Source organism: Salvelinus namaycush, chromosome 36 (genome assembly GCF_016432855.1).
Source record: "Salvelinus namaycush isolate Seneca chromosome 36, SaNama_1.0, whole genome shotgun sequence".
Taxonomy (NCBI): Eukaryota; Metazoa; Chordata; class Actinopteri; order Salmoniformes; family Salmonidae; genus Salvelinus; species Salvelinus namaycush.
This window is the reverse complement of record NC_052342.1, coordinates 17,676,833-17,748,746: the sequence shown is the minus strand read 5'-3', so window position 1 is coordinate 17,748,746 and position 71,914 is coordinate 17,676,833. Positions and strand designations below refer to the sequence as shown.

The following is a 71,914-nucleotide window of genomic DNA, read 5'->3' as shown; positions in this document are numbered from 1 at the left end:
TGGATTCACAACATGTGTAGCTTTAATTTGGTGTCTTTCATGTGTGATGTCATGAAAGATAGATTTTTATAGTAAAATATTTGAATTTGGCGCGTTACATTTTTTCTGGCTTTTGGCCAAGTGGGACGCTACCGTCCCACATATCCCAGAGAAGTTAAAGTGGCATTTTTTTAAGTGGCATTGTTTAAAGTGACTAGTGATCCCTTTATTAAAGTGGCCAGTGATTGGGTCTCAATGTAGGCAGCAGCCTCTCTGAGTTAGTGATTGCTGTTTAGCAGTCTGATGGACTTGAGATACAAGCTGTTTTTCAGTGTCTCGGTCCCCGCTTTGATGCACCTGTACTGGCCTCGCCTTCTGGATGATAGTGGTGTGAATAGGCAGTGGCTCGGGTGGTTGTTGTCCTTGATGATCTTTTTGGCCTAAATAAGAATTTGTTCTTAACTGACTTGCCTAATTAAATCAAGGTAAAATAAAAAATGTAGGGTGTGAAATCTGAAACCACTTGTAGCCGGGATGTCCTTCCTACAATTTCATTCGCACTTCCGACTCCATCAGCTCCTGGCTGAACCCTACATAGACCCCTTTCTTTGTTTACAAACATTGCCACACGAGGGCGATGCGCACAAGTTGGTGGCAGAACACGGGGGAGTTCTTACAGAACGCCAGCAGAAAAAGCCTCTATTTACGTTGCTTATGAGTGCATTTCACACTACTTTAGGATTATAATTGGATTTTAAGGCTCGTATGAATAACCTGCTTAATAATATAATGTTTGTGTCATTATCTCAAATCAACTGCATTATACTTAAAAACACTTCAACTTCAACCAGTAAAATGGCTCTTTGGTTAGCTTTTGCTACAGCCTATGTGTCACGATCGTCTTGATAAGAGAGAGAGGACCAAGGCGCAGCGCGTGAAAAATACATCTTCTTTTAATGAAGGAAAAAAACAAACGTGAAGCTAACCAGAACTAAGTGCACACATGCAACATAGACCATAGACAATTACCCACAAACACCTAAAGCCTATGGCTGCCTTAAATATGGCTCCCAATCAGAGACAACAATAAACAGCTGTCTCTGATTGAGAACCAAATCAGGCAACCATAGACTTTCCTAAACACCTACACTGAACACAACCCCATACATACTAAAAACCCCTTAAACAATACACACACCCTAAACTAGACAAAACACACAAAGACAACCCACCCCAACTCACGCCCTGACCAACTAAATAAATAAAAGAAAAAGGAACAATAGGTCAGGAACGTGACACTATGTCAATGAGTGTTAGCATTCTAGCTCACAACTGCCACAAACAAATATAATCTTAGCGACTGTTCAAGCAACAATCAAAACATCATTATAAGCGTATTAGAACCAGTACCAGGAGAGAGTGGTTTCATCACGGTAGCACATTCAGAGATCAATTTATAGCCATTAATCGAAAATTATTAATAGATTTGAAACAAAAAACACTTTCTGTTTGTTATAGACGGACAAGATTAATATGAGAGGAAAGGCAAGTTCCTAACGAATTCAGGAAGCCAAGCTAGAGTTCTGTGAGAGGTTCACAGTGATGGGGGCAGACGTTTTGATCAAGAGATACTTTTAGAAAATATGCACATTTTCTCTAACACTAAATATACAAATCTGTATTTTACAGTTATAAGGAAGGTGAAATATTATAGTTAGTCGTTTTATTATTTGATTATACTATATTTAGAAAGCATAAAAGTCATTTCAAGCCTGATTCATACAGTTTTGTTGACAAGCAAAAAAATACATCATATCAAATATTTGTATTGTGTACTTGAGCTTGTGTCCTCAAAAGTGACTAGACTTCAGCAATTTACTTTAAAAAATACCAGAAAGGGAAGATTTTTATCTTTCTTTGGGTATGCAACATTATTAGTCATTGTTTATGACTCTCTCATGATACATAATTACTTTTGGGGATTATGTAGATGACATTTTCGATGACATTTCGTTCCATATAACTGGTTTAAATACACTTCTATTAACTTATTTCCCATTGGATTGACTCTCATTTCAAAGAGAAGTTCTAATTCCACTCCCCTGAGCGTCAGTCAGTTCCAATTCAACGTCTATTCCACGTTGGTTCAACTTCATTTCATTGAAATGACGTGGAAACAACATTGATTCAACCAGTGTGTTCCCAGTGGGTCACTTTGATGTCTCTCTGTCTCACTCACACGGTGGCTCAGTTTCCTGGTCACTGGCAGAAATTATGACATCTTTCACCTAGAGCTGGGACGACAAACTGAAAATGATCAACACCGATCACTCATCGCAGGCATTTTGCTGATATTGTTCTATTACGATAAGTAGCCTATAACAGAGAAATGTGAAGTTTGAAATGAAATAGGTTTGATAATATGGGTGATTGTTAATGGGACAGTTGATGGCTACAACCATCAAACTAGTAGTAGTTTAAAGGATCGTTTAAAACCTGTGGTGCACATGAATGTTCTAAAGCTATCGTTCCATTCATCATTATCGCATCAGTTCAGGCAATTTATTGCAATATGGATTTTTTGCAATTTCGCCCAGCTCTACTTTCACCCCCCTACCACACACACACACATGCACGCACGCACGCAAACACACACTCACACACTCACACAATATCCCCGAGTGCTAATTTTAAGTGCTAGGTGCTGTTTAGAACAACAAACTTGTTCTCAAACTTGTCCTGCAATGTCTTCAGCCAGCCATTCAGAATGCATGTCCATTTTAGTGCAAGATTAAATAGAATAAGAATCAATGTCCAGTATTGTGCAGTTAGGCCTATGGTACACTCCAAAAGGGTTCCCCAGATGTTCCCATAGGATAAATATTTTGGGTTCCAAGGAAAACCCTTTTGTGTTCCAGGGAGAACCATTTTTGGTTCCATGTAGAACCCTCTGTGGAAAGGGTAAAGTGGTCAATCAAAGGTGACCAAAACAATGCAATTGCCATGGAAACGTTTGGGGGATAAGGCTTTGAGGGAAAGATCCCATTTCCTCACTGCCCCACAGCAAAATTAGCCTACGTTTAGGCTATTGTTTATATAGGTGTATTTCACACTATGTTGAGGAGTAAAATGCTTGTATGGATGTCAACCCCAACACATGATCATGTCATCGTTACCAATCAACTGCATTACAGTTAAAAAGAACTTTGACTACCACCCCCGATTTCTATATGCTACTTATGCTAACCAGCGTATACACATGGGAGTTAGCATTTAGCAGTCACTTCTGAGAGGCGGCTGATAGCCTGGCGGGCTGGATCGAATCCCTGAGCTGACAAGGTAAAAATCTGTTGTTCGGCCCCTGAGCAAGGCAGTTAACCCACTGTCCCCCGGGCGCTGAAGACGTAGATGTCGATTAAGGCAGCCCTCCGCATCTCTCTGATCCAGAGGGGTTGGGTTAAATGCGGAAGACACATTTCAGTTGAATACATTCAGTTGTACAACTGACTAGGTATCCCCTTTCCCTCTTCTTAACCTGAAAAGGGATAACTTCTACATGTTATGCAGCAAAAACAGACAAATATATTAAAATCGGACTTAAATACCAAATTGTGGGCCTGTTACAATACATAAATCATGACGGATTTGTTTGATCAGATTTGTTGAATGTGTTCAAATCTGGCTAATGGAACGTCTGCGTTCCATTGACTACTTTACCACATCTATGGTGCCAAAAAGGTTGTACCTGAACCAAAAGGGTTCTACCTGGAAGCAAAAAAGGTTCTTCAAAGTGTTTTATGGAATCAGCCGAAAAACCCTGTTAGGTTCTAGATAGCATATTTTTTCCCTAAAGTTTATGTAGGTATGGTGTCTTTATGGCAATGGTCTTGAACGGTATCAGTGAGGTTACAGTGATTTCAACTGAGTGGATTTGACACTGGCCAGTGGTCTGGTCACTATTATAGCAGCTAAGTTCTCTCCTCCCTCCTCCCCCCTCCTCCCTTTCACTTTCATTGTACCACAGCTCAAGAGAGCACAGACTCCCCCCTTTCAGGGGAGAGAGGGGGGGAGAGGAGAGGAGGGAAAATGGCTGCAATTTTTGGAGGGCACTTTTCAGTACTCATTTCAGGGGTAGGGATGGAGGACAGTGGAGGAGAGCCTGAGCTTGTGAGTGACTCATTCTACTACTACTACACAGGTTGATAATGGCCAGTTCCGCTTTGTGTGTATGGAAATACACTGTTCTACTGTATATGTGTCATATACTTACCGTTACGTTAACGTGTGTGGTGTATGACTGACTGCTATTTGTGTTCATAATAATGAACTATATAGATGGTTATTTTACATGAAGTAAACTTGCATTACCTGTTTAAGACAATTTTTGTGGTAGTTGAAGAAGTTAAAAAAGTTGTACTTAATTATACAAAGCAGTAAAATACAGTAAAAGTTAAATGTATTAAAATAATTGGTCTGATTATTTTGATATACTACTATATCAACCTTATTACTTTGGATTGTGGGGCAGTTAGATCACACATTTCAGCAAAAATAACTACACTCAGACTACTACACTTTTATACACTCTCCTACTAGAATACCACACTATACGGCAACTGTAATAATGCAGTACAGAAGACAGTGAGGCACTGTTGAAGTTAAGTAAATAACACACTTCATTTTTTACAACGTGTTTGGACTACAGGGGGATGTTCATGAAGTAATCTCTAGGCTGGAGGGGGATCAGTGGATAGAGGGACCCACCCACTGGCCGGAAAGGGTGAACCCCTTCCCTCTGAGAACCTCTGCCCCCTGGGGACACACAAGTTAACTGAGCATAACATAGGGCCCTAAAAAATATTTTTTGCCTGATTCTTTTATATATTTTTTTCCCAAATTCAGTTTCTCCATTTTGTTTTCCAGGTTTCTTTATTTCCAATTTGTTTTTCTTCTGTTTTTGCACTCAAAATAAAAACATTTAAACAGAAAAACAACAAAATTGGATAAGTCCACAACAATGCTTAAACCAAATCAGGAGACCACTTTTGAGGTCTGGGGAAAATATTAAGAAACGTTAATTTTTGGCTAGACAGATCCTCGTTGAAGTCGCCACAGACAATGATTGGTTCAGTGCCTTTACACTATGACAATGGAAGGAGTGTGTGTGTGTGTGTGTGTGTGTGTGTGTGTGTGTGTGTGTGTGTGTGTGTGTGTGTGTGTGTGTGTGTGTGTGTGTGTGTGTGTGTGTGTGTGTGTGTGTGTGTGTGTGTGTGTGTGTGTGTGTGTACTGGTTTTAATGTGTTTGTGACTTCTTACCTGTAGAAAAAAATCTTTGTGGCGCATCAAACAGACTGAGTTAGCAGGGCTATTAATGCACAGTGAGACCAAATGTTGCTATGGTAACCAGGGAAGTATCACCCAACAAAGTTACATGACAGTGGGAAGTTAGCTTAAAGCTTGAGTAAGTAAAATGTGTGTCCACAAATGTCTACTATATGTAAATAGTTGGTTAGTGAATGCCATGATGTAGTTATTTTGTTAGATACTTCTCCCTATTAGCTAAGATCATGTTTTTTCAAAGCCATTTTAGCAGTCCCGAACAGATTCACAAATCATGGGAATTTGGCACGCTATGAAGATGTCTCCCTCTCAGGCAAGTGTTGCTAGGCAACCCCCTGCAGTTGTTTGGGCAGTCCTTTTTTTATTATTGTTTCATTCACTTCTCTTTTTGACATGCACTGTTGGAGCTCAGAGCTTAGGAATGTCACTGTACCCTGCAATTACATCTGCGACCCTGTGCATGTGGCTAATAAACAAATCTAATCGATCTAATCTAATCCTGCTCCCTCCGTGGCTAAAGCCAGTGTGAGAAACAGGCTTTGTGCTATGAAACAAAATAAATACTGCACTCTTACCCACAAAACTGTTTTGCAAGATTCATGTTATTAGACAAAGCAAGGTAAGTGAACTTAAAAATGTGATGTAGTTTTATTAGAAATTGCAGCTGTTGAGTCTGCTAGCTTCGGACATTACTTTCTGCATCTTTAATGAAAGTAGTTGATGGGTTACTAAAACAGCTCTACCTATCACGCCTGCTCCCGCTCCCCCTCTCTGGCGCTCGAGGGTGCCAGACTGTCCTTCATTACGCACACCCGTCACCATCATTACGCGCAGCTGCGCAATATTGGACTCACCTGGACTCCATTACTTTGTTGATTACCCCCTCTATATCTGTCTGCTCCGCCGTTTGTTCCCTGTGTCAGCATTGGTGTCGTTATTTTTCCCCTGTCCAGACGATGTTCCTGTTCTGTTTCATGTCTATTGTTTCTTAAATTATCTCCCTGTGTCGATCCTCACACTACCTCTTGATTGGTAGAAGCTATTCTTGTTCTGATTTCAGATTTGAAAAGCAGAGAAGTAGAAGAATATTTCATAAACGCTAACTCTTTGTCTAAGTGGCAAAGTGGTCAAAATAGCTGATTTGTGTCAAAAGTGACATTGTTTACAGTTAATAGAACAGAATGTTGGAAGTCATGATGTCACCATGGCCCTTTAGAATGCTGAGGGGGAAGGAGAACAAAAAGCTTAATTAATAGTTAAAAAAATATATAAAATATATCAAAAAGTTGTATACAAGCACACTATTCCAGAATGATCTACACGTTTTAAAGTTTCAATTACATTTCTAGCTTAAACAGTGTAGAAGGAATAGCGTTACAAAGAAAAATAAGAAGTATGACGAAGATTTAGAATGGGACGTTTGCTTCCCAAGTCCCATTAATAAACACAATGGTATTTTAACAGGATACCAAGGCCAAAGGGTTCTTCAAAAGCCTGCAAAGTTCTCCAGATAGCCTAACAGCATCCCCATTGTGACAGGGTAGATGGTTGTCGAATAAGAGACCTAAGGCTGGAACCATGCTGATGGCAGTTTAAGATAAATAATTCGATTTTTAAAGCCTCTACATCAGGGCTGCCCAATTCTGGTCCTGGGGGGCCAAAACACTTTTGTTTCTACCTGGCAGTTAATTGCACTCAACAGGTGTCCCAGGTCTGAATTAGTCCCTGATTGGGAGAGGATGAAAACCAGAAGTGTTTCGGCCCTCCAGGACCGGAATTGGGCAGCCCTGCTCCACATCAAGGTGAATCTAATATAATAGAGTTCTCTATTGCCTCTAGCCTGTGTACCAGTCTTTGTGTTAACATTCCTCTCCTTGTACTCCATGTCATATGCCCATACAGGGTTAAACACAAAACAGGTCTCGATTTCAGGCTATATTGCCTATAGTTCTCGTTGAATCGAATAGTGTCCACATTCCATGATATGACAAACAATATGATAAGATAAAACACAATAATTTAAATCAATCAATTGACCAGAGGAACATATAAAAGCTTTATGCATCGCTGTTTTAATCGATACAATATGTACATCCATTTTTCTTTCACAATGCAGGAAATCTTTCTTTACAGCTTTACATTGATCAGTAAAAACAAAGAAAGTGTAAATCAGTAGTAATAATACAGCAGTCCAAAGAAAGGAACATCGTCAGCAGGTGGAACAGAAAGGATAATAGACAGACCCCATAGTCCGTATTCACTAAGCGTCTCAGAGTAGGAGTCTTGATCTAGGATAATGTCCTCCCCCCGGTCCATATATTGTTATTCATTATGATCTAAAAGGTCCAACTAATCCTATATCAGCACGCCTACTCCCAGACGCTTTTTGAATACGAGCCTAGAAAAGTAGAAGCAGGTGGTCACTGCAGTCACACTGTATTCAGGTGAGGTCGGTGCCCGGTCGAGACTCAGCTGGCCACGCCTGAACTACATTCAAAACAGGAGATAATCATTTTCACCTCTCGCTAAGGCCTTGAACCCATTGATCCCATCTCTCCACTTTACCCATGGGTTCCGCTAGCCCCTTCTCGTTGACTCTTCAGTCTCAGACCCTCAACTGTCTGTGCAAACTCACCCTGACCCATCTCCTCTGTAATAACCCTCTCTTTCCCCCCTCACTCTTCAACTCATTTGCCCAAGCCTCCCTTCTCCCCAGTGGCCTAATATATGCACCAAGGCATCATTATACAAGGTCCCCTCAACCCCCTTTACCATAGCCTCAGCCTTGCCATACACTCACTCACTCCCACCCTCCTCTCCCTACCCCTCTCCCTTTGGGATGGCCCAGCCAGCTGACCTGACCTGCCTGCCTCCTCACTCCCTCAGTGTGGCTGCATATCATTCCCCTGCAGTGCTTTGTGTGGGTTGGTATCCTAGCAACAGACGGCCATGACATCTAGGGATCCTAAAGCAGAGAAAATCTATTGCTGCTTCAACACTGCTAGCGGTAGCTAACACACTCGCTGCATCTGAAATGCACCCTATTCCCTATTTAGTGCACTACTTTTGACCAGAGGCCTACGGGCCCTTGGCAAAAGTAGTGCTCTACATAGGGAATAAAGTGGGAAAATATGTGGATGCAACCACTGACTATGCTGTAGTGTTGGGTTCTCTCCAGCCACTAACAGGCTACTCCACCTCCAGCAGAGCAGGACAACAGTAGACTTTTCTCTCTGTGACTACTGACTTAGAACCACACTGCACCAACGGTCCTGGGAAAGATGGCAGTGGTCTCTGAAAGCAGTTCAAAATGAACCAACAGTCTCTGGCTTTCTGAGATTAGTGAGAGAATAGAGTTGAAGAGATCATCTATATAAATTCATCTCAGCTTTAGTCAGATTTTGTGTGATTCTGCAAACTTTGTAAAATATGTTATATTAAGGTATTTCCATAGTTTTTCTGTTACAAAAGGATCATGTAATATCCTCTGTGGATACTATTTACAGTAAAATACACTTTACAACTTTATTAAATCATTGATAATAAAATTAATCTCTTTCAAGGAAATCATACAAGCTTTTTTTCACGTCGTGAACCTGTAAGGTTTTTGCCTGCGGTTAAAACCGTGATGTAGGCTAGTGGATTTTTTTATTTTCAGTAGTATTGACGAATCACTGTAGTTGCAATGCAGTAAATTGAGTTTCCATGATACTCCTGACAACTAGAGAATCAGAAACAAGATCTCAGACGGGCTCAGATGAACAATAGAGAACAGAGACCACTTTCAGAAACCCTGCAATCTTTCTCTTGTCTGCTGGGAGGGACTGTCCTTTTCTCCTGTAAAACTGTCTGTACAAACTATTCAAGTGGTACACCAGTAGAATTAATCTTCAAGTAAAAAAAACACAACATTTTTTATGGGACACCTCATAAAGAAAAATACTAAAATTATCATTGTACAATCACACCTCATATTCAGGCCTCTACATTTCAGTGGTGATGTGTTGCCATGCCAACAGTGATAGCGTTACAGCGCCCGACTCACCAGTATGGGATATAACATCAATGAAGCATTTTGAGTTAATAAAATCCTTTATAAGATTGTGTCTCGTTATCTCATTGTTTTTTTTTTTATTGCTTAATTAGATGGCACGTGGGCAGGATTTCCAAAATGATACTGATAAATACACGGTTTTGTTGACACTTGTTGAACACAAAATAGCAGTTTGACGAAAGAATGCAACAAGACTTTCACCTTTGTCAAATTTCAACTTTCAAAAAAATTGCCACAGGTCATAGCTATACATTTCTTTATATGATGTTGTCTTGTATATATGCTTATGACACATATGGTATATGAGCAAAAGCGATATATATTGGGTAGGAGGAGAAAAAATCCATACTGGTCAAAAAAAAAATCACGAAAAAAAGACAATTGTGCTACAAGTGCTTCTGCGTTCATGGCACCTGTGGCCACAGTGGAGAATTCGTCGTCCTGTTAGCCACAGCAGAGTGATAGGTTCACCAGAGGAGTAGAGAGAAGGAGAGTCCATTTTGTGGAGTGCTGTAGACCCCCCCCACCCTTTCCGGGTAAACTGCCATAGTGGCGTGTTTCTCCCTCGCCCCTCCCCCTCCTCGTTTGGTGGAACATTCCAAAGACAGCCATCTTCTCAGACAGAAAGTTCCAAAGTCCATTATTTTAGCATTGATGAAATCAACAAAAATGATAGATATACACTAAATCAAAACAACAGTAAAAGATATAGCTATGTACACAGTCACTCTAAAACGTAAAAATGTAGTTAACTTACTTAGCGTTAGGGAGAACCATTTGTAGATTTTTCGCATTTTTGTCTCAATTTCTTCTCTCTTAAAGAAATCAAAAAAGACAAAAAAATAATAATAATTCTCCCACCAAAGACCCTTAGTAACGGTACCCATATACATTCATCCCTGCTATTAACTCCCAAGGCCTTTGACATCTGCACTCACCAATGGAGGAACACCTATACTCACAGGAATACTAATTGTGCATGTTCAACTTGACATCTGGAGGACAGGATGAGGGATTTTTGTCACATACCATTTTTTCCAGGTCAAATAGGCTACGAATTAAGACTTTTATGAGACTGCATGGTTTCCTCACCGCAATCTACCGGCTACCTTCTGTAGATATCTTGACGTCTACGTTCAGTAAGGTGATCGGACCATCGTTTTTGGATTGGAAAGCACTTGATAAAAGGTGCTCTCCAATAAAATAGGCTTTTAGTTCTGATGCAGCATGCATGAATGAAACTATCTATTGCAGATAAAAATACATTAACATTCTCCTGTTGTCCCAAGTCAACACAAACAATATTTCCCCCTTTTCTCAGAATCAAAAGCGGAAAAAATTAACATGATTTTTTGGGGGATTGTACATCAGCAGAGCTTCAGTGGAATGGAATAGTATTATTAAGTTACATAATCACACTCTAGTGGTGGTTGCATACAGTTTTTCTTCTACATTCTAATACTGTGTATGCGTTGCCGGTATCACCAGACCAAACAGGGCACAGCATAGCATTCACCATATAAACAGAGTTGAAAATAACGGAGTACAGTAAAATGCATTATAGTGACATCAGTGTAGTTTGTCTGTTCCTCTCAAACAAATTAATCACTTGCTATCTATAGTTTTCTGTGGTGGTTTTTGAATGTCAGCATGTAATTATTACAGTATATAAGGCCTTTGCGTAGGCTTGGTATAATATTCCGTTATTTATCCAGAACACAAATAGCAGCCTAGGCTATGCATCTCCCACAATGCCTAGTGAGAGGGATATTGTTATTGAGACGGCGACAGCAGCGGTCATGGTTCACTTTGACAAGACTTAACATTTGTCCACTTATTACACTACGTAGTTTACACTTTGTGGTGTACATTTAGTAGTGTACACCCACTAGGTGCACTCTTATAGCCTCCCCATTTAACATCTGCCTCTGGCTTCTACATTCTAGTGAATCCATGTCAAACTTTTTCACCCAGGTCTGTTTGGAATTTTTCAGACGGAGGAGGGGAGGATCGATAAAAAGATGAATCATATGTGCATCCCAAATGGCACCCTTTTCTCTCTATTGCCCCATGGGCCCTAGTCCACAAAAGTGCAGTATGTAAGGAATCGTGTCATTTGGGAAGCACTCAAACTGTGGCAATTTGCAGAAAGAGAAAGACATTTTGAACTTTAATACTGACTTGTTCATTTTAAGTGCCCTCCACATCTCAATTCAGATGGTTGAACAAGGGAGAGGGGGTGTCAGAACAGCGAGAAGTTCTCTGAAAATACAGTAGACAGCCAGTCGTTTGACCCGACATCTGATATCTCAACATGAGGTACTTCCCAAGCGCTATGGGGGCTTGGTCAAAAATAGTGGTGCACTGTAAAGGGAATAGGGTGCTTTTTGGAATGCAGCCCATGATCTTACACACTCACTAATATTTTGACATTTGTCCAAAAGAAACAAGGACAAAACTATGCCACTTTCCACATCACCATAGGCTTCTCGCTACATTATATCCCCACTCCCTAGATAAAAACACAGAGAATCAACTGATAATATCAATGTAATAAAACATATAAACAATTATTTTTTCCACTGCTTGCCATGTGGTAGAATGTATCTAAGTTATTTTCAAGACACATTGCATGCAAAATAAAATAAAAAATTCTCAAACAAAGAAACACTATTTTGTTTAAATGTTCAGCTAAAAAAAGAAGCTTATTTTCTGTATTTTTTTGTGTTAATTTTCTTTTTCTATTATTTTTCCAGGGCAGGCACTGTACGTATATACGCACACACCAGGAACAGAGGCATGCCACACTGGCATTGCTTTTGCATTCTACGGTTGGCAGGCTTGATGTCATCGAGGCAGTGCTGTGGTGAGTGGATATAATGCACCTCTTCGCCCAACCCCACCCCACCTCCACAGACACTCAACACACACACCCATGCATCCTCCTCCATAGCTGCACCACACTGCTTTGATGACTTCACAATAGGGGAGTTTGGGGGGGGGGGTTACAAGTTTAAATAGAATAAAAGCAGTGCAGCAAGACTGTGGCTCATGCAAAGATGGTGGGGTGTGGGTTAAAGGCTAGGAGGGGGTCTGGCCCAGGGTTGCAGTCAGATTTATGTATGGGGGGTCAGAAGTCGGAAAGGGGGAGTGGGGGGGTAGAAGTCAAGGCTAAGGGGAGTGGGGGGGTAGAAGTCAAGGCTAGGGGAAGTGGGGGGTCAGAAGTCAAGGCTAGGGGGAGTGGGCAGGTAGAAGTCAAGGCTAGGGTGAGTGGGCGGGTAGAGGGTCAAGGCTAGGGGAAGTGGGGGGTCGGAAGTCAAGGCTAGGGGGAGTGGGGGGGGGGTCAGAAGTCAAGGCTAGGGGGAGTGGGGGGGGGGGGGGGTCAGAAGTCAAGGCTAGGGGAAGTGGGGGGGGGGTCAGAAGTCAAGGCTAGGGGGAGTGGGGGGGGGGGGGGGCAGAAGTCAAGGCTAGGGGGATCAGCGCAATATCTTTTTGGTCTATATGTTTTTTATGACTTTTTTTCTTCACATTTAATTTCTTTATCTTTGTACAAGTATGACACAAGTTCTTGGGCTCATAGAAGTTGTATTTCTCCCTCTGCTGGTTCTGTCTGTGATAGGAGGATGGAGATGAGAGTGGTTATCGTTATGACGGGGAGAGAGGGGGTTGTCTTTTGGGTTTGTCAGCTACATACTGTATAGTTTTCCAACTGTGTACACATTAACACATACACAGAAGGATATAAATATACCTGTAAATTGGATATAGTATTGTATTTAAATTCAAATGGATAAATTTGTGCTCAGATGCATTTTGTTAGGTCGACTACATGTACTTTAAGTCCGCAAATATTGCAAATAATGTATTAGGCCTACCCAAGTAGTTTTCTCCAATAACCTGGATTGAATATATACTAGATTGCGATTACTTTGTAATTGTAGCTGTATCCATAAAACATGCATACTACTATGTAGCAATGCTTCCATCAAACGTGTGTGATTAGAAAAATCTTGAATTTCTCCTTAATCAAATTCCAAACTTATTAAAAAAAAATGAATTTATCTTGATTCAATTAGTAAACAATTGATAAGTACGCATATGAATCAATAACACTGAAAGTTGAATTAGATTAAATAATTTACTCATTAGAAAAACCCATGATTAAATTAGTAATATGTTCAATATTGACAATTAAATATTCACCCTGCATGGGTATCCCTAGCCTGAACTACCCTCTTGTTTTCCCAACCAATTAGAGACAATCTCCATAGTTCCCATGCAGGTAGAATGGAATCATAGAATTAGGAACCATTGTCATTCTATAGAATCCATTCTGATACTGTGTTGAATGAGGGGAAAAGAACAGGACCAAAGATGGAGGAGATAGAGGGAGGAGGAGATAGAGGGAGGGGGAGATAGTGGAAGGGAGGATATCAGAAAGCAGGAGGAGGAGGGATAGGAAACTGCACTGTGTGGTTAAAAGTAGTACAATATATAGGGAATAGGAGATTCAGCCTGTGTGTGCTTGTTTCCTGCCACCCGACTGCACAGTACATGTCCTGCCACCCGACTGCACAGTACATGTCCTGCCACCCGACTGCACAGTACATGTCCTGCCACCCGACTGCACAGTACATGTCCTGCCACCCGACTGCACAGTACATGTCCTGCCACCCGATTGTACAGTATATGTCCTGCCACCAGAGCCACGGCCTGTTCACCCTGCTACCATCTAGAAGGCAGAGACAGTACAGGTGCATCAAAGCTGGGATAAGGAGAGACTGAGGAACAGCTTCTATCTCCAGGCCATCAGACTGTTAAATAGTCACCAGTAGCCGGCCTCTGCCCAGTTCCCTGCACTGAACTTTAGTCATTGTTACTAGCCGGCTACCAGCTGGTACTCTACCCTGCACCTTAGAGACTGCTGCCATATATACATACCCCCTTCATATGTATATCCTGTATTCTCGTCATCCTATATAACTACTGCTGTACACACCTTTTCTATTCAAATACTGTCTATACACACCATCATATACATATATATTTATATTCCAGACTCTGACAATGCTCATCCTGATATTTCTTAATTCCTTTATTTTTATTTTGGGGAATTTGTGTGTATTGTTTTGTATTGTTAGATATTACTGCACTGTTGCAACTAGAAACACAAGCATTTCGCTGCACCTGTGTTAACATCCGTCAAATATGGGTCAGCAACCAATAACATTTGATTTGATTTGTTCCTCTTGTCTCTCCACAGGGCTGCTGGTATATGGGCTGTGCTGAAGTGGCTGGACAAATGCCAACCTACTTAGTCTTTTTGTCTAGGTCTTTTTGGGCACACACGTTGTTGTGACAATGAAGAGGGCTTAGTTGGGCTAATGAGAGACAGGGTGCGTTTGTGATAGAAATGCCACGTATTGAGCAGGAGGGGGTAGATGTTGGAGGGGCTGGTAGAGGTAATGAATACGGTGAGGAACAATCACATGGTATCAAAAGCAAAGGGAACACTCAGTTGATGTCATTTGAAAAGGCATGGGATGGTGATATATGTTAGGGATTTTTTTTACAACAAAACAGGGTAAAAAAAAAAAAATACTCGGGGGGGGGCACTATATTCAAAATGTAAAAAATAAATACAAATAAACTAAAACCGATAAAAAGTTAGTGACTTAAGATGAATGAATAGAAACAGTAGTAGTAAGAAGAAGTAACTCTAATAATACAAAATAAAGAAAGTTGTCAGAGGAGTAGGACTTGGTCGAGGATCGTTGGGCGAGGGGCTCTGCCTCGAGGTGGTATCGTTGCTCTCTCCCTCTCTCTCTCTCCATCCCTCTCTCCCCCTCTCTCATCCCTCACTCCTCACGGAGCTGCAGACGGTAGCGTTGGTAACGGATCTGGAAGAAGAGCCTCTCTTGCGGCGAGCGGCTCATTCCGGGCAGCACGTAATCCTCGCTACCGCCGGTCCGCCGGAAGCCCAGCGACTCATACAGCTTGTGGGCGGCCATCTTGACGGCGGTGGTTCCCAGGACGACGGCGGCGTAGTTGTTATGCATGGCGAACTCTAGCACGCGGCGCCCCAGCAACTTGGCAATGCCCTTGCCACGGAAGCGCGAGTCCACCGACATGCGGCGTAGTTCCACCGTGTTGTCGTCCTCCCGGCCCTGCGCCGCCACGATGCCGACCACCTGACCTTCCAGCACTGCCACCCAGAAACATGAGCCTGGAGGACCAGAGAGTCAAGTTAGACACACACACACACACACACACACTACTCTCTCTCTTTCTCAAACACACACACACACACACCACTTTCTCACACACACACCAAACAACAACACAAATCTGACAGCATATACTTTACATGTAACCCCCCCCCCCCCCCCCCCCCCCCCCCCCAAATATCATCTGACCTGATGTGAAGGGGCTGAAGTGTCAGCCGGACCTACAGTAGGACTTTCCATGGCTGTCTTTATCTGACCTCTGGTTGGCCCAGTGTGACTCAGTGAAGGACTGAAGCAATAAGGGAAGGGAAGAGTCTACAAGAAGGCTACCCTAAAGCGCCTACACTATTTGCCCTAAAGCCCCTACACTATTTTCCCTAAAGCCCCTACACTATTTGCCCTAAAGCCCCTACACTATTTGCCCTAAAGCCCCCTACACTATTTGCCCTAAAGCCCCCTACACTATTTGCCCTAAAGCCCCCTACACTATTTGCCCTAAAGCCCCCTACACTATTTGCCATAAAGCCCCTACACTATTTGTCCTAAAGCGCCTACACTATTTGCCCTAAAGCCCCCTACACTATTTGCCATAAAGCCCCTACACTATTTGTCCTAAAGCGCCCTACACTATTTGCCCTAAAGCGCCCTACACTATTTGCCCTAAAGCGCCCTACACTATTTGCCCTAAAGCGCCCTACACTATTTGCCCTAAAGCCCCCTACACTATTTGCCCTAAAGCCCCCTACACTATTTGCCCTAAAGCCCCTTACACTATTTGCCCTAAAGCCCCCTACACTATTTGCCCTAAAGCCCCCTACACTATTTGCCCTAAAGCCCCCTACACTATTTGCCCTAAAGCCCCCTACACTATTTGCCCTAAAGCCCCCTACACTATTTGCCCTAAAGCCCCCTACACTATTTGCCCTAAAGCCCCCTACACTATTTGCCCTAAAGCCCCCTACACTATTTGCCCTAAAGCGCCCTACACTATTTGCCCTAAAGCGCCCTACACTATTTGCCCTAAAGCGCCCTACACTATTTGCCCTAAAGCCCCCTACACTATTTGCCCTAAAGCCCCCTACACTATTTGCCCTAAAGCCCCCTACACTATTTGCCCTAAAGCCCCCTACACTATTTGCCCTAAAGCCCCCTACACTATTTGCCCTAAAGCCCCCTACACTATTTGCCCTAAAGCCCCCAACACCATTTGCCCTAAAGCCCCCAACACTATTTGCCCTAAAGCCCCATACAAATCAAAATGTATTTATTAAGCCCATTTTACATCAGCAGATGTCACAAAGTGATTATACAGAAACCCAGTCTTAAAACCCCAAACAGCAAGCAATGCAGATGTTGAAGCACACTATTTTTCTTAATCCCAAGAGCTCATTTAAGGCCAGCTAACACCAGCATGTATTTATACATCACACCCCTCAGAGCCTCTAGCTGAGTGGATAACATCGTTTTTTGAATGACAGAAGGAGTGGGACGATTTTTGTTATGTTTTTTTATTAGCATGAGTGGATGAATAACTTTTTTCCCTTATCCGTAATGGAATTGACTTTAAAAAAATGTTTTATTCACCCCTGTCCAGTTGGTGGCAGCAATACAGCATTAGATGTGGTACGTCATAAAACCTTGAGGAAGAAGAAGATCAAACGGACAGTGGACTCCCATCCCCCCAACTATGGTCAGAACAACCTATCATTAAAGCCACAATCTGCAATATTTCCTTCTGTTTAATCAATGGTCATTTCAATGGATTATGCCTACAAGGTGGCAGCCAGGGCTGTTGAAATGGCACATTGTGGCTTTAACCCGGCCCTGCTGCTCATGTGTATCGGGATATCACACTAATTACAGACTGGTGTTAATTGTTCAGATTACAGAGCAATTAGAGGTTGCTATACAATGGCTTCTGTCAATTAACATAACCGTGTGATTCAGTTAAAACAGTGAACATCAGGATTCACTCTTTGAAAAAGTGTTCTTTGGCTGTCCCCTCCAAAAAAAAAACATTTTGGTTCCATGCATAACCCATGTAGAACCCCCTGTGGAATCTCGGTCCTGGGGCCCCTCCATAGGTGCATGTTTTGGTTTTTGCCCTAGCACTACACAGCTGATTCAAATAATCAAATCTTGATGATGAGTTGGTTATTTGAATCAGCTCTGTAGTGCTGGGGAGGGGCAGTACTGAGTTTGGGAAAACCTCTGTTAGACCATTAAGTGATCGGATAGCTGCTTTGAGGATATTATCGTAGCACTGTTTCATTAACATTTTCGTCATTTAGCAGACACTCTTATCCAAAGCTACTTACAGACAGCACATTCAGACAGCGCAAGTTGGGTAAAGCGACCACATATCACAGTCATAGAAAGTAGAATCCTTCTTCGAAGTAGCCACTATCAGCAGAACCAGTGCCAGGAAGAAACACACAGCTGCAGATGTGTGAAGGAAAGTGGGGTTGAATGGAGTGTGGCCCTGGCACACACGATATAGAACTACATAAGAGTGTGTTCTGTTGGTAAGACGTGCCAAAGAAAGTATGTCCAAAATCCTCAAAATCCACTAACTGGATGGATCTACTAAAAGGAGGAGCGGTGCTACACACGAGACACTGGTCACATAGTGGTGGCTGGCGTTTCCATTAGCAAAAACATTTATTTAAATGGACTGAATGAAGTGTATCAGAGGGAGAAAGAGAATGAGGGAGGTAGAGAGAGAGAGAGGAAGGGAAGGAGTTAGAGTGAGGGAGGTAGACAGACAGAGAGAGAGAGGGAGGTAAAGAGAGAGGGAGGTAGAGAATGTGGGAGGTAGAGAGAGAGGGAGAGAGAGAGGGGAAGGGAGGGAGGGAGTTAGAGAGTGAGGGAGGTAGACAGACAGAGAGAGAGAGAGGCACAGACAAACCTGGCTGCCCAGAGAGGACAGGCTGTGCTCACTCTGCTCCAGGGGAGAGGTAGAGACAGAGGTGCATTTCCTACTACACTGTGACAAATACTCAGACCTAAGAGCATATTTCTTTCCCAAAATTATAACTCAATACAAAGAATTTGAAACTATAAAAGATGAAGAAAAAATCAAATATTTATTGGGTGAAAAGCCAAAATGTGCAGTTTTGGCAGCCAAATATGTGTCCTCCTGCCACAACCTGAGGGACAGCCAGTGAAAAATGCAAAGTAATGTTGATAATATTTCCCATTTGTTTTGTCTTTCATACCAGGTCATATGTCTTCTCAAGTCATATTGACACTGGTCTACTGCCGTTGATTTAATGTATTGTTGTTCTGATTAATATTGTTGTTGTAGCTGTTATTAATGGTAATCCCATGTCCACTACTACTATTATTATTACTGTTGGTCCCACCATTTATTTATATATAAATATATATATATTTTGTATATATATACATATATATTTGATTTTGATTTTTCGATATGTATACTTTGACAATGTAAGTAATAATGAACTTGCCATGTCAATAAAGTCAATTGAATTGAATTGAATTGAATTGAGAGGGAGGTAGAGAGAGAGGGAGGTAGAGAATGAGGGAGCGAGAGAGAGGGAGAGAGAGAGGGGAAGGGAGGGAGTTAGAGAGTGAGGGAGGTAGACAGACAGAGAGAGAGAGGGAGGTAGAGAGAGAGGGAGGTAGAGAATGAGGGAGCGAGAGAGAGACGGAGGTAGACAGAGAGAGAGGGGGAGGTTGAGAGGTAAAGAGAATGGAAGAGAGAGAATGGAAGTGAGAGAGAATGAAAGGGAAAGCAGACGGAGGTTGGTGCTAACTGCTTAGTAGCATTATTTGCTCTGATGCTCATAATTAAAAAGTACAATCGTAGACTGAGCTGTCACTTAGGGTTTGAGCGAATAGAAACTCAGGAAGATCCGGACTTACACGCACAGATAAGTACAGCCACTCAAACAGAGACGCGCGTCAACAGAAATCTTCATCCACTATAAAATGTCGGTGAAAACTTCATAGTTTGGGCAAGGAGTTCTTCCAGTCCATGTAGCCTGATAAGAAACAGCTCCAGACCTTGGTCATAATATAAGAGCAGTTGTATACTGCATTTACATTTTTGATGCTCCATAACTTTTGTATTGTTAACATAATGTATTGTTTAGCAAGTCCAGGCCTGCCGTGTTTTGACCTGGGCAGAGAATCATGCAGAGAAACAGCATGTCAGGTATGAGTTGTGTCATTGGGAGGACAAAAATGCCCTGTCTGACTTCTGTCTCTGTCTGCCTGTCTCTGTTGTGTGAGAGTAGTACAGTACTGTACGCTGTCTGTCTGTCTGTCTGTCTGTCTGTCTGTCTGTCTGTCTGTCTGTCTGTCTGTCTGTCTGTCTGTCTGTCTGTCTGTCTGTCTGTCTGTCTGTCTGTCTTGTAATGTGAGAGTAGTACAGTACTGTACTGTGTCTGTGTTGTAGCTATACAGTATATACAGTATCTAGGGATCAATACAGTACCATGTTGGAGATGTACAGAGAATGCTGGACAGGTTTTCTGTGGTTGTGGATGACTGGTTTACTATATTCTCATCCTTAGTTTATCTGATTTGCAAACCCCTCCAAAATGTGTGATAGCCTATTTATATTAGATACAACAGTAAACAGTGCTGAAAATAATATTTAGTCAGCTGTATTATGACATGTCCTTGTAGTCCAGTACAGAACATGTATTTGTATCAAATCCCATCTGGCAGAGAATTCTTCCTTTTCCGTGACTGACAATGACTGACTGACTGGAGAATATAAAACCTGTGTGTCTTTCTGCAGATGGTGACACACACACACACACACACACACACACACACACACACACACACACACACACACACACACACACACACACACACACACACACACACACACACACACACACACACACACACACACACACACACACACACACACAGAGCAAGTGATGAAATTATGGTAATTCACTGCTTGGACAATGTTATGAGGGATTTAAGGCCCCTGTGGGGTTCAGTGGATTAATGATTGAATAAAACAACTGTCAGATGTATTACAGCCGGTCGCCGCAGTAACAAGTGTGCCTGTCCAGACATGGCATGACATGTGGGCATCACGGAGAGGGTAGCTGCCCACAGCTGGGGAGGGTATTAGAAGGCAGCTAGATCTGCAAGCAGAGTGAATAGTTGGCTGGGATATTTTCCCATTTGACCTTTGACCTTGGTCATCATTGTGTGTGCAGAGTTCAGAGTGAGTCAGACAATGACTTTTTGGATTCTAGTCAACCAATGTTGACTCTCCCTGTCTGTAGTCACAATGCGGGAGAATGTTAGCTGGCTTCGGAATAGCTGCTCCACTTTGGAAGGGTCAGATTCATTCAAATTACGGTGTAATGTGTCAGCGTTTTTAGGGTTGGGGTCAATTCCATTTCAGTTCCAGTCAATTCAGGAAGTATACTGAAATTCCAATTCTCTTTTGGTTTTTGGTTTACTTTCTGAATTGACTGAAATTGAAATGGAATTGACCCCAACCCTGGTCTTCAGTTGTCGCTAACTAGTGCTTTATCTCAGAAGAGAGAGATGAGAGTAGAGATGTTAGGTACTGGGAAGAAGGGGGCGGTAGGAGGGTGGATACTAAGAGGAAGGAGGCGGTAGGAGGGGGGATACTAAGAGGAAGGGGGCGGTAGGAGGGTGGATACTAAGAGGAAGGGGGCGGTAGGAGGGTGGATACTAAGAGGAAGGGGGCTGTAGGAGGGTGGATACTAAGAGGAAGGAGGCGGTAGGAGGGGGGATACTAAGAGGAAGGAGGCGGTAGGAGGGGGGATACTAAGAGGAAGGGGGCGGTAGGAGGGTGGATACTAACAGGAAGGGGGCTGTAGGAGGGTGGATACTAAGAGGAAGGAGGCGGTAGGAGGGGGGATACTAAGAGGAAGGAGGCGGTAGGAGGGGGGATACTAAGAGGAAGGGGGCGGTAGGAGGGTGGATACTAAGAGGAAGGAGGCGGTAGGAGGGTGGATACTAAGAGGAAGGGGGCGGTAGGAGGGTGGATACTAACAGGAAGGGGGCGGTAGGAGGGTGGATACTAAGAGGAAGGAGGCGGTAGGAGGGGGGATACTAAGAGGAAGGGGGCGGTAGGAGGGTGGATACTAAGAGGAAGGGGAGGCGGTAGGAGGGTGGATACTAAGAGGAAGGGGGCGGTAGGAGGGTGGATACTAAGAGGAAGGGGGCGGTAGGAGGGTGGATACTAAGAGGAAGGGGGTGGAAGAAGGGGGGATACTAAGAGGAAGGCGGTGGTAGGAGGGGGGATACTAAGAGGAAGGGGGCAGTAGGAGGGTGGATACTAAGAGGAAGGAGGCGGTAGGGGGGGTACTAAGAGGAAGGAGGCGGTAGGAGGTGGGATACCAAGAGGAAGGAGGCGGTAGGAGGGAGAATACTAAGAGGAAGGGGGCGGTAGGAGGGGGGATACCAAGAGGAAGGAGACGGTAGGAGGGGGGATACCAAGAGGAAGGAGGCGGTAGGAGGGGGGATTCCAAGAGGAAGGGGGCGGTAGGATGAAGGTGGCAGGGGGAGGAGGGAGAGGTATGAGGGGGTAGGTAGGAGAAGGGCGGTAGGAGGGGAAAGGTAGGAGGTGGGAGGGGAGAGGTAGGAGGGCGGGGGTGGGCACGCCTCTGAAGATGAAGCCACCCCACCATATGTCAGAGCAGAGCCTGTGCCAACAGTCAGGGTTACATAATTCCGTGAACTTTCCTGGTTTCGAGAAATCCTGTTTGGAGGATTGCTGCTTATGCCCTTATTCCCGGTATTGTGCAACCCTATTCAGGACATGATGGGACAATATATAATTATTATTATTATTTAGATGAGGGTACTCAGAGGAAGTGGGAGGTAGGAGGGGCCGGAGAGGAGGGGGGTACTAAGAGGAAGGGGGGAAGTAGGAGGGGAGATACTAAGAGAAAAGGGGGAGATAGGAAGGGACAGGTAGGAAGGAAGAGGTAGGAGGAAGCTGAAGCCCTCCCCACCATCTGTCAGAACAGAGTGTGCCAACAGACAGGACGGGACAACCAGGCCCGCCAGCCCAGGCCGTGTGTGATGTGTTGTGTAAGATACACACCACTTTAGTGTTGCTGTAACTACAGATCAAACATTTTATTAATAGATTAATAATAGTTCAAATGTGAATAGAATATTAGATATTAATAGATTATACATATTCAAGATGATTCTATTAAAGATACACTCTCAAACCATTGTATAATTTCAGCCAGTAGTTTTGAAAGTGGTGCTCATGAGCCTAAAGTGGTACATGTTTTTTGTGTACTAAGCCACTAAATTGTACACTATGTCATCCAGTTTGTATGATATGTTACATTCTGCAAATTATTATTATCATAATTGTTATATATTTTAGCAATTTGTATGAAATGTTATGATTACAGTTTGTTGTGCTTTAAGATCCTGGAGTGCATCTTTAAGATGTCCCATGTATATACTAGCGATTAATGTCATGCATCCCAAATCACACCCTATTCCTTATATAGTGCACTATTTTTGACCAGGACCCATAGGGTTCCATTTGAGACGCAGCCTTGGTCTCTGGTAAAAGCTCAGAGGGATCCCACAGTATTAATAGCTAAGCTGCTGGTTCCAAGGTTCAAGAAGCACCATCCCGTTTATTTGACTTCATTCCGATTCAATTTAACAAATTTAGAGAAGCTCAATAGCACTTAGCTGTAATTATCTCTGTACGGGGGTCGCTAACTGCAAATAGAATGAAAGAAAAAGGCAACTGACATTTTCAAACTCTTCTTGACCCAGTGCGTAATACCTACATGTTTCAAGCAGACCACCATAGACCCCGTGGCCAAGAACGCAAAGGTAACCTGTCTAAATGACTATCGCATGACTACCCGTAGCACCCACATCTGTAGCCATGAAATGCTTTGAAAGGCTGGTCATGGCTCACATCAACACAATCAACCCACTCCAATTCGCATACCGCCCCAACAGATCCACAGATGACGCAATCTCTATTGCACTCCACACTGCTCTCTCCCACCTGCACAAGAGGAACACCTAAGTGAGAATGCTGTTCATTGACTACAGCTCAGCGTTCAACGCCATAGTGCCCTCCAAGCTCATCACTAAGCTCAGGACTCTGGGACTGAACTCCCTCTGCAACTGGATCCTGGACTTCCTGAGGCACCACCTCCAGGTGGTGAGGGTAGGCATCTGCCACACTGACCCACAACACGGGGGCCCCCCAGGGGTGCGTGCTTAGTCTCCTCCTGTACTCCCTGTTCACCCACGACTGTGTGGCCGCGCACGACTCCAAAACCATCCTTAAGTTTGCTGGTGACACGATGATGAGACATCCTATAAGGAGGATGTCTGTGACCTGGTAGTGTGGTACCAGGACATCAACCCCCAACGTCAGCAAGACAGAAGAGCTGATCGTGGACTACAGAAAATGAAGGGCCCGAGCACGCCCCCCTCCACATCGACGGGGCTGTAGGGAGCGGGTTGTTTTCCTCAGTGTCCACATCACTAAGAAACTATCATGGTCCACACACACCAATACAGTCATGAAGAAGGCTCAACAATGCCTCTTCCCCCTCAGGAGGCTGAAAAGATTTGGCATGGGCACCTCAGATCCTCAAAAAGATTTACAGCTGCACCATTGAGAGCATCTTGACTGGCTGCATCACCGCTTGGTATGGCAACTGCTTGGCATTCGACCGCAAGGCGCTACAGTGGGTAGTGCGTACAGCCCATTCTTGCCATCCAGGAACTCCAAACCAGGAAGTGTCAGATGTAGGGCCTAAAAATGGTCAAAGACTCCAGCCACCCAAGTCATAGACTGTTCTCTCTGCTATCGCACAGCAAGCGGTACTGATGCAGCAAGTCTGGAACCAACAGGACCCTGAACAGCTTCTACCCCCAAGCCATAAGATGGCAAAATAATTAGTCAGGTTAGCTATTGGTTAACTATTTAACTATTTGCATTGACCCTTTTTGCAATAACTCTTTTGACTTGTCACATACAGTACGTTGTTGCTACTATCTATTATCTATCCTGTTGCCTGGTCACTTTATCCCTACCTATATGTACATATCTACCTCAAATACCTTGTACCTCTGCACATTGACTCGGCACAGGTCTCAGGTGCATATAGCCACATTTTCGTTACTCATTGTGTATTTATTCCTCATGTTATTATTTTCCTCCCTCTGCATTGTTGGGAAGGGCCCGTAAGCATATCACTGTTAGTCTACACATGTTGTTTACAACGCATGTGACGAATACAATTTGATTTGATTTGATAGGATAGGATCAGAGAAAGGTGGAGAGAAGACAGAGAGATAAGACAGAGAGACAAGACAGAGAGGGGGGGTGTTGGAGGAGAAGAGAGAGTACCCATCGGCTCACCTGTGTGAGACAGGTGGTGGAGTCTAGCATTCTAGCTGGCAGGGGGTTGGAAAAACTGAAGCAAGACTCAACTTCCTCATTCTCCCCATCCCTATTCTCCTCCTCCTCCTCGTCCCTATTCTCCTCCTTCTCCCTCCTCCCTATTCTCCTCCTCCTCCCTCCTCCCTATTCTCCTCCTTCTCCCTCCTCCCAATTCTCCTCCTCCCCTCCCTATTCTCCTCCCCCTCCCTATTCTCCTCCTTCTCCCTCCTCCCAATTCTCCTCCTCCCCTCCCTATTCTCCTCCCCCTCCCTATTCTCCTCCTCCTCCCCCTCCCTATTCTCCTCCTCCTCCCCCTTCATATTCTCCTCCTCCCCTCCCTATTCTCCTCCTCATCCCCCTCCCTATTCTCCTCCTCCTCCCTATTCTCCTCCTCCTCCCCCCTCCTTATGCTCCTCCTTCTCCCCCCTCCTTATGCTCCTCCTTCTCCCCCCTCCTTATGCTCCTCCTTCTCCCCACTCCTTATTCTCCTCCTTCTCCCCTCCTTATTCTCCTCCTTCTCCCCCCCTCCTTATTCTCCTCCTTCTCCCCCCTCCTTATTCTCCTCCTTCTGCCCCTCCTTCTCCCCCCTCCTTACTCTCCTCCTTCTCCCCCCCTCCTTATTCTCCTCCTTATTCTCCTCTTCCTCCCCCCTCCTTATTCTCATCCTCCTCCTATGAGAAACATTGGCTCTGAGAAGAAGGGATCTGCTGGTTAAGAGTCAGACATGGAGAACTAAGAGCTAGCTTGACTAGAGAGGGGGATCATAGGATCCTGGTAGATGGGGATGGGAGTAGACAGTAGGGTGTGGGGGTATCATAGCCCGGGGTTGAAGGAAGTGGAGAGGACTCTACCAGAGCAGTATTAATGCTGGATCCATTAATATGGATCTTCCGGACAGCTATACAACACACATCATTGTTTTGTCCCCATGTCACCCTAATAGATGAGACCAGGAGCACACACACATGCTTACACACGCACATCTATGCACATACACTCATATGCACACTTCTCACACAAACACACAACATATGGCAAATAATTATTTAAACATGAATAGTTAACATGGCTAGACACAAGCCCACCCATCTCAAGAAGACCTACAAGCTCCAGCATATCGGTCATTCACTACACACACTACCCCTGGTATGTTACACACACACACCCTGCCCTCTGTCTCCATTACAGCTCCATTAGCGCCTGAGGCAGTGTAGGAGCATTAATCACAAAGGAGGCTGCAGCACTGGCCTTTTCACATTAGTTTTACTGCCCTGGGTGGCTCATCACTCACACTGTGTGTGTGTGTGTGTGTGTGTGTGTGTGTGTGTGTGTGTGTGTGTGTGTGTGTGTGTGTGTGTGTGTGTGTGTGTGTGTGTGTGTGTGTGTGTGTGTGTGTCCGTGTGTGTGTGTCCGTGTGTGTGTGTGTCCGTGTGTGTGTGTGTCCGTGTGTGTGTGTGTGTGTGTCCGTGTGTGTCCGTGTGTGTGTCCGTGTGTGTGTGTGCGCACACGCCCAACTCAGGTCCTCTCACTGCTACAGTCAAAGGGTTGGAGGTTTCGTAAAAAATCCCTTCCCCCCTCTTCTGTAAATCACTAACCAAAACCCTCTGTTAACGTCTAAGATGTTGTAAGGCAGAGGAAGATGTGCTTTTTTCTGTGTCTCACCCACTCACTCATAAAGATCAGACCACATGATTGGTTACCCAAGATCGGATCATATGATTGGTCACCTGGGAGTAAAGTGTTTAGAAACAATAATGTTTTTAACATCTCATTTTGCCTCTTGTTGGGTCCATTGTTCTTTACCAGTATCGATTAAAAACATTTTTTGGAGTAGCGCTTTTGCAGTTCACATATTTTTGGGTTGTGTCATTGTACAATGAATAAGACACTTACTGAAATTTGTATTGAAGTTAGTAGAGATTAAACTCAGTGACATCTAGTTAGAGTGATACCCCTCTCGAATGGACAATCAAGAATGTACTAGAACTGGAATTAAACTTTTTCTCTCTTTCTATCTGTCTTTCTTTCTATCTGTCTTTCTTTCTATCTGTCTTTCTTTCTATGTCTCTCTTTCTATGTCTCTCTTTCTATGTCTCTCTTTCTATGTCTCTCTTTCTATGTCTCTCTTTCTATGTCTCTCTTTCTTACTCCGGCTTTCTTTCTTACTCCGGCTTTCTTTCTTACTCCGGCTTTCTTTCTTACTCCGGCTTTCTTTCTTACTCCGGCTTTCTTTCTTACTCCGGCTTTCTTTCTTACTCCGGCTTTCTTTCTTACTCCGGCTTTCTTTCTTACTCCGGCTTTCTTTCTTACTCTGGCTTTCTTACTCTCTCTCTCCAGGTGATGTCTAACCCAGTTCTCCACAGCTACTGTTACATCCTCAACAATAAAGAGAGAGGGAGCGGAAGGACGGAAGGAACGTTTATCTACTGTGTGTATAGCGAGCTACCTCAGCTGACGAGCTAGAGAGAGTTCCCAAGGGAGACCCCTACGTGGAGCAAACCTTCCCCCATATCCCGATCAAATGCTTCCATTTTCTACCTTGCCTTCTCTCTCTCTCTTACTCTGTCTGACACTCTCTCTCTCTCTGTCTGACACTCTCTCTCTCTCTGTCTGACACTCTCTCTCTCTCTGTCTGACACTCTCTCTCTCTGTCTGACACTCTCTCTCTGTCTGACACTCTCTCTCTCTCTCTGTCTGACACTCTCTCTCTCTCTCTCTCTCTGTCTGACACTCTCTCTCTCTCTCTCTCTGACACTCTCTCTCTCTCTCTCTCTCTCTCTCTCTCTCTCTCTCTCTGACACTCTCTCTCTCTCTCTCTCTCTCTCTCTCTGACACTCTCTCTCTCTCTGTCTGACACTCTCTCTCTCTCTGTCTGACACACTCTCTCTCTCGCTCTCTCTCTCTGACTGCCGCTGTCTCTCTGACTGCCGCTGTCTCTCTGACTGCCGCTGTCTCTCTGACTGCCGCTGTCTCTGACTGCCGCTGACTGCCTCGCTGACTGCCTCGCTGACTGCCTCGCTGACTGCCTCGCTGACTGCCTCTCTGACTGCCTCTCTGACTGCCTCTCTGACTGCCTCTCTGACTGCCTCTCTGACTGCCTCTCTGACTGTCTCTCTGACTGTCTCTCTGACTGTCTCTCTGACTGCCTCTGTCACTGTCTCTCTGACTGCCTCTGTCACTGTCTCTCTGACTGCCTCTGTCACTGTCTCTCTGTCGGTCTGTCTCTCTGTCGGTCTGTCTCTGTCTCTGTCTCTGTCTCTGTCTCTGTCTCTCAGCAGAGCTATAATAACCAGCAGGTACAGTGAGTGACAGTAGTGAAGTATCTGCACCCACTAACTCCCCAGAACAGAATGAGATCACTGTCATTAGCAGGGAAGTGAATAGGGGCTAACAGACAAGTAGACAGCGTCCCAAATGGCACTATATTCCCTACATAGTAGCCCATAGGGCTCTGGTCAAAAGTAGTGCACTATATAGGGACTAGTGTGTCATTTGGGATGTGGAAGTAGACTGCTCTGTCTAGGCAGGACCCAGTATGGGACAGGCTCTGACCCAGACTGAGATATGAGGACAACAACCCATCTGGCCACTCGTATCACTGCCCTGGGGCCCAGGAATCAGGTGGCTGTAACTGTTGAGTCACCTTGGCCCATCTACCTATGTACTGTGTGGAGCAGACTAGATACCTTCACTGTAGAGAGCAAGGTTGTGTAAGTCCCAAATGGCACCCTATTTACTACATAGTGTACTACTTTTGACCAGAGCACAATGAGCCCTGGTCAAAAGTAATGCACTATATAGGGAATAGGGTGCCATTAGGAATTGGGCCCAAGCTTCATAATGTTGAAGTTAGGAACTTGGTAAAGGAGCTTGGTTTTGCCTTGTGCCTAATCACGCCCCTCGCCATGTCTTGTATAACAACGGGGGCTGCGGGGGTACGTGCTATGCCACTGTTTATAACTAGCTAGAAGTTAACTATCTAAGATGTGACAAATAAATGATCTCCAGCTCAGCACTCCAGCTATGTATATGGTTTGCTAACTTGCTAGCTAAGTGGCTCGATGGCAAGATCAAGCCTCTTGGTTACGGCATAGCCAATCAATCCTCTCCTGGAACAAGAGCCTTGCTGCCAAAGATTTGTTTTGTGCATGCAGCAAATTGTGAGTAGCCTTTTGAGATAGTTGTATAACTTTATGAGCTGGAATATCTGTCATTGCAATTCGTTTATGTTCGCTTGCTCATGTTAGCATTCAGCTAGCGTCCACTATGGGAATTCTGCGTGTGTGTGCAGCCACACACCTCCTCCAGGATTGCCGCGCAGAGACGCAAGAGACTGAACTTCACCGAGTTCCCCCACGTTAGTTTGCACTATATAGATCAACGTTTTTTCTGTGATCGAATCAACATTATATCGGCCCCTTTCTAATGCAACAAACCGAAACAAATCTAACTTTGCAAGATTGAGTCTGATTTTGTTGTAGGCAGAGCCAGAGCCCAACGGAGTAGAATTCTGTTGGCCGGGGTAGCCCATAAGAGGTCTTTCAATCACCTGTGAGTGAATGCACTTTTCAGATCAGTTCAGAACAGAGCTGTGCATGTGCACATTTGCTGATATTCTTTTCTAGTTAGCGAGTTATTAGCCCAGGTATAGATAAGTATAGGTCAGCAATGGGGAGTTACTGCTTCCTACAAGATCACAAAACATGGAGACTACATTTCAAGCTGTCTTTAAAAAGCCAGTCAGGTAAAAAGCTTCTGTCTTAAAGGGGCAGAGTTAAAGGGGCAGTGTTGTATTTTGTATTTTGAGATAAGCTTGAATATAGAGACAAGCTAATAGGCAGAGGGGTAGCCTACATTGTCTAATTCTCTGTGTGGTAATTATTATTATTTGTATAACTTTTTAAAAGTCTCAAGCAATGTAGGCCTGCAATGAACACCACATATAGGATACTGTAGACTATATGATAGAAATCAAAAGCTATTTCCATGGGAAAATGCTATGGGATTTGCTCCATTGGTTTAGTTGGTAGGCCTACATTATGCTCAGATAGCCACAATAGCCTATTGACTACTGTCTCAAACTGTAAGGGTACAGCCTCAGTGTTCACTGTAAACGCACTGTTTCCGCTCAAAATACCTACAATTTGCGCAGTGCCCCGAAAAATGTGAGGGAACATTGGTTGGGACCCCGACAAACATTTATGTTGGGAAAGAAAAAGAGGCCAGTGTTTGCACTGACATTAATACCATATACCCTGCTATGGTACAGGGACTTTATGAAGGTATGAAAATCTGGATACCGCCAGACCCTACTTGGTATAGACTACAGAACAGTGGTGTATTTGTACAGGGCAGTGAAAGTGGATGGATTGATTTGTTGATTAATGAAACAGCGTTTATCGATTGTTAATGAAACAGCCTTTATCATTTGGTCTATTAGTGAAACAGCCTTTATCGATTGGTTGATTAATGACACAGCCTTTATTGATTGGTTGATTAATGACACAGCCTTTATTGATTGGTTGATTAATGACACAGCCTTTATTGATTGGTTGATAGTACCACAGGGATGTCAGGGAAAACTCAAGCTGGTAGAATTAATGTCCTGCTCTTTGATGTTAAGAATCCCTACTTAAACACCCACTCCCATGCCCTTATTGTTCCTGGTTTGTCCCATGCACACACACGCGCTGAGCAGAGGGCTGAGATAACTGATGGCTTTTTGTGACAGTGGGATGAGTAAATGCATGCACACACATTCTAGCGATGGGGGGGATCGATACAGTTACATATCGGGATATTATTGCTGATGATATATTGCATCGTTTTGACAATATCGCAATGTTATTTTTGCGATAGTTGGCTGTACCTGCACCAACAGTATTCTTCCTTCATAGCTTGTTCTCCATCTTCTTTTTAAATAGGGAGCCATTTTGTTTTCAACACTTTTATTTCCATGACTGATCAAAACTGGTTTTCTCATGGCTCTGTCTTGTCCTTCTGCAGCAGACAAATGGTGAGCAATATGTTTGGATAATCGAATCGCAATAAAATCTCAGTGTCAAATCGCAATACAGATAGAATCATGAGAATCCTGACAATTACAATACATATCGTATCGGCACCTAAGTATTGCGATAATATCGTATCGGGAGGAACCTGGCAATTCCCAGCCCTAATGTAACAGTATAACTTTAGTACGTCCCCTCGCCCCGACACGGGCGCGAACCAGGGACCCTCTGCACACATCAACAACGGTCACCCACGAAGCATCGTTACCCATCGCTCCACAAAAGCCGCGGCCCTTGCAGAGCAAGGTGCAACCCTACTTCTGTCTCAGAGCAAGCGACGTAACTGATTGAAATGCTAGTAGCGCGTACCCGCTAACTAGCTAGCCATTTCACATCCGTTACACTCACCCCCCTTTCAACCTCCTCCTTTTCCACAGCAACCAGTGATCCGGGTCAACAGCATCAATGTAACAGTATAACTTTAAACCGTCCCCTCGCCCCGACACGGGCTCGAACCAGGGACCTTCTGCACACATCAACAACGGTCGCCCACGAAGCATCGTTACCCATCGCGCCACAAAGGCCGCGGCCCTTGCAGAGCAAGGTGCAACCCTACTTCTGTCTCAGAGCAAGCGACGTAACTGATTGAAATGCTAGTAGCGCGTACCCGCTAACTAGCTAGCCATTTTACATCCGTTACACTAACACATATACAGTGCCTTCGGAAAATATTCAGAACCCTTGACTTTTTCCACATTGTTAGGTTACGGCCTTATTTTAAAATGTATATATATTTTTTAATCCTCATCAATCTACACACAATACCCCATAATGACAAAGCAAAAACAGGTTTTTAGAAATGTTTACAAATGTATTGATAATAAAAAACTGAAATATCACATTTACATAAGTATCGATCGGGTTCAAGTCTGGGCTCTGGCTGGCCCACTCAAGGAAATTCAGAGACTTGTCCCGAAGCCACTCCTGCATTGTCTTGGCTGTGTGTTTAGGGTCGTTGTCCTGTTGGAAGGTGAACCTTCGCCCCATTCTGAGGTCCTGAGCACTCTGGAGTAGGTCTTCATCAAGGATCTCATTGTACTTTGCTCAGTTCATATTTGCCTCGATCCTGACGCTGAAAAACATCCCCACAGCATGATGCTGCCACCACCATGCTTCACTGTAGGGATGCTGCCAGGTTTTCTCCAGGAAGAGTCTTGGTGGTTCCACTTCTTCCATTTAAGAATGTGGGAAGGCCACTGTGTTCTTGGGGACCTTCAATGCTGCAGAAATGTTTTGATACCCTTCCCCAGATCTGTGCCTCGACACAATCCTGTCTCTGAGCCCTACGGACAATTCCTTCGACCTCATGGCTTGGTTTTTGCTATGACATGCACTGTCAACCATGGGACCTTATATAGACAGGTGTGTGCCTTTCCAAATCATCTCCAATCAATTGAATTTACCACAGGTAATGGAAACAGGTTGCACCTGACTGCAATTTGCATAGAAAAGGGTCTGAATACTTCTGTAAATAAGGTATTTCTGTTTTTTTTATTTCTAAAAACCTGTTTTTGCTTTGTCATTATGGGATATTGTGTGTAGATTGCTGAGGATTTAAAAAAAATCTATTTTAGAATAAGGCTGTAACATAACAAAATTTGGAAAAGTCAAGGGGTCTGAATACTTTCTGAAGGCACTGTATACACATACTGAAGAGGAGATAAGGGCGTTGATCTGTCCCTGGCCAGTTGAGACTGTGTGTGTGTGTGTGTGTGTGTGTGTGTGTGTGTGTGTGTGTGTGTGTGTGTGTGTGTGTGTGTGTGTGTGTGTGTGTGTGTGTGTGTGTGTGTGTGTGTGTGTGTGTGTGTGTGTGTGTGAGAGACAGAGAGAGAGCAACAGAGAGACAGAAAGACAGAGAGAGAAAGCGATTTGATTATAGCCTAAAGTTTTGGAACGGAACAAGGAGGAAGTGTGTCATAGCTCACTTCTTAGAATCGAAGTGTTTTGGATCATAGGAGATTTATGGATTGTCCTAATTAGGGACTGATGTAGTTGAGGAAATGACTCCAATGAGGCTTGGCCGACAGAGGCTTGGCCGACTGCTGCAGAAAGTCTATCAGCAGTTTCCTCCTCGCAATCAATAGGCCCAGTAGTGTGGCTTGCCCTGAACCCTCCCACAGTAACAAAGTGGAGCGAGTCGCCCTGCATACTTAATAAGCAGGCAGACTGCCTTGGTCTTTGAACGCATAACTGCGTCCCAAATGGCACCCTATTCCCTACATAGTGCACTACTTTTGGCCATGGCCCATGGTTCTGCGGATGAACATTTATATACTGACAAAGACAACAGATTAGGCCTATTTCATTTTCACATTACTTTTCAGTATATAGTTTGTGTGTTGTGTCCAATTGCCCCCTATCCCCTCTTACCTGTAGGTTTCATGTAATACTCCTCGATGTCTGCCATGTCAGTGTGGAGCGCGCAGGCCAGATAGCTGTGGATAACTTTGTGGCTGTAGAAGTAGCGCGCGGCCATGAGAAGGAACGGCGCGCAGCAGGTCAGCGCGAGGGATTTGGTCACAACAAAGCACATCACTATGGAGATAAGGAAGAAAAATAAACGATACCTGTCAGAAAAAAGAATCAAATGTTGGATTTTGGCGGAAGTCACACACATAACCAAACAGTGACATTCCAAGAATAAGTATATGTTGCTGCTTCAAAAAAAGATCAGTCCCTGATATCACACACGTAATACGGAGTAAGTCATTGAAAAACATCACATGACATCCTATGTTGAATATGTATTTATTTTACTGGGTGCAAATTTAAGTCTATACTCATAGCCTAGATATCCTACACATCCAATAGCATTTTAAAATCATCTCAGACTCTGGTCCATTTACTGCAGTGGTGCTTTTTGCAGTAGCCTATTTCTCTGATTGGGCAGCACGGTGGCGCCAGAGTGGAACCCACCACACAGACAGGCTGTGCAGCAGCATTGCATGTTATTATGTTTTCGTCTAGCCTGGCATGATGCAACACTATTTTACTCCATTGCACCACGATATGGCGTGCTTACTGTCAACGGTGTGCCCTTACTTTGTAGCGGCATGGTTCCAAATAATAGCGTCATTTCCACATGATCGCCCACACCAATTTTCAGACAACATTTCGACAGTGAAGTATAGTATGTTTTGTTGGTTTTTACTGTTTAATCTGTATGGTACTTACCACGGTACAGATAAAGGAATGAGGTGTACATACGTGATGAACATTTTGAAATTAACATCTGCACTCGAATTATAAACAATGACAGCATGCGCACACGGCTGGTGGTGCTGCGCGTTGTGTGCACGTACAGTAAAATGTGTGTATGATGGGAACTGGTGAGGGGGTGCGATTGGTGCACGCACGCGCACACTGTGGGCCAATCCTCAAGTTCTATTCATTCATTCATGCGTCCAACACAACCGGCATCGTAGCGCCCTACACGCACATCCAACAGGGCACCGATTACATACTACATGCAGCATGCGTTTTAGCCATGCCTTTGTGTTGCGGTTTGATGCGGTGCTGTAAGGCACATGAGCTACATGCCGGAATCGAGGAAAAGAGGGCATCGAATTATCCATTAACACACACATTGATGCTCCAACAGATTATAGCTTTCCTTCAACTGCATTTCAATTCACAATTTAAAAAAAACATATTTTGCAATGATTGGTTTTCATGTGTTAGTATGGTTGGGTTATTCATTAAGAATGTATTTTACAATAATCATTTTCAGATATATAGCATACATGGGTAAAATGAAAAGCGTTTTTCAATGAGTAATGGCAACTTTACACGAATTTCACTCCAGTAAATCGTTATTATAGGATGAATCGTGTCACTTACGTGTCAGAAGAGCATATACGAATTGGGTTTGACTTTGCTGTAATATGCCTCTGAAAGCAGTGTTGGGTATCCTCTCCATTATCCCCTCATAAAAGATGCGGCGCACCTCCGCATGGTCCGTGCGCTCAAACTCGCGGATCAAAACCGTATCTTTCCTCACATCATTTTCCTCGAGAGGATTCGGTGCAGGTGTGGAAGAAGTCCACATTTGCGAGGAGGAAAGGATAATAGACTCTTTTTTTGTCCCTTGTATGGCATCGTGTTCATCCGCAACAATTTTTGTCTCGCAAACCATTTTTGGAGACGAACAATGCATGCAACTGGCCTCAAAAATAACTTGAACTTGGTAAAAATAGAAATGGGATACGATGCGTTTATAAATATGCAAAGAAAAAAGACGGCGGGTGTTTCTGTTGCAACCCTGAGCGTTTCTGCACGACCAAGGGTTGCCGGCCAGCACTTAGCCTATTTATAATGCGCCCTAGCGATGCATTCAGATTCAGGGGCTGGCCCGCACAGCGCGTACATTGGCTCAGGCGCTTCTCCATTCGATTCTGATAGGCGGATAGAGACAAGAGTGAGGCACCCAGTTTAATTATTTTTTTAAACCTCAACATTGCTCCTGGTGTGCCGGCGAAATTCCACACATGTGTGTTTGAGGGGGACAGGGAGGGTGGACTTGCGTAAGGGTATTTCGGAACAGGTAGACTAATGGGGGCCTTTGAAGCTCACCCCAAACAACCCGGCCTGCACCGGTGTACCTGCTGCGGGAGCTGCGCCAGACCCTCTCTTCAGCGATGACTGAAATTACACTTGCCAGAATGGATACGACGCGTTCATACGAGGACGCATGAGATTTCATGCGTCAAAATATAAAGGACACTTGGTGATGGTGGGACTTTGTAAGGGAATGTTTAGAGAACTGACTGACAGTGTAGCCTATGGCTGGTTAGGTGGCTGCGGCTCGGCGCTTCGCTCCTCCCGGCGTTGTGCCTCTTTCGATCTCCGGTCTCATGACTGACAGGTCTGCTGCACTGCAGTGATTCCACCCCGGTTTTATTCTCGCCTCACTCGTCCTTTCCCACGACACTTTCCTTACGACGGCGTTTCGGTGTATCATCATTGAACATTCCTTAGTCTAAGTCGTAGGACTGACTGGCTGTGTAGGCTATATGGCTATATGGCACAGTATGAGGTAATTTAAATTCACTGTCATTAATTTATTCACACAGGCTACAATTGACTGTTCACATTAATTCAGTGTTCTATTTAAATGTGGCCATATGCCTCACTGGATATACCAATCAAATCAATACACATTTATGTGGGGATGTTTTGTTGACACTAAAGGGGCGACACCGCCTAACCAATGCCGTTACAATGGTCCCGCTACTACTACACCCAATTCAATTCCGTGACGTGACGTCTCTTCTGTCCTCGATTATGCCTATGGTTTATTACGCCTGTAAGCAATATTATAATCACAGTGGAGAAAGTTTCACTAAACGGATGCCTTCATAGGCCAAATGCTCTACCAAATCATTACACATTTGCATTGGCTTCGTTCCATAGCGCGCAGCCTAAATGTAAACACGAATTTAAAGCATTATCTTAATTTTCGGACGTTTTTCTGAATTTTTAGGCTAGCATTATTAACCTAACGAAGAAAATGCATTTGTATAGCTCTAAATGAGTTAGGTATAAGATGTTACTAGCCTATCGCATTGAACAGAACTAGACTAGTGTATATATATATAAATCATTGGTTTAGACTAGAATCATCACCACCTCCCCCGCCCTACTGTTGATAACACACCCACCCACGCACTCCACTCCCCAAGAACACATCAATCCCATGCAGTCTATAGGTCTGTCCAAACACCTAAACATTCTCAAATGTGTGTGGTCGTCGACGCGTAGAGCCGCAGACCTCAAAACATGCGCACGGGGCAGAGTAGCCCTTGCAGTAGACTATAGGTTGTAATAGCCTAGACATCGCAGGTTTCTCGCGCGCAAGACGCAGTCTTTTCACACAGCAAGACAGCAGCAGCACCTGCGGGTGGACTGAACCGAAGCTCCCTCTGCCGGCAGATGGATCAGAAGGTGTCCTGAGCATGCGCGGATTGATCTTACACCAGCATCGACTGCATAGAATCGACAGACTACATGCGTTACATTTTTCCCTGAACGGTTGTTTATTAGGGTCCTATACATATAACCATACATGTGTTGTTATATTTCAGGTGATATACAATAGCAAAGGGTGATTCAAGGGGACCTCGGTTACAGTCAGTGTGATTTTATAGAGGCTGCAGTGGACAACACTTTACACATCAGCAAACCATAGAAATAGAATGAAGGATTGGAGTTATGTAAGGCAAACACGCAAGGGTTAGAGAACCAATAAGAAGTCTGCTCCTGAGCACCATGATTCTTAATAACTAGTTAAAGAGTTGTAAGTTTTTACTGGGACAGAACGACCGGCTGTAGCCCACTTGCTCTGATTATCTTCAACCTGACCTTGTGTGTTTGTGTGTGTGTGTGGGGGAGGGGGGGGTTGTGTTGCTCTGCATTTTGTATTCAAACTCCCAGGGTGTGTGTGTGAAGTGAGCGAGAGAGTGTGGGGCGTGTGTATGTGTGTGTGTGTGCGGTGCCAATGTTTCCTAGTTTTAGGCTACACACTGTCTATTTTTAACCAGGCTGGCTGCAGGATAGTTCTGGTCCTTGTCCCCGGTTTCCACTGTTCTGTTACCACACTGTGTACTCTCCTCGTCTGACATACACAGAAACACACACTCTCCCTCTCGTCCCAGATGAGAGCCTGTAGAGCCTGTAGCATATACACTGTTACACACACACACACACACACACACACACACACACACACACACACACACACACACACACACACACACACACACACACACACACACACACACACACACACACACACACACACACTTACAACCCAGTGCCCCCGCCCTTCCTGCCTGCCATCAGCGCCCACTTCCCCTGTCCCCCTGTGAACCATTCTGCCTGCCAGAGACACCCACCGCTCTGAGGGCAGTGTGTGTGTGTGTGTGTGTGTGTGTGTGTGTATGTGTAGTGTTTGCTACAGGCTCTAAACTTGATGAGAGGGAGTGAGAGATATAGCTTGATAATGAACAGGGGAGACGGGGACAGAAGGGCTGAAAGGGGGAGAGAGGGACATAGTGAGGGGAAAGATAAGGTTAAGATAAGACTGGTAGAGTGAAGGAGAGACGGAGATATGGTGCAAGAGGGGAGAAGGAGAAAACACTGCTCTGACCTCTGACCCAAGGAAGACAGAAGCAAATGAGAGAGGAGGAGAGAGAGAGCGAGAGAGAGAGAGAAAGAGAAAGAGAGGGTAGAGGTATACTTGAAAAGCGAAGACCCAGCTCTTTAGAATGAGATTCAGGGTTGTCTGGGGCCGGCTGGGGCTGTGTTTCAAATTGCACCCTATTCCCTACATATATATAAGAAATAGGGTACGATTTGGGATTCATCCCTGTGTTTACCAGGTGTCAGCAGATACCCACAGACTGCATGCAAACACACAGAACCCTGGGAAGAGAGCGAGAGAAAGAGAGAGTGAGCGAGAGAGTGAGGGAGGGAGGGAGATATAGAGATATACTGTATATAGAGGGGGAGAGATATATTGAGGGAAGGAGGGATATATATATAAAGAGAGGGAGGGAAAGACAGAGATAGAGATAGATGGAGTGAGCGATAGAGAGAGGGCGTGGAGAGACAGAAAGAGAGGTGAGTGAGAGAGCGAGAGAGAGGGAGAGAAACACGGGGGGAGAGAGAGAGATAGAGAAGGGAGAGAGAGAAACAGAGAGACTAGAGAGAGAGAGAGAGAAAGAGAGAAATTGTGAGGGGAGCGAAAAAGAGAAATAGAGCGATAGAGAGGGGAGAGAGAAAGGTATTGAGAGAGAGAGATAGAGAGAGAGGGGAGAGAGAGCACCATACACGTTTGTACAGTGTTCTGCTGCTCTCCTCACACCTCTGAGGCAGCCTTTAAAGCCACAATCCTCAACCCCTACTTCCAGACAAATGGCAGCCCGCCCGCCACTTCTTTCACTATAAAGCTGAGAGATGGGGCTGGAGAACAGCGGTCAATATTGCAGACTGTACCTTTAAGTGGGACCCACCATGCTGATTTTATCTCCACAACCCCTAACTACCCGGAATAACTTATTCTCCTCTTCTTTCAGAATCCAAAGCATGTGATATTTTTTTTTTTCTCTCTCTCTCTCTCTCTCTCTCTCTCTCTCTCTCTCTCTCTCTCTCTCTCTCTCTCTCTCTCTCTCTCTCTCTCTCTCTCTCTCTCTCTCTCTCTCTCTCGCTCTCTCTCTCTCTCTCTCTCTCTCTTCATCCAGTGAATATTTCATCAGGGCTGGCCAGGGCTTTATTATTCATAGATCTGCCTCTAATGAGTAATTCATAGAAGCCCTGCAAAAATATATATGCATATTTAATGCATTATCATGTATATAATTTTTAATGGTGGTAGCCCTGGTAGGCAGCAGCACTGCAGCCTCCTACTTACTTGCTGGAGGTATGCCCACTGAGCGGCCATTTTGGCTCCATTTGCAGGGCATGGTGGGTAAAAATAGAGCCGGCCACACCATCTCTATGGGTCTTAGGTGCCCGGATGGCAGACTGGCCTATTCAGGAATATTCAGCCTGCATGGGAGATCTAGGACAGAAACACAGGGCGGTGGTGATTGGCTGTCATTTCATCCCTCCCGGTGTCACCGCTAACCAAGTCCTGTTGGAATTTGTTTTAACACTAGCTGTGGCACCGTTTCAGACATTGTGTGTGTGTGTGTGTGTGTGTGTGTGTGTGTGTGTGTGTGTGTGTGTGTGTGTGTGTGTGTGTGTGTGTGTGTGTGTGTGTGTGTGTCTGTGTGTGTGTGTGTGTGTGTGTGTGTGTGGAGAGAGTAAAGACTGTTCTGAATTCCTCTCATCGCCTGTCCTTGATAGAAATGTTTGTTCCTAGACATTGGGGGGTTTCCCGCCCTAGAGGAGAACAGTTGGGAGGAGGATCATTCTCCTGCTAAAATGGTGCATTCCAGTGTTGTAGAGTAGAGAGCAGGGGCTGGAGTATTAATGTAGTGATTAAAGGGGCAATCTGCTGTTGGTACATCCATTTTTTCCTTTTAATATAATATGATATACTGTATACCCATTGATTCTTGAAAAATATAACTTAGAAATGCTTCATGAGGTTAGTTCAACTGTCATACATCATCGTAACCCAAAATATAAGCTTGTTTTAGTCGGTTATTTGTAAACAATGTAGCGATTGAAGGGGAACAGGTGTGCCATAAAGGCCTGAACCTCTTTGCAGAGAGAGGTCTGTAGTGCACTCACAATTCACAGGATACTGGTGAGGATAGGACATTTCATAGTAGTGGCTGGAATGGGGTGAATGGAATGGTATCAAACACATTGATGTTCCCACAACATGTCCTGAAACAAATAACAGACATTCACCATCCACAGAAAATACTGTATTTATTTGCTTAGTTATAATGTCCTGGTTTGGTTTGCAAAATTCTCATCCATGGACTGTGGGTGGTTGGGACTGTGGGTGGTAGCGGACTGCGGGTGGTGTGGACTATTTTAGGTATTGATGGATTGTGGGTGGTATTGGGGTTAAGTTTTTATAGTGGACACTCATGTAAGTGTAAGTTTGGCAAACTTCTGCAAGGTTAAACACTTGGTGTGTGTGTGTGTGTGTGTGTGTGTGTGTGTGTGTGTGTGTGTGTGTGTGTGTGTGTGTGTGTGTGTGTGTGTGTGTGTGTGTGTGTGTGTGTGTGTGTGTGTGTGTGTGTGTGTGTGTGTGTGTGTGTGTGAGGTCTTCAACTCAACTGTATGCCAGGGAACTACAACACTTCAAACGGTAGTAAGGATTTAGTGGGGTTTCACAGGAATAGATGAAAGGGGGATTTTGATGAAAGACAAGAGAATCTTGAGAGGAGGCTGCCTTCGCCGCCAGGATCTATTTGAGTGATTCAGCAGAAAATCAGCTTGATTCTCAGCCCGTCTGAGAGGATGTGATTCCTCCATTAAGTCATCATAAGATTACTGAGTGTCTGCTTTTCTCGCCTTCTCTGACACAAACACGCCATGTGCCATAATCTAAGCCAAGCCCCACTAAATTCTTACCACCAATGATTGGCTTCCTCTATGGCTCTCCAGAGATGTCCTAAGACCTAAAAAGTTTTGAATATCCTATTACTGCTGCAACACAAGTACCATGAGCCAGTGATACCTCTCTACCAGTCCAAGGTGTCTGTCTGTCATTTCCTATAAGCCCCGCTAAAAAATCCCAATCCCCTAATATCCCTCTATAAAACACTTCCAGGAAACCAAACACTTATTAAGGTGACGAAAGAGTTCAAAGTTCAATGTGCTTGGAGAGAGAGAGAGAGAGAGAGAGAGAGAGAGAGAGAGAGAGAGAGGGAGAGAGAGAGGGAGGGAGAGACAGAAAACAGAAGGGTGAATGTGGCCTGACTGGGTGTGTTCAGTTTAGTCAGAGTTACGACATGAGGATGGCGTCTTAGGCCCGGGTGGATGGTTCCCTATTCCCTACATAGTGCACTACTTTTGATACGGTACCATTTGAGACATAGGTAGCCCATGGTTGCAATGCCAGGTTAATGCAGCTGAGTATATAACAGACAGTTTGACAGTTTGATTTTTGTTCAAACTGTTGCTAGATCTATTTAATTCATAAACATGCTTGCTCTGCAGAGACAACTCTTGATTTTAAGCCTATAGGGAAGATGCTGCATCAATGCGACATAGCAGTACCAAATGTCCTGCCCTGCGCTTGGGCTCCTCCATGTGGATGGAAGGGGTGTGGCAGGCAGTCTCTGTCTACATTTATTTGTATTTATTTTATTTAACCTTTATTTAACAAGGCAAGTCAGTTAAGAACACATTTTTATTTACAATGACGGCCTACCCCGGCCAAACCCTAACCCGGACGATGCTGGGCCAATTGTGTGATGCCCTATGGGACTCCCAATCACGACCAGTTGTGATACAGCCTGGAATTGAACCTGGGTCTGTGCTGTAATCCACATTATAAATAAATGAAGGAGGGTGTGAGAGTATGCGTTCAGGGCACTTCTCTGTAATTGGGACGAGACTCAGGCTACTTCTAGCCTGGTCTTCATTCTCTTTGTGCTGTCTTGCCAAGTCTTGCCTAGTTGGCAAGACAGGACAAACAGATCTGGGACCAGGCTGGCTACTGCTGCATTCTGGAAATATAACTGACAGAAGCAGCTCCAGACCAGAACAATCAATATGTCCACAAAGAGAGATTTGTGAAAGCAGCAGCTACTCTTCCTGGGGTTCATGACATAACATGACATAATACAGAACATTAATAGACAATAACAGCACATGGAAAGAACTACATCAATTTAAAAATGGCACATGTAGCCTACATATCAATACATACACACAAACTATCTAGGTCAAATAGGGGAGAGGCGTTGTGTCATGAGGTGTTGCTTTATCTGAAACCAGGTTTTGTGTTCATTTAAGCAATATGAGATGGAAGGGAGTTCCATGCAATAATGGCTCTATATAATACTGTACGCTTTCTTGAATTCGTTCTGGATTTGGGGACTGTGAAAAGACCGCTGGTGGCATGTCTGGTGGGATAAGTGTGTGTGTCAGAGCTGTGTGTAAATTGGCTACGCAAACAATTTGGAATTTTCAACAAATTCATGTTTCTTATAAAAAGAAGAATTGATGCAGTCAAGTCTCTCCTCAACTGCTGCTGTGTGATCTGAGGCAGTCATTGTTTTTGATCGGCGTTTGATAGATAATGCCTGGGGTCTCATTCCAAGCTGAGCAGTCTATTCAGACACCCTATGAGGAGAGGCATGGTTACAGGGTTTTGAATAAAATGCTGCCTGTTAATTCTATGTAATAATAATGTTAATCATGATCACTTAATAACCATGATTCTCTTTTTAGAATCTAGTCAGGGGCGCAACTTTCACTGGGGACGGTGGGGACATGCCCCCCACCCCACACAATATTCTGAAATTGTATTTTTGCCCCCCCCAGTTTTATCATTGGAATGTGACACAAAACGAGGCAACAGTGTGCTTTTGGACAGAGTGGCCGGGTAGGCGGTTTTGAGTGTTTAGCCGACTGGATTTTTAAAAAAACTTCTAAAACCAAGGTTGCGCCCCTGAATCTAGTTATGTATAAAAATATCAGTAGACCAAGGACATAGCATCAGACAGAAATTACAATCTCACAGTCACTGTCCCACACACACCACACATAAACACACACCACACACCAGGAGAGTGTGGCCTTGTTTAGCCTGATAGTAGTTGATAAAGTGTGACGAACAGCACCTATTCTCTGCAGGGGAGAAATCGGTCCTATTACACACAGGATATGTCCCAAACGGCACCCTATTTCCTATATAGTGCACTACTTTTGAACAGAGCCTATGGTCAAACGTAGTGCACCACATAGGGAGTAGGGTGCCATTTAGGACGCATTACATAGGGAGTAGGGTGCCATTTAGGACGCACTACATAGGGAGTAGGGTGCCATTTAGGACGCATACATAATAATTGCATCTCTGCAACTAGCGCTGATGGACAGGCCTGTGCAGTATCTATAACAAGCAAAACTCCCTAACACACACACACACTGGCACACATTACACACACATACACACACAAATGGGTTGATTATCAAATGTTCTTCTGCTGCTGGGGTTGTCTGTCAGACAATGAAATACTGAGCCTCTAATGCATGACTGGGAACTGTGGCCCAATCCCAAATCGATCCCTAAGCCCTATGCACTTGTGGAGATCTGAGAGAATTTGACAGGTGTAAGCAGGTGTAAGCTCCCAAAAGACGTCCAAAAGGCTTCGGAGTCAGTCCATGCTTACAGAGGTGTAGCCTACAGTCTTGCCTGAAATTGAATTTTATGAATGCCCATCTACGTATGTGGTAAACCGCTTGTAAAACACCAAAAAACGACGTCCGGACAGGACCAAAAAAAAACGTCTTAAAGACGTCGGCTCGTGCTTACTGGGGTCTAGCCTACCATGTCGCCCGCAATGGAATTTTATGAATGCCCATCCATGTGGTAGGCCCACCGTTTGTAAAACAGGCCGTTGTGTTGGTTTTATTAGTCCTGATTCCTGTGACTAATCAATTTGGCGATTTAGTCTTTGAATATCAGAGTTACCTAACTTTATCTGGATTTTTCGCGAGCCTATTTGTAATGTGTTTACACAGTGGGAAGTGTAGAAGTATTTTATTTTTTGCTATGATCAGCTGGTCAAATTTATGGATACAAACTTCAAACCACTGATGATGACAATGGGGTGAAACTCTTGGACAACAGTTGTGATTGTCCATTCCATATTGTCCATTTTACTTTGACCTGTCCTGTTATAGGATATGTTGTTAACATGACAGCTCATTATAACTGATTTAGTGCCATTTAGGTTATTAGCCTATTTGATCGGAAAACCTGCATGATGTAAAAGTGTCCTACATCTTCATACATTTGATCTCCAGGCTGCAGGATACAGAAAAGGCCACATATTCTTTCCACCATATCCTCTATCTGCTACATGATTTATGTTAGATCATGTTGTTCAATGAACGTTGGTGGAGCGCTGCAGAGATGCATCTCTCCAACAGCACCCTGGAGAGGCGCTGGGAATGGACAAGCAAAATATTTTTCTCCCCTGCCTTTGACAAAGTGGGCAATGCTTATCAAAGGGCGACATCAGTGCTCACCTATATGTCACTGGTTGAGAGAAATTGTCATGGTTTTTGGGCAGAATTATGTGAGGTTTTATGTGTTGTTGTTGGGGGTGTGTCTTGGTCAGTTTAGCTCAGAAAATGCTGCCCTTGTCAATCTGCCTACCTAATGAGCGGGCCAGCCGTTGTCCCATGTGTTGGAGACAAATTCCCATTTTCTTCATTTGTGTTAAATATATTGTTTTGCTCCATTTATACAACTATAAATATTGTGTTATTGTCACGTTCCTGACCTGTTTTCTGTTATTTTTGTATGTGTTTAGTTGGTCAGGACGTGAGTTGGGGTGTGCATTCTATGTTTTGTGTATCTATGTTAAGTGTCAGTGTTAATTGACCTTGTATGGCTCTCAATCAGAGGCAGGTGGTTTACGTTTTCCTCTGATTGAGAACCATATATAGGTAGGTTGTTTCACATTGTTTGTTGTGGGTGGTTGTCTTCCGTGTCTGTGTATGTTGCACCATACGGGACTGTTTCGTTGTCGTTCGTTTGTTGTAGTCTATACCTGTTCGTGCGTTCTTCGTGTTATATGTAAGTTCTCATTGTTCAGGTCTGTCTACGTTCGTTTGTTATTTTGTAGTTTGTTGAAGTGTTTTCGGTTTTCGTTTTGACTTTAATAAACTTCGTTATGTCAAACCATCACGCTGCGCTTTGGTCCAATCCCTACTCCTCCTCTTCATCCGAAGAGGAGGAGGACGACCGTTACAGTTATGAATTATGGAGTTTTTGGTTTTCTATTATGATTAACATGGGTATTTAAAAGCATTATGGAGAATTTCCTGGGCACACCCCTTTTATCCCCATGTTCCCCTTCCCTTTACCTATTTGTTTTTTTTGCAGTATGGGTCTACAAGGCCTCAGGTATGGAGCTACCTTACAGGTTTTTTAGCGCTACGATACTAAGAAAGCTGCTTCTAGTCTATTCCTTTTGTTTGGAGTTTAAAACTGATCGCTTCGACTTTGTTCGTTGATGGAATATTGCCAATGAAATTACCTTTAGTTTGGAAAATAAATGTATGTTTTTACACTATCGGAGCTTTGGATTCCCTGTTCTGTGGTTGCTTTGGAAATGCGTCTGACTACGTCATCACATACCTGTGGCCTCAAGATAAGTTTGGAATTGGATGACAAATTGCCTTCATACCATGTTTCATGAGCTGAAATAAAAGATCCCAGAAATGTTCCACACGCACCAAAATACTTATTTCTCTCCAAATTTGTGCACAAATTTGTTTACATCCCTGTTAGTGAGTATTTCTCTATTGCCTAGATAATCCATCCACCTGACGGGTGTGGCATATTGAGAAGCTGATTAAACAGCATGATCATTACACAGGTGCACCTTGTGCTGAAGACAAAAGGCCACTAAAATGTGCAGTTTTGTCACACAACACAATGCCACAGATGTCTCAAGTTTTGAGGGAGCATGCAATTGTCATGCTGAATGCATGAATGTCCATCAGAGTTGTTGCCAGAGAATTGAATGTCCATTTCTCTATAAGCCGCTTCCAACAACGTTTTAGCGAATTTGGCAGTGCGTCCAACCGGCCTCACAACCGCAGACCACGTGTATGACGTTGTGTGGGCGAGTGCTTTGCTGATGTCAACATTGTGAACAGAGCGCCCCATGGTGGGGTTATGGTATGAGCAGGCATAAGCTGTGGACAATAAACACAATTGCATTTTTCAATGGTAATTTCAATGCACAGATATACTGTGACGAGATCCTGAGGCCCAATGTAGTGCCATTCATCCACCGTCATAATCTCATATTTCATAATGATAATGCACAGCCTCATGTGGCAAGGATCTGTACACAATTCCTGGAAGCTGAAAATGTTCTTCGATGGCCTGTATACTCACCAGACATGTCACCCATTGAGTATGTTTGGGATGCTCTGGATCAACGTGCACAACAGTATGTTCCAGTTCCCGCCAATATCCAGCAACTTCGCACAACAATTAGATTAGTGGGACAACATTCTACAGGTTGCAATCAACAGCCTGATCAACTCTATGCAACGGAGATGTGTTGTGCTGCATGTTCAAATGGTGGTAGGATCCTAATTTGACCTGTACTGTCACAGCAAAATAATTCCGCACAACAGGCGCCCCCCTTGGTTTGTGCTGTGGTGGAGATCTTTGTGGGCTATACTCGGCCTTGTCTCAGGATTGTAAGTTGGTGGTTGAAGATATCCCTCTAGTGGTGCGGGGGCTGTGCTTTGGCAAAGTGGGTGGGGTTATATCCTTCCTGTTTGGCCCTGTCCGGGGTATCATCGGATGGGGCCACAGTGTCTCCTGACCCCTCCTGTCTCAGCCTCCAGTATTTATGCTGCAGTAGTTTATGTGTCGGGGGGCTAGGGTCAGTTGGTTATATCTGGAGTACTTCTCCTGTCTTATCCAGTGTCCTGTGTGAATTTAAGTATGCTCTCTCTAATTCTCTCCTTCTCTCTTTCTTTCTCTCTCTCGGAGGACCTGAGCCCTAGGACCATGCTTCAGGACTACCGGGCATGATGACTCCTTGCTGTCCCCAGTCCACCTGGCCTTGCTGCTGTTCCAGTTTCAACTGTTCTGCCTGCGGTTATGGAACCCTGACCTGTCCACCGGACGTGCTACCTGTCCCAGACCTGCTGTTTTCAACTCTTAATGATCGGCTATGAAAAGCCAACTGACATTTATTCCTGATTATTATTTGACCATGCTGGTCATTTATGAACATTTTGAACATCTTGGCCATGTTGTTATAATCTCCACCCGGCACAGGCAGAAGAGGACTGGCCAACCCTCATAGCCTGGTTCCTAGAAGCCACCGTGCTTCTACACCTGCATTGCTTGCTGTTTGGGGTTTTAGGCTGGGTTTCTGTACAGCACTTCGAGATATTAGCTGATGTACGAAGGGCTATATAAAATAAACTTGATTTGATTTGAACAGGATTTTAATGTTTAGTCCATAATGTTGCTTTATTGGTGGTTAGGCTATTAGCTGTCCAAAAGTAGGCTTCATGGAAAGTGCAATACTGTTGGGCCCCCGAGTGGCGCAGCGGTCTAAGGCACTGCATCTCAGTGCAAGTTGCGTCACTGTAGTCCCTGGTTTGAATCCAGGCTGCATCACATCTGGCTGTGATTGGGAGTCCCATAGGGCGGCGCACAATTGGCCCAGCGTCGTCCAGGTTTGGCCGGGGTAGGCCGTCATTGTAAATAAGAATTTGTTCTTAACTGACTTGCCTAGTTAAATAAAAAATCTATATAACTGTGGGTTTTCAGTGAATGGAAGCAAATCACAAAGCTCATATGCAGGAAAATTCTCAGCAATAAAAGTGTGATCAAATTACATTTGTTATAACTGACTGAGATGAGTGTAGGTCTATACCTTATATTCATGCAGCAAGGGTGTATGGTACCACATAGAGACCTAAAAAGAACACTTATTCTAAAGCCTGGTGTTCCCATGACTATAAAAACACTTTCCAAGACACTTTCTTAAAATGATAAGGGTGTTATTATGAATTACCAGCTCTTTTGAATTCAAGACCGCTGCCAGGTGTATATGTGAATTATCTTGAAGATCACTGATATTTTGCCACACATTTTATAAAGATGTCTGTTCATTGAATGTACATACAGAACTACCTAAAATTATCTAGATTTGTGTTTCAAAACCTCACATATGACCGAGAGGGACATGAGATGTAATTTGCTTTGCCCTACATGACATAGTAACGCATTGCTGGTTTTCTGAACTCATCAAATAAAATCTTATATTCAAATTACAATTAAACCACTGCAATATCAATACTGATATGTTAGCAAAGAAAATAAACTGCATGTTGTACAAATTATGAAACTTTTTTTTTTTTTTTTTTTTTACAATATTCCATAGAAGAAGGCTCAGACACATCTGCCTAGACCAGGCATTGTTTGTAGTAGTTTAAAGAAGGTGTCCGGTAATAGTGGGTGTGGAGTCGGTTGCCATGGTGAGGTCACATCGCTGCTTAACTCAGTGCAGGGTATTAGTGGGCATGCATCCACACAGGGCTCGCCTCTCTGCCCTCAACACCAGGGTCTCAGTCTAGGAAGAAACAGAGGCAATGCCATGTTAGAGAGCACCAGTCTGAGTAAACCTTTTAAACAAGACTAATACATTACTTTGTCCATTATCTTATAGAGAACGGAAATGTGTCTTTTCGCTCACAATCCAACCCTCCGAGACACACACACCCGCGGGGTCGGAAGCAATGGGTCAGCCGCAGTGCAGCGCCTCTGGAGCAATTGTAGGGGGTTAAGTGCCTTGCTCAAGGGCACAACGGCAGGCAACTTATAGAAGAACTGTACAGAGGAACTTTTGACCAAGATGGACGACGACAGCAAGACTTATAAATCTGACCGGAGAAAGCAGCCGAGCAAGCGAAACAGTATGTTTAACCCATGTACATATCTGATGGTGTCTGGCCAAAAAGAGTATGACATGTCATATTATTTTTGCCAGACACCATCAGATACGTGTACTACAGATACTAAGACAGAGGGGCGCTGGTTGACGCTTTCTCTGATGAAAGATTCGGCCTCTTGCAAATTTAAGGAAACTTATGAAACACGGATCGACAAGAATGAGAAATAATTTAAAATGTTTTTATTTTTTATGTTGACTGGGTTCTGTTGGCATCCATGTTTCCACGCCCCTTTGTAGGCTGAATGTCATTACACTCATGGTGTTTGTAAAATATATCCCTTTCCGTTCAAATGGCAGGTGCATAATCCACTCTTTCGGATGCTGGACTTATTTCGGGGTAGACGAACGTACGCATGTAACCTACTTAACTTTCTATTTAAAAAAATGTCCTGTTAAAAAATAGAGACCCCATGACTATCATGGTATAATTCACACTCTGGATGGCACTTTAAGTGAATTTACTGCTGTACGGGTTAAAAAAATACTGAGCTTGAATGCAAACACTCTAACAAGACTTTTGGAATTAATTTATGATTTACTTGAACAGGGAAATATCTCAAACCTAAGCTGAAGCATTTAATGCGTTGAACCATCATAATTATAAAAATCCTCCTTCCATCGATTAAGGTTCAAAATGACTAGGGGAAACATCTGCCAATGTGCCATTGAGCAAGGCACTTAACCCTAGTTCCTCCTGTAAGTCACTCTGGATAAGAGCATCTGCTAAAAGACTCAAATGTAAATGTATATGTTATGGCTCCCCTAAACTGGGTCTGTGCCCCACCTTGGCCACACCATTGAAAATGTACTGGACACGCCACTGATCAGTGGTTGAAGTGGAATGAAATAGGTACTGGTACTCATTTTGGGTGCTGGAAGTCTTCGTTTAGGTGGTGGTACTCATAATATAATAAAGCCAATAGCCTATTCTATAGCAGGTGCCAGTTCTCAATCTATAGAAAAATTAGAGGTGGACATCTCCAGCCCACTTCAAGCACTGAGTATATGCAATAGTCATTACACTGTACTTACAAGAATAATTACAATGTAACATAAGGTGTAACTGAAACAGAGAGGGATAGGAACTGTTACCTGGGCATCGAGGTTGAAAGCAGTCTTCTTGAGGTCTTGCAGTGCCCTCTGCATGAATTCAAATGCATGACAGTCCACACAGGGACGACCTGCAAGACAATGAGACAAAATACGATAACAGTGTTCAGTATGATTAATTATATATAGGCTACTGCATTTGTGAAAACAAAATCAATATCTGAAGACTTTTATAATTACAAGTAATACCTTATATGCTGCTACACTTCATCAATCAATGGCTGTTCTCAATTGGTTAAACTATCGATTAGGCAATCAGATTTGATTTTGTGTAGGTCTAATAAATCAGACTTTTTTTCTATCTATGCACAATAGTCACCCGCACAACAGTAACAAAAGCTCATTGTGTGTAATCGCAAAAAGAACAAATACAATAAAACCTATTAAATAAAACCACTTACTTTCGGCAGGTATTACCGTCCCTGTCTCCTGCTCGCTAAAGCCTGGCCTAAAAGACAGCATCTGCACGGCCAAGAGCAGCATCACCGCTTTCAAATAGCCGCTCGATGCCATACTGCGGTGCAGCATGTCAAGAGGAAGACCTGGAAAACGGATAGGCAGCTATCATATTACGAAGCACTGGTAGGCTAAATGAAAACGATTGTAGGCTACATTTACTCAGCGAAAGAATCACTAGGGGCTCCCGAGTGGCGCAGCGGTCTAAGGCACTGCATCCAGGCTGTATCACAACCGGCCGTGATTAGGAGTCCCATAGGGCGGCGCACAATTGGCCAAACGTCGTTCGGGTTTGGCCGGTGTAGACTGTCATTGTAAATAAGAATTTGTTCTTAACTGACTTGCCTAGTTAAATAAAGGTTACATTTATAAATAAATAAATGTTTACATAGGCCTACTGTTTTACCCACTTCATATGCATATACATACTTAATTCTAGTCAAGGCTCATCCTATATAACTTACTGTGCATATTGTCTATTTCATCCTATATAACATATACTGTCCATACTGTCTATTTCAAACCATTATATAGGCCTACATACAAATATATATAGATGTATATATATCAAAACAGGAACCCTCTGCACACATCAACAACTGCCTCCCACGAAGCATCGTTGCCCATCCCTTCACAAAAGCCGCGGATTTGCAGAGCAAGGGGAACAACTACCTCAAGGTCTCAGAGAGAGTGACGTCACCGATTGAAACGCTATTATCGCGCACCCCGCTAACTAGCTAGCCATTTCACATCGGTTACAGAAGCATTAAAATGTAGGCCTACTCACTGTGTGTGTTAATGAAGAGACGATTCTGTTGAATATGAATTCGATGGGCAGAAAGCGCATGCGTATAAAACCCCTCTGTAAATTAGGCAAACGGATTGTCCCCTGAAAGCCCGTAAAATGATGCTAAATTGTTTTATTCATTGCAAATAAAATGTTGGCCTCTCTGGTTCGCTATGTTGGTCACATGTCTTATTGGCTAATTTAACCACAGCACTAATTTTAGCATCTTTAGTTGCATAACCTTAAATATACAGTAATTGTTGTACAATAATATTCCTACAGGCCTGTCTATTTTAAGAAATGTTTTAGTTGCATAACTCTAACACGCGAAATGAATGGTAAATAAATGCAGTGCTGTTGTACACCTCAAGTGTTCTGTAAAGTAATTATTTTCAAAAGGCCCTGTAAAATAATATTTTTTGAGGACAGGTAAGAGAGAGGTGAGTTTATTTTGATCTCCCCGATATGAATATGTGGGTGGGTCCTAACAGTTCTGTTTTCTTAGGTAGCCTGTTAAAATGCCCGAACTCAATACACTTCTTTTTCCAAGATGGCGTCGATGAAGGACAGCGACACCGGCCTGTGGCTCCATAATAAACTAGGATCAACGGACGAGCTTTGGGCGCCTTCTAGTATTGCTTCACTCCTCACCGTTTCAGTTATCGACAATATACGGTTGTGTTTTTCGAGTTTGTCGCCTCCAGTGAAGCTAAAACTCTTGCTAGGGATGCTGCATCTTCCCAGGCGGACTGTTGACGAGGTGGGTAACGTTACGCGAGTTGATATGACTGATTGAGCACTAGGTAGCTAGTTTAGATGGGATTATGCAACAGGCAGCCTTGACCGAGTTTCTAGCTGATGTTTCCTGAGCGGGAAGTATAGTTGTAACGTTAATGAACACCATGCTTACAAGCTGTTTCAAGTGTATACTTAGCTAGTTAGCCGCAGATATGGCGATGCAGACAGTCAACATCATTACACCGTGTTCTCTACTCTAGTTAAACTATCGATAGCCAGCAGTCCGCATCGATCGCTTCCTTGCTTAGCTAGATTGCTGCTAACGTCAGCTGTGTAGGTAAGTGTCTACAGACCGGAGGTAGCTAACTATCGCGGCTAGGCTAATTCTGTCCAGTCGTATGTTTTCTGTTTTGTTTACCTAATGCACATGCCTTCTTTTCATAAACACCACGTTAGTTAGCTAACCTAAAATGTAGCATTGGAACTGTTTGTAGTGTAGTCGTATTTGTCATCTGATTTGTCTGAGAATCATTCAAATGCTGAACTTGTCGGAGTTTTGTCTGTCAGGTGGTTTCGCGTTTTGTTTTTAAATATTTTATTTCACCTTTGTTTAATAACCAGGTAGGCCAGTTGAGAACAAGTGCGACCTGGCCAAGATAAAGCAAAGCAGTGCGACACAAACACAGAGTTACACATGGAATAAACAAACCTACAGTCAATAACACAATAGAAAAGTCTATATACAGTGTGTGCAAATTAAGTAAGATTAGGGAGATAAGGCAATAAATAGGCCATAGTGGCGAAATAATTACAATTTAGCAATTAAACACTGGAGTGATAGATGTGCAGAAGATGAATGTGCACTGGGGCGCAAAGGAGAAAAAAATAAATAACAATGAGGTAGTTGGGTGTGCTATTTACAGATGGGCTATGTACAGGTGCAATGATCTGTAAGATGCTCTGACAGCTGATGCTTAAAGTTAGTGAGGGAGATATGAGTTTCCAGCTTCAGTGATTTTTTTTTTTTTTTGCAATTCGTTCCAGTCATTGGCAGCAGAGAACTGGAAGGAAAGGCGGCCAAAGAGGAATTGGCTTTGGGGATGACCAGTGAAATATACCTGCTGGAGCGCATGCTACGGGTGGGTGCTGCTATGGTGACCAGTGAGCTGAGATAAGACGGGGCTTTACCTAGCAAAGAGTTATAGATGACCTGGAGCCAGTGGGTTTGGCGACGAATTTGAAGCGAGGGCCAGCCAACGAGAGTATACAGGTCGCAGTGGTGGGTAGTATATGGGGCTTTGGTGACAAAACAGATGGTACTGTGATAGACTCCACCCAATTTGCTGAGTAGAGTGTTGGAGGCTATTTTGTAAATGACATCGCCAAAGTCAAGGATCGGTAGGATAGTCAGTTTTACGACGGTATGTTTGGCAGCATGAGTAAAGGAGGCTTTGTTGCGAAATAGGAAGCCGATTCTAGATTTCATTTCGGATTGGACTGCCAGTTAGTGCCATTTTGGAGGGCGTAACCAGCGAGCTAGCTAGGTCACAATTCCAAACTAGTGGGAGATGGTCTTTGAAATAGTTGTTGCTCTATTTTAAATCCGCTATCAACAGTTAAACTTTCTATTAAGCTTTGATAAATAAAACTCAACTGGTGTTGTAAACCAGGTGCATTCCATAAAATGTGTCGACATTGCTTTGTTTACCCATTCTATTTCCCTGATTTAATACCGGTAAGCGATTGAATTAGCTACATGTAGGCTATACAGTTAGACTTGTCACTTCCATTTTTTATGACCATAACAAAATCTGTATCTCCTGTCATATATTATCTCTAAAATTAGTCCAAAGTTCTTTGCACTCTTAAGTTTCATCCAATGGAGACAGCTCTGGTTGACATTCTGCACCACGGAAGTTGTAGCTTCTATGTACGATTGAATATACTTAATTGTTCATTTACATGGAAATTCATTTTGTGCGATCAGAATACAAATGCACAAAAACGCTGGAAAGTTAATAGGGCTGCGTTTACACAGGCAGCCCAATTCAGATAATTTTTTCCACTAATTAGTCTTTTGACCAATCACATCAGATATTTTTCAGAGCTGATCTGATTAGACCAGTTAGTGGATAAAAGATCAGAATTAGGCTGTCAGTTTAAATGCAGCTTTTTTTTTTTTTTTTTTAGCTTAACGCACACATTCACAGTCCCTGCAGCCTTCTGTCTGACCATATATATATATATATATATATATTGGTCCCACTGTTCAGCAGCCTGGTGGCTGATGGAATGAAAATTGCCTTGCTCCTATTCTTGCTGAACAGTGGGACCTTATATCTCCTTCTGGAGGACAGCAGAAGGAATGTCCTCCTCTGAGGAGCCTCAACTGGTGGTGTAGTTGGCGAGTGCCGGGTGTTGACATATATTCAATTTCCGTTCCCTGCTCTAACCTCCATATCCATATCTAACCTCCTCTGCCCCTACACACCCTGCCCCATGGAGATTCTAGGTTCTGTTTATTTCTATACCTTGTTCTATACCATTTGTATAAACTGCTTTAGGCCTACTGTGAGCCATGCATGCATGTAAAGCCTAAAAACACATTACCATTCCACAAGATTGGACAATAAAGTTTTTGTATCTTGCTCTACTCACCTCCACAATCATCTCCTCCCTGACCCTATCTGTGCAGATGAAGGAGGCCCTGTCCGAGATCATCCAGCTGGCCACGGTGGACTCTGAGCCCTGGGTACTGATGGTGGCAGACATCCTAAAGTCCTTCCCTGAGACGGGCTCCCTCAACCTGGACCTGGAGGAGCAGAACCCCAATGTACAGGACATCCTGGGGGAGCTCCGGGAGAAAGGTGGGTACACTACCATATGTCAGGGGTCACTAGTCAAGGGGGAAAATGAGAACAGCAGGAGTCATTGAGGTTCATGGTTCTAGCTTTGTCACTGAAGTGAATGATTTATGAAAATGGTGCTCTGTTTTTTTGTTGTTGTACCTATTTCAAATAGGATTCATTTTCCAGCATGTTGGTGCTGCTTTACAATCGCTTGTTGATTGGCCGTGTATCAGAGTGGAGAATCGTTTTTTGTATTCAGTACATGAGCGGTGAATTGCTGAGCTCTAGACTACTTGTCATTATGCACTTTTTATTTATCACCTGTGTACATGTATGTAGAGGTACTGGTTGGTTATAGCATGATGCAGACAGGCAAGTGTACTAACGGCTTTCGCTTGCTCTTTGGGGTCTAGGTCGAGTTACTGTAAAAACACTGTCAGCTGCTGATGTAAAAAGGGATTAATTAAGCTTTCAAGATCCATTTAGAGATGTAATAAACAAGAAAATAAATGCTTTTGATTGCTCTCCTCCCTGCAGTGAGTGAGTGTGAGGCGTCAGCCATGCTCCCTCTGGAGTGCCAGTACCTGAACAAGAGCGCCCTGACCACACTGGTGGGCCCACTCACGCCCCCCGTCAAACACTTCCAGCTGAAGAGGAAGCCGAAGAGTGCCACGCTCAGGGCAGAGCTGCTGCAGAAATGTAAGATAAGACACTTTACTTTATCCAGGGTACATGACAAGGGTCTAAAATGGCCACCTCGTCTCTTCACCTCAATCTCTGCATCTTCATCTGGGGACAAATGTATCGAGCGTCTCAGATTAGTAGTGCTGATCTGGGATCAGGTCCCCCTCCTGTCCATTTACTGTTATTAGTGCAGATGAAGGAAAGCAGATGAGAAAAGGAAGCCACTTTAGACTGTTGAAATGCCTCCCCATGTTTCAGGTCTCCTCTCCTTTGTGCTAATTTTACAGAAAGTTGAATGGTCTTTTTGTCACATTGATGAATGGTCATGACTCATGTTCATTGCGGCACGCACTGGAAAACAAACATGCGCATTTCTTATTGGACAAGTTAATGTAGTCCCTCCCTGTTTGTAAGTTTTCTTCTGTCAGGTGCCAAATGAACAGCACCCTTGAGTGTATTCACTAGGCGCCTAACGGAACCAAACAGGATGAAAAATGACCGACCTGAATTGGTTCAATTGAAAGTCTTATTTTAGTTTTAAAATGTTTTCCATTGCTAAATGTTATGCTACAATGTTCACTGATTTAATACACCCCATTGACTCATTTTTATTGCGTTTTCAGCCACAGAGACAGCTCAACAGCTGAAGAAGACAGCGGGAGTGCCTTTCCACGCCAAAGGAAGAGGCCTGGTCAAGAAGATGGACACCACCAGTGAGTTTGACACACTTCTTGTTGTTGCCAAGACTATGCCTATGAATACTTACACCATTTATACCAGGGTTTAGCCTGTAATTGAACTGAATAGTGCTTCAATCTAGTCATTTGTTGCTGCTGGAGTGAAACATGCTTTTATTAGCACAATCATTGCGGAACAATTCTAAATGTAATTGCGTGTTAAACTTTTTTGATGGCAACGATTCTACATAGCTACAGCAAATTGCTTCCTCGTTGTGTAGTGTGGGGACCCCAGGAAAAGCATGCTCCAAAAACACAAATACCTCATTTTAGAAACGGCAAAGCTCTCAGTATTGTGATGCAAGGTCTTTTAGATGTAGTACACATTCAATTGTTCTATTTGCAATGTTCTATTCCATTTTGTTGCGAAAAAATAACTTATCCTTTAATTGTTTGAAACCTGAACATTTAACTGCAAATAACAGGGCATATCTTACCTTGCTTCAAAGTATCCTGTATCCAAAATCCCATCAAACATGGAGGCAATTATTTTATAAAGACTTCCATATGCCAATGAATTCAGTAGTCTATTTCTCTCATGTTCAATTTGTTTCCTTCAATGTCCAGTATCCAGAAGTAGAATCCTGGTCATATTAGCGCGTGTGCGGTGCGCTTTTGACAGTGTTTTCCCACTAATTGCATTATGGAATGGACATTCGCGTGTAGCCTACTGCCTTGTGCAACTGGATTCTGGAATTCCTGACGGGCTGCCCCCAGGTTGTGAAGGTAGGCACCTCATCTTCACTGATTCTCAACACGGCCCCACAAGGGTGTGTCCTCAGTCCTGTCCTGTATTCCCTGTATACCCACGACTGCATGGTCTCAGAGTTCCAATTCCATCATCAAGTTCGCTGACGATACGACAGTAGTAGGCCTGATTTACCAACTATGACGAGACGGCCTACAGGGAGGTGGTAGGCACTCTGACAGCATGGTGCCAGGTAAACAACCTCTCCCTCAAATGTTAGCAAAACTAAGGTGCTGATTTGTGGACTTCAGGAGGAACCAGGCTGGACACGCCCCCATCATCAACGGGGCCGCCGTGGAGACAGTCAATAACTTCAAATTCTTCAGCGTGCATATCTCAGAGAAGCAGAAATGGTCTAACCACTGGGACACCGTAGTGAAAAAGGCACGACAGAGACTCTTAAACAGGATGCTGAAGAAATCCGGCCTATCCCAGAGGGCCCTCAGTGTTCAACAGGTGCACCATCGAGAGCATACTGTCGGGCTGGGTCACTGCCTGGTATGGAAACTCCACTGCCGCGGACCGCAGGACTCTTTAGATGGCGATACGTGCAGCTGAAAGCACCAGGTGTCACAGGAAGGCCAAGAAGATCATCAGGGACCCCAGCCACCCAAACCATGCCCTGTTCAATCACTCAGACGTGGGCAGACTGGACAATAGTTTCTACCCTCAGACCATCAGGCTGCTGAATATCCACCACTAGTCAGCTATCTGCTCCAGCCTCCCCACTGCTACTCCCTATGGACATTTTCCCCCAACTACTCCTGCTATGAACATTTCCCACCCTCACACCCTCAATGGTCACTTACATTACCTGCTGCTCCCCCACCCCTGCTACTCCTGCTATGGACATTCCCCCCTACCCCAATAGCGTTCATCACTGTTGCAGTTATTCATATGTATATTATGTTTAAAAAAAAATATATATATATATATACATATTTTGTTTTTATTTCACTTGGTCCCCACACCCCCTCAATGGTCATGTTGCTCTGCCTATGGTCTTTATTCTGCCTCCACCCCAATGGATATTTATTAATCACTGCTACAGTTATGATGTGTGTATATAGTGCTATTTGTTTTTTTTATTACCATTTTAATTATTTTATTTCACTTAGTCCTGCATCACACCTGCAACCCTGTACATGTTACTATTAAACAATCTGAATCTGTGCATTGCTGTGCTTTATAATGTGAAGAAATTATAGTTGATCAACTTGTTAAGCTAAACGTTCTGATCTGTTGCATCAGATTCATTGCTTTTTAGCAGGGTTTTTTAAGTATCCTAGACCTACTGGTTGTATGAATTTGGGCTCTATCGTCCCTCAACTGCCCCAGTGTCTGTTTTGGAATAGGACATTTCTTTGTTGCACAGAACGACAAGCTGACAAATAGAGTAGGTCAACTTTTCTACTATGGGAGATAGTAGATTGACATACGCTAGTGATTTTGCTGTTCGTTACTCGTCTTGTTGACTGAGGAAAAGTAAATGTGGACAGTTATTCTAGCATCTTCAAATTGCGCAAGTTGCATCCTTGAGTTGCATGTTCGGTTAATATGAACTACCATACTCTAAATGTGATTTTCTGTCATTTTGGGCACTGTGGGTGGGCGCCCTAATCAGGTTACACACCCAATGCATACGAGTCTGGTAAATTTCTCAAATGTCCGGTAAATGTAAATGCTACCAGTCAAATGTCCGGTAAATGTAAATGCTACCATTCAACTGTCCGGTAAATGTAAATGCTGCCAGTCAAATGTCCGGTAAATGTAAATGCTGCCAGTCAAATGTCCGGTGCCACATTTTCCTGACGGAAAACCTGATTTATACCCCCTGGTATCTGAGTGGTTTCTGAGATCATGTTATCATGTTTTCTACCCTTCCTTCCAGCACCCCTGAAGGGGATCCCCAAAGCCCCGTTCCGCAGCCCCACCACCCCCAGCATGTTCAGCCCCCCCAGCAACCGCACACCCATCGCCCCAGCACGGACACCCCTGCGCAAGGAGAGGGGGGTCAAGGTGACTAAGGGGGCTTAACAAGTGGCATGGGCTGTGTCCAAAATGGCACCCTATTCCCTACATAGTGTGTGTTCAAATGTGTCAAGAGAAGCTGATGAACATTATTCTCTGTTTTCCAGTTGTTAGACATCTCAGAGCTGGATATGGTGGGAGCTGGTAGAGAGGCAAAGAGGAGAAGAAAGACTTTGGGTAACTGCCTTTTCTATTTCCATCTATCCCTCTCTAGCTAGCAGTCTTCACTGTTGTTCACCATCCTTCAGACTCACTGACTCATATTAATGATTATGTGCTAGTGGTATTTGCTACAACATTTAGGACAAGAGAAGTTGAAATTGTTTAGAGAAGTTGAATGTCTTCACTTAAACCATTTATGGCCCTCTCTCTGTGTCACTGTGTGTACAGAAACAGAGGCTGGGGAGAAAGCTGCTAAAGAGGAGGCTGTGGTGGAGAACGCTACACCAGACTATGCTGCTGGACTGGTATCTACACAGGTAGGAACATTCACACACACACTCACACAATGTAATGCAACTTATACAGCGGTATTGACCCACTTTTCCTGTGTTTCAGAAACTGGGTGCGTTGAACAACGAGAGCGCCCTGCCGTCTACGAGCTACCTGCCGTCTACTCCCAGTATGGTCCCCTCCTCCTCCTACATTCCCAGTTCAGAGACACAGCCAGGTGAGAGAGACACCTACAGAGCTGTTACTCAGATCTCAGGGTAACCCTCCATTTGGCTAGCCTGGGTATCAGTCGGTTTGTGCTAACATTCCACTCCTTGTACCCCAGACAAGTTTTCTGTAGTTACTCCTATCCAATCTTCTCAGATTGGCAGAGTGATATAGCGATTGTCTCATGTCGATAACTGGGTCTTCATTCTAGCGAACGCAGGTGGTTTGGGACGTGACGCCCTGCCGTCGGGTCGCCAGCCTGAGGAGTCAGCCACGCCCGGCGCTGCCGCCACCACCACCCTCCCGGGCCAGTTCAAACAGAGGACGCCCATGTACAACGCCAGCAACACTGCCACCAGCCCCACCGCCCCTGCCTCGCCCAGCACGCCAGCCAGCACCCCCGCCAGCAGCAACGGCCCCCCGGCCGCCGCCACCGCCACGCAGCCCGAGACCCCCACCACACAGCCCCCCCAGCCCCCGACGCCCACGCCCCAGCAGCCCCAGCCCAAGAAGAACCTCTCGCTCACGGTGAGTTGGCTCAAGGCATCATTGGGACTTCCAATATCCACACTAGTATTCTACTTAGAATTAGGCATTATATTGGGCGAGCGTTCTAATCTGGACTACTTACTATGTGAGACTGCTATGCTTACATACTAACATTGACTGTGGAGATTGTAGTACAGTATGTGGAATGGTGGTTTACTTGCAATGGCTGATGTGTGGTTGTTTGACCTACCTTAGTGGTGTGTAACCTCTGCGCCGCTGTGTGTAACCTCTGCGCCGCTGTGTGTAACCTCTGCGCCGCTGTGTGTAACCTCTGCGCCGCTGTGTGTAACCTCTGCGCCGCTGTGTGTAACTTCTGCGCCGCTGTGTGTAACCTCTGCGCCGCTGTGTGTAACCTCTGCGCCGCTGTGTGTAACCTCTGCGCCGCTGTGTGTAACCTCTGCGCCGCTGTGTGTAACCTCTGCGCCGCTGTGTGTAACTTCTGCGCCGCTGTGTGTAACCTCTGCGCCGCTGTGTGTAACCTCTGCGCCGCTGTGTGTTCCCTCTGCGCCGCTGTGTGTAACCTCTGCGCCGCTGTGTGTAACCTCAGAGAGACCAGATGTATGCTGCTCAGGAAATGTTCAAGACGGCCAACAAGGTTACCAGACCAGAGAAAGCGCTCATCCTGGGCTTCATGGCTGGATCCAGAGGTACTGTACTGCTTTCTGCAATATACTCTCTCATTTTAGTAAGCTTTTTTGCAACGGATTAGAAATATTCCCTGGAGTATGTCCAGCTAGTCGTATACTGTGAGTTTAACGTTTTAGTAATGTTTGACTGGGATGTGGATATGTGCAAGCCCTCTGGTGGGGGTCGCATCTAAGCCTAACTGGCTATTTACTCACATGTACATGTGTACACAAACACACCTTCCAACACTCTTACCCTCACTGCTAATTGAAAATGTCTGACTTCTGTCATATCACCACACAACATCTAACTGATCTATCCCCTCCTCCTCCAGAGAACCCTTCTACCGTAACACTCTAGAACATCTAACTGATCTATCCCCTCTTCTTCCAGAGAACCCTTCTACCATAACGCTCTAGAACATCTAACTGATCTATCCCCTCCTCCAGAGAACCCTTCTACCATAACACTCTAGAACATCTAACTGATCTATCCCCTCCTCCTCCAGAGAACCCTTCTACCATAACGCTCTAGAACATCTAACTGATCTATCCCCTCCTCCTCCAGAGAACCCTTCTACCATAACGCTCTAGAACATTTAACTGATCTATCCCCTCCTCCAGAGTACCCTTCTACCATAACACTCTAGAACATCTAACTGATCTATCCCCTCTTCTTCCAGAGAACCCTTCTACCATAACGCTCTAGAACATCTAACTGATCTATCCCCTCTTCCAGAGAACCCTTCTACCATAACACTCTAGAACGTCTAACTGATCTATCCCCTCCTCCAGAGATCCCTTCTACCATAACACTCTAGAACATCTAACTGATCTATCCCCTCCTCCTCCAGAGAACCCTTCTACCATAACACTCTAGAACATCTAACTGATCTATCCCCTCCTCCTCCAGAGAACCCTTCTACCATAACACTCTAGAACATCTAACTGATCTATCCCCTCCTCCTCCAGAGAACCCTTCTACCATAACACTCTAGAACATCTAACTGATCTATCCCCTCCTCCAGAGAACCCTTCTACCATAACACACTAGAATGTCTGACTGATCTATCCCCTCCTTCTCCAGAGAACCCGTGTCCGGAGCAGGGGGACATTATCCAGATAAAGCTGAGTGAACACACAGAGATCCTGCCCAAGGCAGATGGCACGGGCAGCACCACCATGCTGGTGGACACAGTGTTTGAGATGAACTACTCCACAGGACAGTGGACCCGCCTCAAGAAGTACAAACCAATCACCAACACCTCCTGAAGTGGCTGCTGGCCTGCCTGTTGGGACTAAACATACATACATAAATTTTGCATGCGCAAGCATCAACACACAGACAATCCTCCTCTGGTGGACAGGGACTTGTCTCACACACACATTTGTGCATACACACATGGGCCAAATTCAGTGCGTGAGGGGCTAGGGAGGGTTGAGTGGGAGGGATAGGGGGGTACAGGTTAATGGGGTATGGCTCCCTCTTTCAAAGTTCCTGCATTGCCAGGCAAGGGTATCCTCAAGACTTTTTTCCCCCCCCCATTGGTTTGTTTTTCTGTTTTGTTTTTATGTCCCCTCAGATTCCTGAATGTTTGGTAAGGGGAGGGATACAAAGTTCTACCTTATTTTGATAAGACAACTGTTAACACTTGCTTTACTATTAAAGGTACAAGCATGCCACACTATGTCAAGAGAAAGTCGTTATTACAACTGTCCGTGTTTTTCATTGTTAGAAGGTAAATAATGGGACGTTTGCAGCTTCCTACTTACTGTCAAAGAATGATTTGAAAAGAACAAAGAAAAGAGCCTGAACGCATCAGAATAATGTGACAGAGGGATGATCTGCTGTTTCCTTTGTGCGCTCTAGTTCTGTTTTGGAACATTCTGGAGAAAACCGTTCTTCATCCTTACCAAGAAGGGAAGAAAATAAAGTGAAAACATGTTCAGATTCCAGAGTGTTTAACGTCAGTCCTTCAGAACATCTCTCTCCTCCTGACTCTAAGATCATGATGATTAGGGTAAAGGTGGTCTATGGTAAAGACGCACCGTTGACAGCTTCGTCCACACTGATCTGTCGGATTACTCTTCAAGACAGGAAGTTCAGGCTACGGGGGCTGCACTAGCATGACGATACCTGTCGTAAGACAATGCAGTCTCACTGGTATTTAGTACAGTATGAATCAGTGGCGGCTTGTTCATTAGCGTGTTGGGGGCGGCGCCCTATAGTAAAAAAAAAGATGTTTAGAACACTCATAAGTGCTGTAGCCTTTATATTTTACGCTTTAAATATGTTCCAAACTATTATTTCAGTTGGCCTCTTATTGCTCTGAGGGGGGCAGGTTTTAGAATCCAGGACCGCTACATTAGATTCCATTGACAGATAGCGGTTCTGAGAAGAAATGCACTGCTGCTTCAAGTCTATTGCTCCTCTTGGGGCGTTGAGCGTGAACGCCCTAGCTGCTCTGATCTAACTCCATTCCAACAGCAGGCAGTAATCATGGTCAACAGATGTGAAAATGAATGGGATTTTGGCTCCGACAGGCAGCATCTCGTGGTGGGATTAGCGGCTGTGAGTATACTGTATGTCATTACAATCTGAAATCATGAATAAAGTTAACTCATCTGACCTGACCTTCTGTCATGCTCATGACAGAGGTTTAGGCTCCAAGATGAAAGGTTGGTGGAATTCGTTTCCAGATTAGCCAACACAGCTTGAATGTTCATTGCTTGCTACTTGATGAGGCCCAATCCTTCAGTCGACTCAGACTGGCGCTTTGCTTTGGTGTATGTCCCAAAATTATGTATTCTTATTCACTAATGGAGGAGAGGATAAGGTTTTTATTTTTTGCAAGGCAATATAGTTGGCAATAAAGCTTTTCTCTGAAATTTCAGTTATGCCAGAACTGTTTTTGATCTGCAGTCATTTCTGGTTTCTATCAGGACTGGTGCTATTCTGTTATGATGTCATGTCAATCCAGTCAGGTTTTTTAATTAACACATGATTTGGGGCATTTAGTTGAATTTATGGATCTCGCAGCACTGGACCTGTTGAAAAACCCTATTTTCTTGGCGAACTGTTTCCTTTCACTGGTTTAATTAACTATAGCGTATAGGCTAAGGTAATGAAATGCATTTCTGTCCAAACATTTCAGCAGGCTGTCCGCCCCATCTAATCAGTCAATCACGAGCCGCCACTCATATGAATGTCCCTAAGGCTGATTGGACTGTACCAGAGTAAGTGCTCCTCTGCAAGGCCCGCCTTAAAATTTAAGCAAATTACAAGGCTAAGATTTGTCTGTATCCTTTACTCAAAAAAAGTCACTAGAAATTAGCATTTCACCCCCCCCAAAACAATTTTTTAAACTAATCTTACCTGGTGGGATAGAAAAGCAGACCACAGGCATGAAGCCTGACCACCAGTTTCAACATAGTTCTGAAACACCCTTTTGTGCTTTCCTGATGGCAGTGAAATTATATACAATCGAAGATAAGTATGTCCATGCTTATTTCAATAATGTAATGGTGCTGAAATTATTGTAACATTAAAAAAAACTTTCTGCACAATTACATTTTTTATGAATATAGCTATATAAATGTAGATTTCCACCTAAACAGACATAGCCAAAAGTTAATTTTTTCATGTGTTGGCCATGCTGAATAGTTCTAGAAAGGTCTGGAACTCGCCTTTCTGTGAAACAATGGTTATAAATGGCTGACGTGTACTAACTTTTGAGGTCATAGGTTCAAGTACATAGTACAAATATTATGGAAAATATGAAAAATTATTTCCCCCCCCCCCTATTCAGCAAAAGGCCTTTCTAAATATAGTAACAATCAAATTAAAAATTACTTAATATAAGTTTTCACCTTACAACAAAAATAAATGTTATTAAGTGACAAATTGCCACCATTTTACATTACTGTCCAAGTTGTCTGCATCACACAGCTGCCATTCAAATGTCTTCAGACTCCTTACAACTTCAGCTTTAAGTGATTTCGTCCCTCTGTGAGAAAGTAGTCATCATATATACATTTTACAGGTAAAATTCACTTTGAGAGCTTAATCCGTCTGAGAAGACCACAGCAAGTTCAAATGGGGTGGCAGGGTAGCCTAGTGGTTAGAGCGTTGGACTTGTAACCGGAAGGTTGCAAGTTCAAATCCCTGAGCTGACAAGGTACAAATCTGTCGTTCTGCCCCTGAACACTGTTCCTAGGCCGTCATTGAAAATATGAATTTGTTCTTAACTGACTTGCCTTGTGAGATAACGTTAACAAATGCGCACCACCCCTACCAGAAAACAACCAATGGGGGACTGCAACATACTGAGCCAGAGGAAATCAACCCTTTGGCCAGAAAATGTGACATCACTCCCTATGCAAATGAGGGATGTGAAACCTGACACTTCAAGTATGCTCTGCACTGGAGAATGGCGGCGGAATAAAGGACGTGACGTTCACAAAGCTCTAAACAAAAATATAGGTCGGAAGTGGTCCAGAACGACTACTAATATCCAAGAGGAAGACCATTACACTTTACTGAGTTGCAGTGGAGCCCTGGGGAAGAGTACACTGGACAGAAGAGCGGGTGAATGTAGGGGATGATCAGGTGACAATGGTACACACAAAAAGTAATCAGTATCAAAGTAGGGTTCTTAATTTTTCCCTGTAGGAGCCAATGGTCAGAGCATCCTTTGAAGAATCCTGTTGGGTTCCATGTTGAACCATTTCCACTGAGGTTTCTAAGCGGAACCCAAAATGCTTCAACTTTACCAGATCCACAGATTCTATTGGAGAATCAGGAATAATGGTGGGCTAATGCTAACTTCAGTGACCCTTCCTGCAGGCTCATCCTGACATGTAACAGGAAATTAATCTGCCACTCTCAATAAATCAGACTATTTAAATAGAATCTGTGGCCTTGGTAAAATCTATTTAAATAGTCTGATTTATTGAGAGTAGCAGATTATTTTCCTGTTACATGTCAGGATGTCTTGTCCCAATCAATACCTGCAGTTACTTTATGCCTCGCTGTATGTCTCTCTCAATTGTCAATATGCCTTGTATACTGTTGTTTAGGTTAGTTATCATTGTTTTAGTTTACAATGGAGCCCCTAGTTCCACTCTTCATACCTCTGACACCTCCTTTGTCCCACCTCCCATACATGCGGTGACCTCACCCATTATAACCAGCATGTCCAGAGATACAATCTCTCTTATCATCACCCAGTGCCTGGGCTTACCTCCGCTGTACCCGCACCCTACCATACCCGTCTGCACATTATGCCCTGAATCTATTCTACCATGCCCAGAAATCTGCTCCTTTTATTCTTTGTCCCCAACGCTCTAGGCGACCAGTTTTGATAGCCTTTAGCCGCACCCTCATCCTACTCCTCCTCTGTTCCTCGGGTGATGTGGAGGTAAACCCAGGCCCTGCATGTCCCCAGGCACCCTCATTTGTTGACTTCTGTGATCGAAAAAGCCTTGGTTTCATGCATGTCAACATCAGAAGCCTCCTCCCTAAGTTTGTTTTACTCACTGCTTTAGCACACTCTGCCAACCCTGATGTCCTTGCCGTGTCTGAATCCTGGCTCAGGAAGGCCACCAAAAATTCTGAGATTTCCATACCCAACTATAACATTTTCCGTCAAGATAGAATTGCCAAAGGGGGAGGAGTTGCAATCTACTGCAGAGATAGCCTGCAAAGTAATGTCATACTTTCCAGGTCCATTCCCAAACAGTTCGAACTTCTAATTTTAAAAATGAATCTCTCCAGAAATAAGTCTCTCACTGTTGCCGCCTGCTACCGACCCCCCTCAGCTCCCAGCTGTGCCCTGGACACCATTTGTGAATTGATCGTCCCCCATCTAGCTTCAGAGTTTGTTCTGCTAGGTGACCTAAACTGGGATATGCTTAACACCCCGGCAGTCCTACAATCTAAGCTAGATGCCCTCAATCTCACACAAATCATCAAGGAACCCACCAGGTACAACCCTAAATCTGTAAACATGGGCACCCTCATAGACATTATCCTGACCAACTTGCCCTCCAAATACACCTATGCTGTCTTCAATCAAGATCTCAGAGATCACTGCCTTATTGCCTGTATCCGCTACGGGTCCGCGGTCAAACGACCACCCCTCATCACTGTCAAACGCTCCCTAAAACACTTCTGCGAGCAGGCCTTTCTAATTGACCTGGCCCAGGTATCCTGGAAGGATATTGACCTCATCCCGTCAGTTGAGGATGCCTGGTCATTCTTAAAAAGTAACTTCCTCACCATCTTAGATAAGCATGCCCCTTTCAAAAAACGCAGAACTAAGAACAGATATAGCCCTTGGTTCACTCCAGACCTGACTGCCCTCGACCAGCACAAAAACATCCTGTGGCGGACTGCAATAGCATCGAATAGTCCCCGCGATATGCAACTGTTCAGGGAAGTCAGGAACCAATACACGCAGTCAGTCAGGAAAGCAAAGGCTAGCTTTTTCAAGCAGAAATTTGCATCCTGTAGCTCTAACTCCAAAAAGTTCTGGGACACTGTAAAGTCCATGGAGAACAAGAGCACCTCCTCCCAGCTGCCCACTGCACTGAGGCTAGGTAACACGGTGACCACCGATAAATCCATGATAATCGAAAACTTCAACAAGCATTTCTCAACGGCTGGCCATGCCTTCCACCTGGCTACTCCAACCTCGGCCAACAGCCCCCCGCAGCTACTCGCCCAAGCGTCCCCAGCTTCTCCTTTACCCAAATCCAGATAGCAGATGTCCTGAAAGAGCTGCAAAACCTGGACCCATACAAATCAGCTGGGCTTGACAATCTAGACCCTCTATTTCTGAAACTATCCGCCTCCATTGTCGCAACCCCTATTATCAGCCTGTTCAACCTGTCTTTCATATCGTCTGAGATCCCCAAGGATTGGAAAGCTGCCGCGGTCATCCCCCTCTTCAAAGGGGGAGACACCCTGGACCCAAACTGTTACAGACCTATATCCATCCTGCCCTGCCTATCTAAGGTCTTCGAAAGCCAAGTTAATAAACAGATCACTGACCATCTCGAATCCCACCGTACATTCTCCGCTGTGCAATCCGGTTTCCGAGCCGGTCACGGGTGCACCTCAGCCACGCTCAAGGTACTAAACGATATCATAACCGCCATCGATAAAAGACAGTACTGTGCAGCCGTCTTCATCGACCTGGCCAAGGCTTTCGACTCTGTCAATCACCATATTCTTATCGGCAGACTCAGTAGCCTCGGTTTTTCTGATGACTGCCTTGCCTGGTTCACCAACTACTTTGCAGACAGAGTTCAGTGTGTCAAATCGGAGGGCATGTTGTCCGGTCCTCTGGCAGTCTCTATGGGGGTACGACAGGGTTCAATTCTCGGGCCGACTCTTTTCTCTGTATATATCAATGATGTTGCTCTTGCTGCGGGAGATTCCCTGATCCACCTCTACGCAGACGACACCATTCTGTATTCTTCTGGCCCTGGACACTGTGCTATCTAACCTCTGCTATCTAACCTCCAAACGAGCTTCAATGCCATACAACACTGCTTCCGTGGCCTCCAACTGCTCTTAAACGCTAGTAAACTCACGCCGCCAAACTCATCCTAGTAAAACTGACTATCCTACCGATCCTCGACTTCGGCGATGTCATCTACAAAATAGCTTCCAATACTCTACTCAGCAAACTAGATGCAGTTTATCATAGTGCCATCCGTTTTGTTACTAAAACACCTTATACCACCCACCACTGCGACCTGTATGCTCTAGTCGGCTGGCCCTCGCTACATATTCGTCGCCAGACCCACTGGCTCCAGGTCATCTATAAGTCCATGCTAGGTAAAGCTCCGCCTTATCTCAGTTCACTGGTCACAATAACAACACCCACCCGTAGCACGCGCTCCAGCAGGTATATCTCACTGATCATCCCAAAAGCCAACACCTCATTTGGCCGCCTTTCCTTCCAGTTCTCTGCTGCCTGTGACTGGAACGAATTGCAAAAATCGCTGAAGTTGGACTTTTATTTCCCTCACCAACTTTAAACATCTGCTATCTGAGCAGCTAACCGATCGCTGCAGCTGTACATAGTCCATCTGTAAACAGCCCACCCAATTTACCTACCTCATCCCCATACTGTTTTTATTTATTTCATTTTCTGCTCTTTTGCACACCTGTATCTCTACTTGCCCTTGATCATCTGATAATTTATCACTCCAGTGTTAATCTGCTAAATTGTAATTATTCGCTCCTATGGCCTATTTATTGCCTACCTCATGCCTTTTGCACACAATGTATATAGACTCATTTTGTTTTTTTCCTACTGTGTTATTGACTTGTTTATTGTTTACTCCATGTGTAACTCTGTTGTTGTCTGTTCACACTGCTATGCTTTATCTTGGCCAGGTCGCAGTTGTAAATGAGAACTTGTTCTCAACTAGCCTACCTGGTTAAATAAAGGTGAAATAAAAATAAATAAAATAATTCCTGATTCTCCAAGAGAATCTGTGGCTTTGGTAAAATCTATCGACAAATAGAGAGTAGGGTGCTACAAGTGAAATCAGATTTTTTACAAACGGAATTGAATGCACACTGCTCTCCTGCAAAATGATGGCATCCAACATGTTCAGCTAACTCCATGTTTCGCGGAACGCTTACAGGTCTGATTGTAAACGTAGGGCTGGGCGGAATGGAATGGGCATTGTGGCAAAAATGTTAGCGGGGTGGAAACTTGTTCTCAGTGTTTATTACCTGCTCCCCCAGAATTTCAATTTAAAAATTAGCTTCTAGGTTCCGAGATTAATACTCTGCTAACACGATACCTCATAGAAATGAATGTCATTCATGATTTAGTTTCCATCAACACTGGTGTTGGAGCCAAATTCCCATTTTTTTTAAATTTATGCTATATTTGTTTTGCTCCATTTACAAAAATATTAAATATTGCCTATGATAATGTGATTATGAATTTACTATGAAGATAAGGAATTAAGAACATTAATTTATGTATTATGTTTGTGTGTGGAACTGGCAATATGGTGGCTCACCTAGGCACACACCTTTTTTTCCCTGGATACCATTTCCCTATGGCAATATTGGCATGGAAAGCCCTAGGTATTGGCATGGAAAGCAAACAGATTTTGACCACACCCATAGTTTATGATTTTGTTACCCGATTGCTTAATTTTTTAACCTTAAAGAAGAAAAGTTCATAGCTGTTAGATAACAAACAGGCTTGTGTTGTAAATCTCAGTTTCCTTGAATGAATATTTGTTATGACAAAGGAGATGATTGTGGACTTCCGGAAACAGCTGAGGGAGCAACCCCCTGTCCAAATCGAAGGGACAGCAGTGGAGAAGGTGGAAAGTTAAGTTCCTCAGTGTACATGTCACAGACAGACTGAAATGGTCCGCTCACACAGACAGTGTGGTGAAGGCGCAATAGCGCAATGTCCGTACTGTGAGACGCCTAAGACAGCACTACAGGGAGACAGGACGGACAGCTGATTGTCCTCGCAGTGGCAGACCACGTGTAACACCTGCACAGGATCGGTACATCCGAACATCACACCTGCGGGACAGGTACAGGATGGCAACAACTGCCCGAGTTTCACCAGGAATGCACAATCCCTCCATCAGTGCTCAGACTGTCCGCAATAGGCTGAGAGAGTCTGGACTGAGGGCTTGCAGGCCTGTTGTAAGGCAGGTCCTCACCAGACATCACCGGCAACAACGTCGCCTATGGGCACAAAACCACCGTCGCTGGACCAGACAGAACTGGCAAAAGTGCTCTTCATGGACGAGTCGCGGTTTTGTCTCACCAGGGGTGATGGTCGGATTCGCGTTTATCGTCGAATGAATGAGCGTTACACCGAGGCCTGTACTTTGGAGCAGAATCGATTTGGAGGTGGAGGGTCCGTCATGGTCTGAGGCGGTGTGTCACAGCATCATCGGACTGAGCTTGTCATTGCAGGCAATCTCAACACTGTGCGTTACAGGGAAGACGTCCTCCTCCCTCATGTGGTACCCTTCCTGCAGGCTCATCCTGACATGTCCCTCCAGCATGACAATGCCACCAGCCATACTGTGTCGTTCTGTGCATGATTTCCTGCAAGACAGGAATGTCAGTGTTCTGACCAGCGAAGAGCCCGGATCTTAATTCCATTGAGCACGTCTGAGACCTGTTGGATCGGAGGGTGAGGGCTAGGGCCATTCCCCCCAGAGATGTCCGGGAACTTGCAGGTGCCTTGGTGGAAGAGTGGGGTAACATCTCACAGCAAGAACTGGCAAATCTGGTGCAGACCATGAGGAGATGCACTGCAGTACTTAATGCAGCTGGTGGCCATACCAGATGCTGACTTTTACTTTTGATTTTGACCCCCCCTTTGTTCAGGAACACATTCAATTTATGTTAGTCACATGTCTGTGGAACTTGTTCAGTTTGGCTGTTATTGAATCTTATGTTTATACAAATATTGGCACATGTTAAGTTTGCTGAAAATAAATGCAGTTGGCAGTGAGGACATTTCTTTTTTTGCTGAGTTTATAAAATGACTCAAGTTTAAAATCACCCAGTAAAATACTACTTGAGTAAAAGTATTTGGTTTTAAATATACTTAAGTATAAATCATTTCACATGACTTATATTAGCAATCAAGACAGCACCATTTTCTTTTTCACAGACAGCCAGGGGCACACTCCAACACTCAG

At 44.1% G+C, this 71,914-nt stretch overlaps 3 protein-coding genes across 5 annotated transcripts; 1 reads left to right on the top strand and 2 right to left on the bottom strand.

Moving 5' to 3' along the window:
- Positions 1-15,231: 15,231 nt before the first annotated feature.
- LOC120030398 (N-acetylaspartate synthetase-like) lies at positions 15,232-35,245 on the bottom strand. The gene is made up of 3 exons (XM_038975788.1): positions 34,930-35,245; positions 33,460-33,624; positions 15,232-15,599 (listed from the first exon to the last, which is right to left on the bottom strand). Exons 1-3 carry the CDS (start codon positions 35,243-35,245, stop codon positions 15,232-15,234), a joined length of 849 nt encoding a protein of 282 aa, XP_038831716.1.
- A 13,361-nt stretch (positions 35,246-48,606) lies between these two features.
- On the bottom strand, positions 48,607-52,658 carry LOC120030543 (neuropeptide-like protein C4orf48 homolog). Of its 2 annotated transcripts, none has more exons than XM_038975953.1 (4): positions 52,490-52,658; positions 50,738-50,878; positions 50,319-50,407; positions 48,607-48,845 (listed from the first exon to the last, which is right to left on the bottom strand). In XM_038975953.1, exons 2-4 carry the CDS (start codon positions 50,862-50,864, stop codon positions 48,774-48,776), a joined length of 288 nt encoding a protein of 95 aa, XP_038831881.1. In that variant the 5' UTR covers positions 50,865-50,878; positions 52,490-52,658; the 3' UTR covers positions 48,607-48,773. The 2 variants fall into 2 exon arrangements, with proteins under 2 accessions (XP_038831881.1, XP_038831880.1); XM_038975952.1 differs by having other exon boundaries at positions 52,231-52,656.
- LOC120030542 (negative elongation factor A-like) lies at positions 52,130-62,908 on the top strand. Of its 2 annotated transcripts, none has more exons than XM_038975949.1 (11): positions 52,130-52,339; positions 55,013-55,184; positions 55,704-55,865; positions 56,474-56,563; positions 59,227-59,354; positions 59,474-59,543; positions 59,757-59,845; positions 59,925-60,036; positions 60,238-60,554; positions 61,123-61,222; positions 62,289-62,908. In XM_038975949.1, the coding sequence occupies exons 1-11, from the start codon at positions 52,130-52,132 to the stop codon at positions 62,471-62,473; spliced, it is 1,635 nt and encodes a 544-aa protein (XP_038831877.1). In that variant the 3' UTR covers positions 62,474-62,908. The 2 variants fall into 2 exon arrangements, with proteins under 2 accessions (XP_038831877.1, XP_038831879.1); XM_038975951.1 differs by lacking the exon at positions 52,130-52,339 and adding an exon at positions 52,414-52,654 and having other exon boundaries at positions 62,289-62,473.
- The last annotated feature ends 9,006 nt before the right edge of the window (positions 62,909-71,914 follow it).

Excerpts from the sequence above, each read along its gene's own strand:
- LOC120030542 (XM_038975949.1), top strand. The coding sequence starts at position 52,130 with ATGGCGTCGATGAAGGACAGCGACACCGGCCTGTGGCTCCATAATAAA. Across the intron at positions 52,340-55,012 it reads CCAGGCGGACTGTTGACGAG|ATGAAGGAGGCCCTGTCCGA; the intron begins GTGGGTAACGTT and ends CTATCTGTGCAG. Across the intron at positions 59,846-59,924 it reads CTGGACTGGTATCTACACAG|AAACTGGGTGCGTTGAACAA; the intron begins GTAGGAACATTC and ends CCTGTGTTTCAG.
- LOC120030398 (XM_038975788.1), bottom strand. The coding sequence starts at position 35,245 with ATGCATTGTTCGTCTCCAAAAATGGTTTGCGAGACAAAAATTGTTGCG. Across the intron at positions 33,625-34,929 it reads CGTATATGCTCTTCTGACAC|TGATGTGCTTTGTTGTGACC; the intron begins GTAAGTGACACG and ends TTATCTCCATAG. Across the intron at positions 15,600-33,459 it reads GTATTACATGAAACCTACAG|GCTCATGTTTCTGGGTGGCA; the intron begins GTAAGAGGGGAT and ends CTGGTCCTCCAG.
- LOC120030543 (XM_038975953.1), bottom strand. The coding sequence starts at position 50,864 with ATGCTGCACCGCAGTATGGCATCGAGCGGCTATTTGAAAGCGGTGATG. Across the intron at positions 50,408-50,737 it reads GACGGTAATACCTGCCGAAA|GTCGTCCCTGTGTGGACTGT; the intron begins GTAAGTGGTTTT and ends ATTGTCTTGCAG. Across the intron at positions 48,846-50,318 it reads CTTTCAACCTCGATGCCCAG|ACTGAGACCCTGGTGTTGAG; the intron begins GTAACAGTTCCT and ends GTTTCTTCCTAG.